At 39.0% G+C, this 50,794-nt stretch overlaps 2 protein-coding genes across 2 annotated transcripts; one reads left to right on the forward strand and one right to left on the reverse strand.

The window, feature by feature from the left end:
* Positions 1 to 7,332: 7,332 nt before the first annotated feature.
* Positions 7,333 to 44,368, reverse strand: LOC145986125 (sodium channel protein Nach-like). The gene is made up of 10 exons (XM_083120209.1): positions 44,262 to 44,368; positions 40,191 to 40,394; positions 37,830 to 37,995; positions 36,589 to 36,731; positions 31,117 to 31,237; positions 28,197 to 28,464; positions 27,245 to 27,298; positions 14,225 to 14,363; positions 12,957 to 13,042; positions 7,333 to 7,646 (listed from the first exon to the last, which is right to left on the reverse strand). Exons 1-10 carry the CDS (start codon positions 44,366 to 44,368, stop codon positions 7,333 to 7,335), a joined length of 1,602 nt encoding a protein of 533 aa, XP_082976335.1.
* Positions 44,369 to 48,911: 4,543 nt separating this feature from the next.
* On the forward strand, positions 48,912 to 50,002 carry LOC145986141 (uncharacterized). Its single transcript, XM_083120210.1, has 2 exons — positions 48,912 to 49,158; positions 49,371 to 50,002. The coding sequence occupies exons 1-2, from the start codon at positions 48,912 to 48,914 to the stop codon at positions 50,000 to 50,002; spliced, it is 879 nt and encodes a 292-aa protein (XP_082976336.1).
* The last annotated feature ends 792 nt before the right edge of the window (positions 50,003 to 50,794 follow it).

The following is a 50,794-nucleotide window of genomic DNA, read 5'->3' on the forward strand; positions in this document are numbered from 1 at the left end:
ACACCCTGGACTGGGTTTAGCAGACTATCGAGGCTGTGGTGTCTGGACTCTCAGCCAGTATAATCCTATGTAGGGCTCGAATTGTGTCATCCGTGTATGTTTTTGATTGTCCCTTCATATATTTCCTTATCATCATTCATCCTCATCTTCGGGATTAGCCAAAGATGGCTGAAAAACGAAGTAAGTTCTTTACCTTTCTAGGCTATTCGAGACGATGCTAATGCATGGCTGCCTCGTGAAAGAGAAGCAAATCAAAAAATATAGAAGCAAATACTCAAAACTTCTTTGCATAAAACCGGAAAAATGTCCTGCCAACAGCTCTAACTCCACTTTCAAAATAAATAGAACTGTGATATTCGCATTCAAAAAACACACATCTTTATTAAGATCAACAGAAAAACCTTGCTCGTTCGGTTCTTGAGAGGAAAGCATGCTACGTACTATTACATCTCCAGCAAATCTAGATACGTACTACTTACGCGTGGTAAATATTAGGAACAATATCTGTGCGAGTCCATCATATGCACGAAAAGTATACGTGACTGAATTTCTTGGTAACCAAACTACACTTACACTGGGAATCGAAGTCATCGCTGCTTTATTATAAGAGGACATGATTGTAAAAAGAAATATAATAGAAGTTATGACCTCTGTTGGATCTGCATGGAAGAATGCGAGCTCTATTTAAATCACAAGAATTTTATGAAACAATACATGATTATTTTACGTTGCTTTTCTATCACTTTCGGTTAATCGCAACGATTTGGATGGTGATAAGATGAGATGGAGAAAGGGATAATCACAAACGCATATGAACGACACAACACGAGTCTACAGGGGATTATCCTGGCTGCAGGTCTAGGCGCCGTAGCCTCGTTGGCCCTCAACATTTCAGTTTCATAGGTGTACTGCGTGCAAATAAGGTTGACTTTGTGTGTCTTCTCAGGTCACTCCTATACACGCCTCTTTTACCAAAAAAAGAAAGATTATGGTATGTGCTTTCTTTCCGCCAAACTACCAATTTTTCACCGAGAGATGTGCCCAGGTAAAGATTTTGGGAAGGTCTGAGAATGGTATTTTCTCATGAAGGACACACATACACAAATAGTGTGGGTGTGTGTGTGTGTGTTTGTGTTTGTGTGTGTGTGTGTTTGTGTGGGTATGTGTGTGTCGCAGAGGAACACCGACAAACTTTCACAGCGTGTATAGTTCAAGCATCATGAACAGGAGCATGGAAGCTCATGCCTTTAGCAAAAAGGGCTTCTGTGCGAAATCGTTTGGAACGGGCGACAAAGTGTTACTGCCTGGACAAGACAAACCACTTCTTGCTCCTTAAGGCATCGCTTCGAAGCCACAAGTCTTCAAAAAAATGGCTGTTTCTAACATGTATCTATTCTGCACAGATACGTGGTGGCCAGTGTATTTAAATTTTCTGTCCGATAACATACTACAAGCTCGATAATATGCTACGGAGACAATATCATGGAAGCAGAGACAGCGGCGGGATCATGTCGCCGAGTTTAAACCCCACCCCCTATTAAATCATGCATCTATCACCGTCCCTGTATTATGTTGCACTTTCTGTTTCATGCTTGTTGTTTTATAAGGGCTTCACACGTTTTGTTTAGAAGCCTTCACTCTTCATACATTGGCCATTGCCTTGATCGGTCGTTTTCCGCCCGAAAAAATAAGTGTACATGGCAACCGTGAATCTGCGCTGCATACATGCACGGTACAACATGCAGTTTTTCGATTGCTCGTAGCGTCTAAAGGAGGCATTAACGAACACAATGATACATATTCGTCTTGATGTCTACACGTTTAAGAAGTCCGTCAGTATTGTACTGCGACACTGTGTGTGTAAAAGTAAAGATAACCCTTGTGCATTGCAACGTAGCATGCACGCACGTAGGCGCGGATGTAGAGGTAGGGTCCCACACATTCAAGATCTTGATCATTGTGGAGGTATGTAATCAGCACCACACTCCATCCACTTTTATCGCCCAGGGTTGCTTCCAGCTATGACCCTGTCGAGACAAAGTTGCGTATCTTAAATCTTACCGATTACGAAAACACTGCCCATGAATGTCGACGTAACTCCGAAACTAACATTCTCCCCTGAACAATTAATAAAATTGACATACAACTCTTTTATGGCTTGGTAGAGGCGATATATATGAGAAGTAAGCATATACATATCTCAAGGTGCTTAGAAGATTCAGGGACTTTTCTAAATGCCATTCCGTGCTATTTCGACAGGCGAGTTACTTACATCTCCGATTTGCACTAAATTTCCACAATATGCTGCTACCTGTAGCGTTCCTAACATATGACTATAACTATTTGTAAAGTTTCAAACTCAAATTACAGGATAGTGTTTAATTCATCTGCGATATTTTTCTATGTATGACTGATAGAGAGCTCGGTCTAATGCTTTGTAGAGAAAAGAACACCACACATATTCTGTCAACGAAAAATTGAGAATTTTGTAGTTTTGAAAACGGTTACGTAGTAATTTCGAGAAAGTGCATAAAACTTTAATTTTGATTATTCTTTTGTAGCCGAGCACCATGTCGAGAACATAAGCGAAAAATTAATTTTACATTGTAGCTATGCCGCGTCTGGGTTGATCGTTGAAGCTCAAGTCATAAGGCATTTCTTATAGCCGGGCTCAGCAAACAAGAAAGGAATATTTTTAATGTTTTTTCGGTCATTTTGATGTTAAATAACTCATAACCTTCACAGTCCTTCGTAAATCCTTTGCATAGATACAGTTTAAACAATTGTTTTAAATGTCAGAAAATATCCGAATTTCGTGCATGCACAGCTGTTGAGCGATATTGTAACAACATTGATTATTTTCCCAGCAGCAGCTGTTCTGGCAACATTTGTTTTTCTTGTTCCTCATGTCTCTGCCACGTTTAGATTGTAAATGTGAAGCTTACCTCCAACAGTAAAATAAACAAATGTTCACACTGTTCCTGTTTTATTTTTCCCAAAGATCGTATGCAGAGCAAAATTATTGAGCTTCGGCGATATACGTTTGAGTTGTGAATATTAATGCTTCATGACACACGGTTTCACACGGAATAAATATTTATTTCCCGCTAATAATTCGTAGCCTTGGAATCCAATCAAACGAAATCTTATGCTTAACTCGCTGTTGCTGTAACTTCTATGACGAACAAATAAATAACGCGTGTTATCGCAGTAAAATTAAAGAAAATATAATTTTTTTGTCCAGAATTTTCAATCTTTCGGAATAATTCTCGTAAGACGCATCTGTGGTGCCAGGAAAACAAATCTGAACAGTGCCCATCGATAAATGGAAATCACATGATTTGTCGAATTGATAATTTCATGCTCTAAAGTCGACCGCCGTATTGCATTTAAATGTGGCGGCCAGTAAACATTATTGCTATTAGACGTAGAAACTTAAAACCAGCGCCAATCGAAAGAGGAGAAGATACACAGCGATAACAAATAACTTATCTTTATTCTGTACAACTTGTTGTATGGAAGTAGAAATGTTAAATTGCAAACTCGATTATTCAAACGTGGGTACTATATTTTATCACATGACGCAGTACTCTATCGGAAATATGGTTATCATAAATACGAAACAGCACATCATTGTCTCTTTCAAGTTATTTGAAGAAATCATCTGTAGAAGTTCAAGTTATGTAATAAAATATACACGTCATGTACAAATCATAATTCAGTCGATTTTATAATAAAAATGAAAATTGGTGACTTTACTTTTAATTACAATGTTGTTCTATCTTTCTGTATACAACGGCTATTTTGCGCCGCTTTTCTACCTCTTGGGTTAAACGCGACGATGAGAATGAAGGATGGTTTGATTAAATGGTATTTTCACGATATATAAACACTCGCCTCGTTCTCGTTCCCTGTCTCGTCTTGAGTCTCAAAATGTATTGAAATATAATTTTCATAGCGTCTAGAGGTCTTTATGACAAACAACATTTCTTAAAGAGCCTTCCCGATGGTGTAGTGATAACGTCGTCGCCTTCTAATCAAGGTGTTCCAAGTTCTATACCCGGTGGAACCATCGAAGCCCACTCTAAACTGTAGGTCCGGTCTCGATTCGCTTTCATATACACAAAGTGTACTTAAAATAAAATTTAAAAAATTCTTCCCACCACGTTTCTACGCTACTAACCCTCGAAACCGTACATCTTTTTATTTTTCAAAATTAATTGAAGAAAAGTTTTATTCATGTAATAAAATATACACGTAATGTAAAATGGATGCAAGGAATGAGCGCAACCACTGCACAGGTTCAGAGTTGCCACTGAATGTGTTAACTTGGCAATTACGATAAACAATTTCGGTTTGTGAAATTTTCAAAATTTATTACCAAAATCTCCCATCTCTTTCACAAAGGCCTGTCTCGTTCTCGGTCCTGCCTGGAGAGGCTGGTCTCGTTCTTGTCTCAATTTTCAGTGTTACCTTGGTCTCGTATAGAACTTGGATGCAAGACTGAGACTAGTCTTGTCTAGGTAGCATCTCTACACGAGATGGTTCGTTTCGATCGTCGTTGCCACTATTCCGTATATAAACATAGGCTTCTGTCCAAGATAGCGACAATATGCATTGTCCGTTAAGTCCTACGATGGATTACAGAGCACTTGCGTGGGCGAGATTCCCCTGTTTAGGAAGAAGCAACCAGGGCTTGGATTGCTGCCAGGGTGTGGGAGCTGAAAGGTGATAAATATTGGGAAAGATTAGAGGACCAACCCAAGACGTGGGAGGTGGATGTTTAAAATTTAGCGTCTCTAGGGCGGAACTGATATGCTCTGTGTATTTCGACTAGAGTTGATAACGTCCAGGCTATATTGTCACAATATATTTCGTGCAGCCAAACTAAGCAAATTGTCCATCATTATGTTCAATCATTCTGTTTCCGTATGTATTGAAAATCACGAATGAGCAGCTCTGCACCGACATAAGTACAATTCCTTTGCTTAAAAGCACACAGAAAAAAGAAAGAAAAAGAACGCAATAGTGATTGAAATTTGCCTACTGTTATCTTTGCTGCTGATTGTACATGAAGTTTTATGAAACATTATTATACCCCTAGAATGGAAAATCTGAATAGTCTCTCCTTTCATACCTAGGATCCTACTTGATAATTTACACAAAACCTTGTCAGAAAAGGAATTCGTTTATTAAACACTTCCATTCTACTGGTGTCATAATGTTTCCAGAGGGGTGAAAAGCTGCAGTTGCAATGAAAAATGACCATAAATAATTACATTAGGAGATTAAATTGTAGAAGTGTCGTTAAAAACTTTCAGGGGTTGTTAGAGGGTGTATTGGTAAATTACTGAAGCGTTTGTAAAAATGGAGGGTATTCGGAAGGTGTGGTAAATCATTGTTGAATATGGTTTTACATTTAAACAAAAAAAACTCTCGTACAAATTCAATTTGTTTGTTCCTGGTTGTTTCCCGGAAAGAGGCCACAGACGGTGGGGTTAAGTGGGTCAAGTTGTGTTGTACTCACTAGGACGTTATTTGTAAATTGTCATCCAACAGAAAACCGCATTTCAGAATGAATGACACAAATCCCAACCCGGTCAACTTACAATTGCAAACCGCCGGACACTCCACATGTAAATTTCAAAATATATTTTCTCCTATATGTGTCAAAAAGACACAACCAAATTTTAATAAGACGTAGAAGACATATGGAAAATCAAAGTAGACGAAAATGAGCAAAATATATTAGCGGTGTATTGTGTTGTTCAACTTTGAAATTTAATCGTCGGACACTTCGTTAAAATGTGTTTGAAATAGTCATTGGGACAAATAATGTCGATTATGGGCACTTTATCTCTAAAACAAGATCAGTTTCCCCTTTCTAGGTTGCCAGGGCGTCCATGTTCTAATCCCGGCATGGGCGTTCTTTCTGAGTGTCTCTTCATCAATTTGATCATAACATTACTCATCCTCATTTCGCGATTAGCCACAAGTGGCATAAAAGCAAATTTAAGTAAACCAAATCAATCAATCAACATTTCTAGGTTGATTCCTTCTACGAGATAAATACCTTGTTTTGTAAATAAGCGATATTTAAAAAATCCCTAATTTCAGACAAATGTGATATCATTGAAAACTTTTCTACAGTGCTTCATAAAAATAGGATCCACATCCACTCACCAGAAATGGTCCAAATCCGAGAGAGAGGTTAGAGGTTAGCATCTGTTTGATATGGTGTGGAATCACCCAATAAGATATGCAACATATACAGTAGATTTAAGATTTAAGAGGAGGGGTTAATCCCTGCAACTTCATCCTGCCCGCGTCTCTGCTGTCATAATAATGTTTCTATATCGTGCAATGGAAAATATATACGGTGGTCCAAAAGTCCCGGAACGGTCACATATCGTGAGAAATACACATCGAATCGGAACACGAAAAAATACGTGTTTAAGAAGTGAATGAAAGCTATTCAATGATATCACACTTGATTCCCCACCCCCGCTCCCTGGGGATGGAGCGGGGGGCAACTGTGAAATTTTAAACGGAAACCCCATTTTGTATTGTAGAATCGGAAAGAGGACTTCATTCCTAGTCCAACGAGTAATCAACCATCCTCCTAGCTCAATTAGGAACGGAGATATGGCTATTCATAACACCCAAAAAAATTTCAAAGGGACGATCTGCCCCTAACTGAGCTAGAGTGAAAGCGATTGCAGATTCGGAATCTGCACGTCAACACCTTTCAATAGAATATATGGAAAGGGGAGGTCTACGATCACTTATTATCACCGCCAGGGGGTGGGGGGGGGGAATCAAGTGTGATATCATTGAATAGCTTTCTTTCACTTATTATACACGTATTTTTTCGTTTTCCGATTCAATGTGTATTTCTCACGATATGTGGCCGTTCCGGGACTTTTGGACCACCCGGTATGACAGAGAGGCAACAGTGAATCTGTGTCTCCTACCTCGAGGTTGCATACATATGGATATAAAATACAGTTTTTCAAGGGTTCATATTGTCGAAATGATGCTGTAACGAGCAAAACTTTACTAAGAAAAGTTGGTTATCTTGATATCGTCTACAAACTGTGAAAGTTTGTCCGTGTTGCAGGGCGATATCCTGCATATATACAATAACTATATGCACAGTGGCATATTTAAAAGGGTATTGGGCTCACCACGCCATGCAAATGCTAGGATGTTACCTGTACAAATAAGTACATTAAATGATTAAAAGGATGCACTACTATATTCATACAGTACATAAAAACATTACACTACTTAGTGATAAGACACACTGAAACCGGTGAGAACTGCACATGCCTACTTCCCACTGCCATCATAGTAATATGTCCCTTTGAGGAAAGGGGTGGGCTTGGTGATGGCGGGGGTGTAGGTTAGTCGTCCGTAGAGAGGCATCAGGCGTTCCCTGTAGCGCTCGCTCAGCTGTCGCCGTCGATTGTGCACCGTTCGCCACACTTCGATGTTGACGCTGTCGGGAGGATCCTCAGAGTCTTGCCGCACTTTTCGCCTCCTCTTGGACTCGAACCACAATCTCAGGGTGAAGAAATAGATCAACTCCAGGATGCTAAGTACACTGCAACCGAGGAAGAGTCCAGCCGCGCTTCCCAAATCGACTAAAAGAAAAAGGACTTGGTAAGTATCATGTCGAGAAACTGGAATAAAATATGAAGTACTGAGAGTGGTATTACTGTCATGCACAAACATGACTGAGAGGAGTATTACGGTCATGCAAAAACATGACTGAGAGTGGTATTACTGTCATGCATAAACATGACTGAAAGTGGTATTATCGTCGGTGCAACATAAGTCTTCCTTCTGTCCTTATCCTGCGCATAAGCAATTCACTCTTTAACCATCCTTACCAATAACCTTAGAGTTCATCGTAATATTGTCGTTCCATATTCCTCTTGGCAGAACAGATGTATCTTACTTTACATTACACTGAGAGAGAAGCGTGTGACATTTTGCCCATTCATTACTATGAAAATGGATCGACTACCTTGAAAATTTTAAAATTACATTCACATATCGTTCTGAAACTCCCCAGCAAGCCGCGTGGCTTGGGTCAATGCCAAAGCACTGTACAAACTGAACCCCACAGGGTTCACCTAGCTTCTAATGAAACTGGTACCCGAGGGCAACCCTGTGGGGTAAAGATGACCGGAACGTGGCGCTGATCACATCTCTTCCACAAATGACCGAGCTCCTGAATATGTGAAGCCCTACCTCTACGCCACCCACATACCTTTATTGCGTGTGCAAGGGGGAGCTTTTCCTGTTCATGTGCTTTATCTCAACACAATCACAGGTGAACCATTATATCCCATAATGAAGGATGTGATTGTGTCTTCATATCGATTTCCAATTTCTTCCGCGTTACTCAAGATTGTTTCCGTTTAATTCTTCTCTCCTGTGCTGCGATTCGAAACGCCGGAATTAGCAAGAAGTAGGGCGAAGATCGCAATTACGAAAGATCAATTACAGCCGCTCATAATGGATGTAAAAATGTGTCTGTAGCTCATCAAAAGACAGGTTAGGGTTGCTCTATAGGTACTAAGCAGAACTTTACGTGTTCATTGGTTGGTTACCAATAGTTTTAAAGGAAATAGCCAATGAGCATGATTTACATCATAATATAGAATGGACAGGAACGGTTGACATACTTTTTTTTTACCTATAACGTCTCAAGCATGTATAAATAACGAGAGTAAAATATTATTGCGATTACTGATATAGTCCCCTCTATTGAAAAACAGAATAGCAGAAATTTTAGTTGAATACGCAATGAGAGAGATAGGGAGGGTGTGAGAGAGAATTATGGGCAAATGATTGAAGACTTGCGAAAAGTGTTAATGTACCCACACCTGGAAATGATTGACAAACTATGTGGGGTAAGCCAAGACAAAGCATTCCATGCAAATTGTAACAAACCATGGCAGTTCATAGGATTGGTGAGGAGGTAGGACATTGTGTAGGTGATATGGTCATAACCAACTTCCGGTCGCCATTACTTCCCAGGGTTGACTCCAGGCACCCAATTTTATTCGAGGCTGTGCGGACCACAGAACCGCCTTATGTAAGGATATAGTCTGAGAAAGTTCCACCTGAGATCACCCACCTCGGGAAACGAACACAGGTCCTCCGCGTGGCAGTCAGTCTCCTTACCGAATAGACCACTGCTGTTCCACTATGTGGGTAAGTTGAAACAAAATATCGTTTTAATTATCGTTTTATTTAAACTAACTAACTCCCTAGCCTTCTTAAACCCGAAGGTTCATGTCTGCAGCAACACAGGCCTTCCATCTTTCCCTATCTTGAGCAAGTTCTATATACTCTTTTCCATCCCTACCGATTTCCCTTAGGTCCATCTCAACGTTGTCCCTCCATTTTCGTCTTGGCCTTCCTACAGGTCTCTTACCATCAGGTTTCCCAACAAGAATCCTGTAAACTCCTCTTTCCTCTCCCATTCGTGCCACATGGCCTGCCCACCTAAGTCTTCTTGATTTAATTATTCTAATAATATCTGGACATGAATACAAATTATGTAGTTCTAAATTATGTAACCTTCTCCACTCACCTGTCTCCTCATCCCTTTTAGGTCCAAAGATTTTCCTAAGGATCTTATTTTCAAATACTCTCAATTTATGTTCCTCTTTCAATGTAAGGGACCAAGTTTCACATCCATATAATACTACAGACAAAATTACGGTTTTGTATATTTTAACTTTTAGTTTCTTAGATATTAAACGAGAAGACAAAAGTTTATGAAGAGAGAAGTAACATGCATTTCCTGAATTAAGCCTACTTTTTATTTCCTCTTTAATATAATTTTCATTTGTTAATATTACTCCTAAGTATTTGAATTTGGAAACTGGTTCAAACGAGTTGTTATCAAAAATTAGATTTTGATTAGTACCTAACACTTGGTTTCGGCCTGTAAGCATATATTTAGTTTTCTCTTTGTTAACTTCCAAACCTATCTCTTTAGCAGTTTTGAAAAATATTTTAGCATTATTCTTAATTGTATTCACATCATCCCCCAGTAAGTCTACATCATCTGCATATGCTAACAACTGAGTCACACTATTTAATTTTAGTCCTTCTTTAGTTTCTTTTACCTTCCTAACAGCATATTCTAAGGCAAAATTAAAGAGCAATGGAGATAATGCCTTTTCTTGTTTTAACCCATCATGAATTGTAAATTTGTCAGACATATTAATACCCACACGAATTTTACTTTCTGTTTCACTGGTGCATATTTTTATCATACTAACAAGCTTCTTAGGTATTCCAAACTCTACTAATATATTATATAATTTATCTCTTTTGACCGAATCATATGCTTTTTTTAAATCAATGAATAGCTGATGGACATTCTGATTATATTCTCACTTTTTTTCAAGTGTCTGTCTGATGTGAAAAATTTGATCTGTAGTTGATCTGTTACGTTTAAATCCACATTGATAATCACCTATAATTTCATTAGAATATGGGGTTAGTCTTGTTAAAAGAATGTTAGATAATATTTTATATGTTGTTGAGAGTAGAGAAATTCCACGGTAATTATTTCAGTTCATTTTATCACCTTTTCTAAACACAGGAACAATTATGGATTCTTTCCACTGTTGAGGGATTTCTTCTTTATTCCATATTAAACAAATTAATTTATGAATTTGACATATTAATGAATTTCCACCATATTTAATTAACTCATCTGGTATTAAATCAGTGCCAGGTGCTTTGTTATTCTTTAGCCTTTTAATAGCATCTTTAACTTCAGTCAAGTTAGGTTCTGGAACTAAAGGTTCTGCTGTGTGGACTTCATTTACTTCTGATTTATCTCCTACATGGACATTTAAAATGTCATTAAAGTAGTTCTTCCATCTATTTAGAATATCGCTTGGGTCAGCTAGAAAATCACCGTCTTTATCTTTTATCAAGTTTACTTTAGGTTGCCACCCCTTTCTAAACTCATTTACACCTTTATATAAATCTCTGATATTTTTATTTTTGCTGTTTGTTTCAATTTCGTTAATTTTGCTTTTCAAATAATCTCTTTTTTCACTTCTATACGTGCGGTTAACTTCTCGCTTTATTCTATTATAATTGTTTAGATTTGTATCATCAGAGTTATTTAACCACCTAAGTCTAGCCTGATTTCTTATTTCTATGAGATTATGACATTCATTATCAAACCATGGCTTACTTTTTCTCGGTTTATGGTATCCTATACTTTCTTTAGCTGCTGATTCTATTGCATTACGTATGTGCTCCCAATTCTTATTTACGTCTGTTTCATTTATATTTTCATCATCATTTAAATCCTGCAAAACATCAAATCTATTTGACAGTTTAATTTGGTAATCTTTCTTAATTCTTTCATCAGTAAACTTTCCTGTATCAAATTTTAGAACTTTTAGATTTTGTTGCTTATGATTTATCACTGAGAGTCTTTCTCTTAATTTAGCAATTACTAAATAATGGTCACTGGCACAGTTAGCACCTCTATGTGTACGAACGTCAATTATACTAGTATGCCTTCTCTTATCAATGAGAATATGATCTATCTGATTATGAGTTTTACCATCTGGAGACGACCAGGTATATTTATGGATATCTTTATGTTTAAAAGTGATACTTTTCACAATTAAATTCTTTGAGGTTGCAAAAGTAATCAATCTTATACCATTATCATTACTTAATTCATGAAGACTTTCTTTACCAATCGTGGGTTTAAATGTCTCTTCTTTGCCAATCTGTGCATTACAGTCACCTAACAGAATTTTCATATCATACTGAGAAAATTTATCAAAGACCCCTTCTAACTCTGTATAAAAATCATCTTTAGTATTATCATCTTTATCTTCCGTTGGTACATGTATGTTTATTAAAATAATTTTACACCACCTACCCTGTAAAACTGCATATGATATATCATTAATAAATTCTACTGTTTTAAGAGCCGAGATAATTCTATTATTTATGAAAAAGCCTGTTCCAAAATTATGATTTTCAGTACCACCATAGAAAAAAGTATAATTTTTAGTTTTACAATTCCCTTCTCCTGGCCACCTAACTTCCTGGACAGCTACTACATCTAATTTATACTTAACTATCTCATTAACTGTACACTGAAATGCCCCAGGCCGGTAAAGGCTCAGAACATTCCAGGTGCCTAATTTAATATCCTCATTCCTAATGTAGATCTTATCCTTAGTCCAGGGACCTCCCAAAGTAGTCCCCACCCGGAGATCCGAACGGGGGACTATTTTACCTCCGGAATATTTTACCTTGGCAACATCCATGGCCTTATATTGCTGTTTCTTGACATTTTTTTTTACAGTGCAGAGTTGTCAGCTCTACGCCTAACCCCCAATATGAATGGAGGAACTACTACACAAGACAAACACAAACATATTAGACAGCACAATTACTACACAAGACGAACACAAACACATTAGACACCACAACTACTACACAAGACACACACAAACACATCACAACTATAACACAATATAAACACAAACACACCACAACTACTACACAATATAAACATAAACAAACTACACACCACAGGAATAACAAGGAATAATATATATATATATATATATATATATATATATATATATATTTAATTTGCTTAAAACTTGGGATGCTTTATATTTAGAAGAATTTCCCATAACCTAAATGGCAACTTGTGCATTGTATGTAGTCTCATGTTTGTGTTTAAACTGTAGGTCCAGTCCCGATTAGCCTTTCTGTGCATAAAGTGGATTTAAAAAACTCAATTCAGATTCATGTTCGTGTTTTGTAAAGAAATAACCTATCAAAGTGAAGTTGATTTTTGCGCCTCACGGACAGACAGATCGATAATTTATATATATTGTATTGATCCAGAGGTAAAATAATGAAAGAATACTTACCTAATAGGTCAAATTCTATGAAAGGGACGTCCCTTTTATAGGCAACAATGTGTTCCGGAGGGAAGTATATGCCTACTCGTGGTGATCTGAAAGAAAAATAGAAACAGACATGAAACCACTTACGTTATTGAACAACATTGAGAACAGTTTATTAAAATGAAATGCTAAAAGAATCCACAAGCTCGTAGCGCTTTTGTACTGTGGAATAAGACATAGTAACAATTGAAATAAAAAGGGTAGAAGGTGTTTGGTGTTTGTTATCATACATACATTCAGCAACTCTGCTATAACATTGCTAGGACTCCGTCTCTCTCTATCTTTCTGTTGCTCTTTTTCTTCATATACTCCTGTATTTCTTTGTATCTTCCTTCTTCCAGCCTTCATTTTACAACTTGAATTTTTCTAACTTCCTTTCATTTTCTTCTTTTTATATAGTTCTTTGACTTGTTATTATTGTCGGAGGAGGGGGTGGGAATAACCGAGAGGTTTTTTTTCAGACCAAAAAGGTTACTGTCTATTTATAGAAGGGAAACGGGTAATATACATGGAATCTCTCAGGGAGGGTCAGGAGGATTACTTGCCCCTTTCCTGGAATAAAGAAAGAAATACTTACTTATTCGTCCCTTCTCCGTTTTATTTGTACCTCATTCCCTCTTTTACTCTTTCCTTTCTCAATTCTTTTCAATTCTCAATTTCTTTTCTTTCAATTTTAGGCTCGTTTTAAAATCTGACGTTTTGTTTTTGTACAATTCCTTCTTCTTGATTATTTATTTCTTGTTGTTTTCTTTTTCATTCTCCTCTCTCTCTCTCTCTTGATCCTGTTTCATTGGTTTTCGACCTCTTTCTGTTTTTTGTCTGTGCATGTGGCGCTACTTTCATTCCATTTACTTTCCCCCTCTCCCTCTCTGTACGACACATCAACACACCCCCTATTTGTTCCACTTATTTTGACCATCTCTTGAAAATATTCTGTGAGGGCTCATGGTAATATGCTGTATTAACTGTGTAAAAAAAAACTAATGATTTCAGTTTGTTTTCATAGGTATATTATATATTTTTATACTTATTATTTTGAGAAGACATCGATGTTTTCCCTTCGAGAATGAGACGGGCATCTATCTCGTCTTGTCTTCTCTATGCAGCATCCCTGGCCAAAAGCCATAGTTAAAGGTAGGTAATCCCAGCGTAAATAATGTAAATGAGTAGTGTAAAAATGCACCCTGGAAAATGTAACTAACCAAACAGGTAAAATATTTATGAAAACTTACGGAACTATATAATCGGAAGCAATTTCATAGAGATACTCATCGCAGGTTGGTAAACAGAAACAGTAGATGCCGTGAGCTTCGTCTTTCTCGATTTGACTCTCGGCGCTGTCATCGGTGATGATTACTCTCACCAGGTGATCTGTAATGAAAACGATAGATGCCAGCCAGATGAACGAGAAAGAAATCACTGAGTAACTTTTAACCATGTTAGGAATTAGAGTTTGGTAGAATTGACTGATTTCGTCCAAACTAAACATGAGCCTCCCGGATGGAGTTGTGGTAACATCGTCGTCTTGTAATTAAGGGGCCCTGGGTTCGATACCAGGTGGAGGCACATAGTGGTTCGGAGCACACTTTAAAATGTAGGGCTTGTTCCTATTAGCCTTTCTGTGCATAAAGTAGACTTGAAACAAAACTTCAAATCATCTATATTGAGCATGACTCCAGTGGCGGTTTTAGGAACTAATTTTTTTGTGCCTCGTAATTTCTAAAAACGAATAACCTAATGCGTTACATTATGATATAATCAATGCTAATTATTTGCACAATAATAAACTTACGCGAGTTACAGAAGAGAAAGATTTTCTGAAATATTATTTAGAAGAATATTGCCTAAAATGTGGAAGTCGGGGTGGTTCACTTCGGTATGACGTCTGACTGCCACACTGGAGACCGGAGATCGATCCCCGTGTAGGTGATCTCAGGTGAGAGTTTTTCAGACAAGTTCCCCGTATAAGGTGGCTCTGGGATTCACTTAGCCTCTAATGAAGTGGATACCAGGGGAAAACCCTTCTAGTAAAGGTGCTGATCACATCACCTCCAGAATGACCGAGATCGTGAATGTGCGAAGCTCCTACCTTCACACCCTCCTGTGAACGTCCATGGCTTGCTGCAATGTGGAGGGAAGGCTTACTTTTACCTAATGAACTTTATACACTGTTAAATAAAAATTGCAGTCAATAATAAAATCTTCCGTAACAATGAGCGTATATGTAATTGGGTATTCGCTTCGTAAAACTTCATTAAGTTTAATTTTCCGGAGAAATTATAATCTGAAGAGTAATTAGCTTACGCAGCGAGCAGGCGTCCTTGGTATTGGTTTACGGCCTCAGACACGGAGTACTGGATTCTTAGCTGACACTCGAAGGCGTGCTGGAAACCAGATATTACGTGATCAGGTGTTGGAAGCATTTAGGGACGTTATTTTAATGCTGAGCCATAAACCTGACCCGCCTAACCTAACAACTAAAACATTTAGGAGCGTAATACCTTTTCACATCTCACATCACGTGACGTAGTAACAGCATCAGTCCGTATCCAAGACGACAGTAAACAAATGGCTACTAGCAAACAAATATGCACACAGAAGTACATGAAAGGTAAAATTTAATTATCCAGAAAACACAAGCGGATAAATTATGTGTTAACAGAAGAGAACCATGTTGAAATCGAACAATGTAAAAAAAAAAATGCACGTCTTCCATGACTAGATCGGAATTGAACCGTTTCCTTTCTGCTACGTCGTATGTGGAAGCTCAGGGGTTCCACTGTCGTGCATGGAATTAATGAAAGTGCTCTTGCGAATAGGTGTGTGTGTGGGGGTGGGGGGTTAAATGTGTGCGGGCCCTCGCTTCGTGTGGAAAGATATAAACTGCACACTTAACACTTAGAGCCAGGAAGAAAGCCTACGCAAGTACCCTGACTGCTAATGTACCCACTTTGAACTATAAATCAGTCCAACGTCCTCTTATTTCCCCATCCAACTTGCATCCCATTCTCATGTTTCGTGCCCTAGTAAATCTGTCTTAAGGGTAAGTCAAAGGTGAAATACAAAGAGTTTATATAGTCACACATGCGAGAATTTACCCATGGGAATCGTGTATTTTCACCTCTGCATTGCCACAAATCTTCCAGTTGACAAGTACTTGAGCAACGGCGTGCCCATTAATTTCGGAAGGGGTATATGACCATAAGAGAAGCTTATACTTTCCCTTTTTCACTGCTTGTCCCATATTTGCCATATTTTTTCTATATTTCACGATCTGTGACTCTATTGCTTGTTTTCGCTGCACTACGTCACAGTTGTTTCGGCCGATTAGACATGCTCGTGTTTCGTTGAAAACGCCATAGGTTTCCTTTTCACTTGATAGGTGGAAATGGTGGTACGTAATGCAGGCGTTTTCTCCTCTTCCAAGAAAAAGTTTTGCCTTGGCCACAGCGAAGAATAGTTTTATGTCATATTAACATCCAAAGTTGCGTGAGTGTACAGAAAAACTAATAACACTATACTCTCTCCCGGATATCACTGGAGCAAGGCCGCGCATAGCGGCAGAAAAGGGGGGATATCGAGGCGTCACTACTTGCGCAGAAATGTCTTTTTTGCTTGCTCCAGAGATAACCGAGACAGAGTGTAGCAACCAAAAGAAGGTTTAGATATAGAGAAAGAAAGAGAAGCTCTAAGCAGTGAAACAAACTTACCAAAAAGTCAACTAAATAGGTGAAGGCGAATGAAGGAACCAAACAAGCAAACAAGTGTTGACCATTGAAACGAAAACCCTCTCGCTCTTATCTTTGCACGCTGAGGTTGGCACACACCTGACGTCACGGTACTTCAGTGTTTCTGTACAGGTTTTCCTCTAGCTGATGCGTGAGTCTGAAGTAAGGCATTATGCAGTTTGTTTTATTTCGCTCGGAAAGGTTCAATTTTGACCAAAGTATTCAGTGGTAAGTTTTGTGAGCCTGAAGGAGGTATGTACATCTTTCATTATTACATAATATTTGAATATGTAAATATTGTGATCCAAATAAGTACTTGCGTACGAATTTTGATCGGAACGGCAAGGGAAAGCTTTATGAGGAAAGTTGTGCTTGCAACTGGAAGTGTCGAGAATGTCCCTTTGAAGTTTCGAGCAAAAAAAGAAACATATCTTTCGAACTGGGTTGACATTAAAGAACAGGAATGTTGTTATTGTGCATAAAAAATTACTGTTCTCAAACTTTTACGGTTGATTATTGTCTTGTAAATTGTGTTATCCGTATTTATGTTTCATAACCTCCGCCTTATTCGTTGAATATAGAAAGGAAATATTAAGTATAACGTCCTCACTTTCGTCCTCGTTGTCCTAAAGTGAATTTTTGTCAGTTATGAACAGGGTGAATAAAAATCACGGTTTTTATTTAAATTTTTAAAAAAATTTATATAAATCGGATGTTTTTTTTATTTAAATCGATTATTTAAATTTTTCTTTTAAAAAAACTTAAAATTGCTGGTGTGGTTTTTGGCACCTGTAGATTGTAACGGTCAAATATTGAGTGACTAGTAATTAATCTAATTGCCCGTTAGTAGGAATTAATTGCAATTGGTAATATTAATATCCGTCGCGAATACAGGTGTCTAGCGAACTGCCTTAGCCAGCACTAGCTTGCTCAACCACCGTTTTTCGCCCGAATTCGGAGTTACATGCATTCTTATGGGAATAACAAGAAAAATGCAACTTCTTAACTAATGGACCGAATTGGATGAGATTTTCACCAGCGGAAGACCACATCATGAAAGTACTGATTCCAAGATTTGAGCCTAATCAGAACAGAAATACGGGAGTTATGATTTATTAAAGATTCATCGCTGCATTGAATGGGAGACGCTACCCTGCCGAGTTGTCTTTGGTTTTCGTGACTGAATACAAAAGAGGAAGAGTTAGCCTAATCTCTGCGCGAGGAGCTGCTGCCAGGGGTTAAGGACCTGAGTGAGCATTGACCAGGATAGGAGGACAACGGTCAAAGCACCAGAAACAATAAACAAGCACCTGATCATAGAGGGTACAGCGTCACTACGTTCAAATCTGGAATAAAAGGGATGATTTGGAATAGCGAGACACAGTTTTGCACAGTTTTGCCTAGAATCGCCACCGGAGTGTGAGCTACGTGCGACCGAGCTGCGAGTTGCAAGCAGACTCGAGGTCTGGATTTGTTTTTCCTCGAGTGAGTGTTTCAGAGCCATGGAGTAGAGCAGAATAGAACCAGGGGGTCCTTCCCCCTTCACCGTCAACGCATCCGTGCACATACGTGTGGTTATGTGAGAATAACGCCAGACACGTCCACCTGTGTCAATCGTCCGAAACAACGTCCAAAGTAGTGAAAGTTAATAACATTTGATATCCATGTGAAACCGCGAATGGCTCATCGCGTATGTTCGTCTCATCGCCCAAGTCACGTATCTGTACTTACGAGTGACCGCGAAGAACTGACCTATTATTGCGCAAGTTGTCGTATGGAGTCGACAGTGAACGAGTGAAGCCAGGATCCGATGAGGCCAGATGGAGCTGCCGACTGATCCACTTTCACCAACCAGGATAACCGCGAGGTGCAACAATGGAGCGTGGAGGCCTTCCAAAACTGTAGGACCACTTTCGCCCAACCCAGGTCAGAGGGAATGCAGCTAAGGTAAGATCCAACCATGTGCGTGTGTGAGAAAGATGACGACTATCTACCGCGAATCTGCGTAAATCAAATCATTGCATAACTTAAATCAGTGCTATGGCAACCCTAGACATCTGTTTTCCGGCGGAGTAATCAAATGTTAAAGATGAGAGTTTATGTTAGCCGCAAACGATAGTTCATGAAATATATTTATACCTTCAGAAAAGATAGAAGGGGTTCGCACAAGGAACAATTATTCACTTTATACTTAAAATCCTAAAAGATAAATTGTAATAGGCAATGTAGCCAAGACATAGCAAGAGTATGGTCAAGGTAGTAATTAATCTAACCTTTGTATTTGTCATATTGTCGCAATATGCCATAGAATGAGAGAATGAATGTGAGATCGAGTGAAAGAGGGCAAGATGTAATGTGTATTTATCTGTGCTTTAATATATGTGTATATTCAGAAACACCGTAGTATTATGTAACGTCATTTCAGGTATTTAAAATCAAATCCTCCTAGGTTTATTCTCGGTAACTCCGACTGTTAGGCACTTATCCTGACCGTATTATATTTCATGTAATGTTTAATTCGCCCAGCAGGTGAGGCGAGAGATTCTTCGTTGTTGCGTTGCTAAGCTCAGTTCAGTTGAGTTAATTGAGTTAATTAGTTATTATTAAATTAGCAGCCCGTGACAAAATATGGCGCCCGAACAAGCGACGAGTAGGTAAAAAAGTAGGCAAGTAAAAATGTTGCCCGAACATTCGACGAGTAGGCAAATAAATAGGTAGGCATATAAAAGGTTGCCCAAACAAGCGACGAGTAGGCAAATAAAATAAGTAGGCAAGTAAAAAAGTACGCCGAATAATCGACGAGTATGTGAATAGACAAGTAAGGGTGTAAAAGGTAGGCCCAAATAATCGACGAATAGGCAATTAGAAGAGTAGTCAAATAGGAAGCAAATAAGAATTAGGCTCGTAGAACGATGTTACAGGCAGGCTAGTAAGGAACCTGGAGGTCACGAGTATTCTAATTAGTTGCTTATCTACTTAATGTGAATTTTATTAAGTTTGATTGTAATGGTTAACAATCAGTTATGTCTATTACCCAAGGGGATTTAATACTTGTTGTTAAAGAGAGTTTTCAGCCTACGAATGTCTACGACAGGGTACCAGAATTTAACGCTAAGGGGGAACTAAGATTTTTTTGTTGAAAATTAAATAATTGCAACCTGTAACTGAAAATCCTGATAAGAATCTATAAAGACGTTTTCATTTAAAGTATTAATGTGTAATTTGTACGGTGATTTTAATTAACTGAATATACAATCGATGTGTAGCTAGAACCATTTTGTGTGTTTTTTATGGTGTAATAGTGAAATACTTTGTTGCGACTATAGCATTTTTCCATAGCAGAATTATTAGAGGATTTTATTATTTTATTAACAATGGGCGTTATTAACTTCGGACGATAAAGGACAAAAGGACACGCGGTATGACGCACGGAAGCAGGTGAGGGGTGCGATCCCCGGGATCTGAAACCAGAAACCAGGAAAAGAATTTTGATATCTTTTTTCCTTCGGCGATAGCCAGCCACGAGAAGAAGAAGAAGATTGCCATGCAAAGAACTACTCGGCTCCGCAAGAGATTAGCCAACAACAATACCATGGACCGTCCAGGGTTTGAGCATTCTACCGATGCAAGCGTTTCGTCAGCCGGCAATGTTGATAAGGATCTAGGGAAAGATCAGTCGGCAACAGGGTTGCCAGTTCCAGAGAAGATGGACGTGCAGGCCATGTTCTCTCAGCTAATCAGTTATCTCCAAGCCAGAGATGAAGAAAGAGAACAGAAGAGGAAGAGAGAAGAAGAAGAAAGGCGGAAGATAGAGGCTGCCGAAAGGAGAGAAGAAGAAGAAAGATTGGATCGCCGTTTCCAAGTGCTGCTATCAAAAATTGACCAAATGAAGGATTTCCAAATCACGCAACGGAGAAGAAATGAGGACGAAGAGATTCGCCGATTGGAGGCAACGTCCAGGGATGCGAACCCAACTCCTTTGCTCGTCGCAGCAGACGTGACCAACCAGCTGACCTGTCAATCTGCACCAACTTCCTTGGATCGCCAAGCAGCGCGTGACGTCATCGGCCGGAGCGGGAGTTCGCCGAGCTTGAACGCTTTCGTCCAGCAGGAGACACGCAGTGTTTCCAACCCGGAGTCGAGTACTCGCGGAATCTTCTCAAAGGTCAGCCTAGATCATTTTCAAACGTACAGCCCCGATCACGACGAGATTTTACCGTCAATCTTCATAGGGGACTTCAAGAGAGATTGTTTGTTGTACGATGTCGATATCCCAGACTGCTTGAGGCTAATGCGAAAATTACCCAAAGGGAATGCAAGGATCTGGCTCGAGCAGCGGAATCCACCATTCGATATATTTGAAGAGTTTGAACAGGCATATGAAGTTCTTTCCAACCCTGAGAAACGGAAGCTCTATGACCGAGGACCACAGTTTTTGAGCAACGAGTGGAAAAGCACATTGCAGGACTGTGGAGTGAAAGAAATGCTAACCGCCCCTTATCCCCAGCGAGGCCGGTACAGCAATCACCGCCCACAACAACAACACTTCAGAGACGATAGAGATGGAGAAAACACGAGATGGCAACACTGCAGGGGTCAAAACAATCCGAGTCAAGTTGAGAGGAATCGTGCTGTGAATGCGGTTAGAACAGTCGTGTCCCCACAGACTGGTGCTAATTTACTCGATTCGAATAGACCGTCTACTAGCCGTAACTTGGACTCACTCTCCCCAGATTACCAACCTAGACGAAGTGGACTGAGGCAAGAACAGCGATGTCTGGAGCAGACAACCGATATTCAAGGCCCGACGGGAGACTAGAAGACTCCTTTGTCAGTCCGGCTCATGTCAAAGGAGACACTGAAGAAAATATCGCACTAGAGCCACCCCGATTGTAAAGTAAACAATAGGAAAATTAGAGATTATTTTTTTATATTAAAAGGCAAAAAAATGTAGACCTTTCTTATAATTAATGCAAGAAGTATGCAAACATATGTATGAGGGGGAGCAAATTGCAAACCAAATATTTACTTATATCTTATTTAGCTTATTATTCAGTATTCACATTATTATGTATAAAACTACAGGGTGTATCCAAAGTTAGTAGGTATGTGGTAATATACGTTGAGATTTTGATGTTAAAATGTACTTTATATTGTATTCTTGTATACTTTATCATATTCGTTTATATTCTCATGATTATATCACAATTGCAGAAAGTATAACTTCATTGTAATGTTGAGTTAAAAGTTATACAGTCCAGGGTTCGAGTCCCTATTCAGACGCCTATGTGTGCGATCACTAACAAATATCATTAATATGTGGTATGAATTTTTTCCTGTCACTCGCAAGTTCGCTCTGAAAAAAATTCATAATTAAAAGGAGGGGAATGTTGTAACGGTCAAATATTGAGTGACTAGTAATTAATCTAATTGCCCGTTAGTAGGAATTAATTGCAATTGGTAATATTAATATCCGTCGCGAATACAGGTGTCTAGCGAACTGCCTTAGCCAGCACTAGCTTGCTCAACCACCGTTTTTCGCCCGAATTCGGAGTTACATGCATTCTTATGGGAATAACAAGAAAAATGCAACTTCTTAACTAATGGACCGAATTGGATGAGATTTTCACCAGCGGAAGACCACATCATGAAAGTACTGATTCCAAGATTTGAGCCTAATCAGAACAGAAATACGGGAGTTATGATTTATTAAAGATTCATCGCTGCATTGAATGGGAGACGCTACCCTGCCGAGTTGTCTTTGGTTTTCGTGACTGAATACAAAAGAGGAAGAGTTAGCCTAATCTCTGCGCGAGGAGCTGCTGCCAGGGGTTAAGGACCTGAGTGAGCATTGACCAGGATAGGAGGACAACGGTCAAAGCACCAGAAACAATAAACAAGCACCTGATCATAGAGGGTACAGCGTCACTACGTTCAAATCTGGAATAAAAGGGATGATTTGGAATAGCGAGACACAGTTTTGCACAGTTTTGCCTAGAATCGCCACCGGAGTGTGAGCTACGTGCGACCGAGCTGCGAGTTGCAAGCAGACTCGAGGTCTGGATTTGTTTTTCCTCGAGTGAGTGTTTCAGAGCCATGGAGTAGAGCAGAATAGAACCAGGGGGTCCTTCCCCCTTCACCGTCAACGCATCCGTGCACATACGTGTGGTTATGTGAGAATAACGCCAGACACGTCCACCTGTGTCAATCGTCCGAAACAACGTCCAAAGTAGTGAAAGTTAATAACATTTGATATCCATGTGAAACCGCGAATGGCTCATCGCGTATGTTCGTCTCATCGCCCAAGTCACGTATCTGTACTTACGAGTGACCGCGAAGAACTGACCTATTATTGCGCAAGTTGTCGTATGGAGTCGACAGTGAACGAGTGAAGCCAGGATCCGATGAGGCCAGATGGAGCTGCCGACTGATCCACTTTCACCAACCAGGATAACCGCGAGGTGCAACAATGGAGCGTGGAGGCCTTCCAAAACTGTAGGACCACTTTCGCCCAACCCAGGTCAGAGGGAATGCAGCTAAGGTAAGATCCAACCATGTGCGTGTGTGAGAAAGATGACGACTATCTACCGCGAATCTGCGTAAATCAAATCATTGCATAACTTAAATCAGTGCTATGGCAACCCTAGACATCTGTTTTCCGGCGGAGTAATCAAATGTTAAAGATGAGAGTTTATGTTAGCCGCAAACGATAGTTCATGAAATATATTTATACCTTCAGAAAAGATAGAAGGGGTTCGCACAAGGAACAATTATTCACTTTATACTTAAAATCCTAAAAGATAAATTGTAATAGGCAATGTAGCCAAGACATAGCAAGAGTATGGTCAAGGTAGTAATTAATCTAACCTTTGTATTTGTCATATTGTCGCAATATGCCATAGAATGAGAGAATGAATGTGAGATCGAGTGAAAGAGGGCAAGATGTAATGTGTATTTATCTGTGCTTTAATATATGTGTATATTCAGAAACACCGTAGTATTATGTAACGTCATTTCAGGTATTTAAAATCAAATCCTCCTAGGTTTATTCTCGGTAACTCCGACTGTTAGGCACTTATCCTGACCGTATTATATTTCATGTAATGTTTAATTCGCCCAGCAGGTGAGGCGAGAGATTCTTCGTTGTTGCGTTGCTAAGCTCAGTTCAGTTGAGTTAATTGAGTTAATTAGTTATTATTAAATTAGCAGCCCGTGACAAGATATCTTCTTTTATAGAAAGGTTTTTTTTCTAGGAAACACCTCTGTAAAATATTTGAACAGTTTGATTAAAGCAAATATTTTTTTATGTAAATATACATTTTTCTGTTTCTGATACTACATACGTATATGAACTTAACATGGAAATGTTTGTTGAGTGTGTAAATGAAACTACAATACATAATTCCATTAACTTTTCTTCAAATGAAAATGAAACATCCTGGATGTATTCTATAACTGTAACTTTAAATATTTTTTTAGTCTTTGTAGCTGAGTTTTGGTACATGATAGTTTGCAAAATACCAGCTACCATATTTATTTACAGTTTAATAATAATGACACTATATACAGTGCGCAGTGCGTAAAATAAGTAACAAAGTAGTGTTTGTATTGTAATATTTGAGATGTCTTATTACTGATGAATGTACACGACACTTCAACAAAAGTATCAAATTTATATTCAATTCCTTATTATTTCCTAGTTTAAATTTCTTGGTATTACAACTAGTTACTGGTTCATATCTCGTTATTTTTCAATTTTTGGATAACAAAATATTAATTTAACATATACAGACGTCAATCAAGTTCTTTAATCATGTTGGAATTCACGTGTATGATCTCATGTGCTTCTACCTCGTCCGGAACATCAATCTTTATACTAATTAATGCAATGTATTGCCATTGAAATGAAAATATTTGCATGAAATATACAGTTTTTGCCCCGTGTTTGTTTTGTTGGGGGGCGGGGTTGTCCCCCTTTCGAACGGACAAGGTCAAATGTAGGATAGAGTGCACACGGTTTTGAAAGAAATATCTACAACTCGGAGTTATAAATAAATATCCAGATTACTCTTTGTCATGTTAACATATTTAGTAAAACATGTTTCAGAGTTAGTTTTCCCCAATATCTTATTACAACAAAGCTGATGCACAGACTTGGCTTCCATGCAGCGTCATCAATGGTATGTCATGACCCTTTATTATTTATCAGCATTGCAGTCATAAATGTTTGTTGATTAAGCTGGAAAGACATAGTTCGAATATAGTATTCTTAGTATGTGTGCAGGTAAAGTAAATAATTGTAATATGTTGATATGTCACACTGATGATGATGTAGTTTTCTGATCCATTACGTACTGCTACCAATGATGACGTTCCACGAAAATAGAGTTCTTTGCACAGACCTTGTTATAAGAAGGTATTGGTTTTAATCGATTCCTCCAAACCGCATAGCCAGAGGTTACTCACGTGAGTATGGTCATTTACATGAACTCCAACTTGCGTGGAACTCTAGTATAAACAAAGAAGTAACGTAGAATCAACCTAATTTGCGATTACGGACAGACGAACGATTTCTAGTGAAAGAATACAAGCATTCTGGTTAATTAAAACATTTCGCTTCTACAAACAGGGAAATAGACATTTACACACAAGCGATAATTACAACAAATTCCCATAATAGAAGACATTTGATTATGAATTGACTGTTATCCAAATAATCGTTTCTTCCTTGATTCACGTAAATATAAACATAATGATATCCGTATGGTATCCTACCATCCATGCATAGTCCTCGATCTCTGTAGATTTCGCTTCGAGTCTAGGTCAGGCAAAGTTTAAGAAAGTGCTCTTTGTTGAAAACGCAAAAATAAATTAAAATTTGCAAATATTTCTTTGCTAGCATGGTTCCGATAATAGTGAAAATTATACTTCAATTTCGACCAGTAACTATTGTGTTTATATTTGTCACCCTTCATATTACAACTTAAAATTTTGTGCATATATTGTACCTCGACGCAAAAGAAAAAGGGTTGTAGTACGTACAGTCACCGGCAATAAAGATGGGACACCTAGATCCTGAAATACTAGCTTCCCAGCAAGGCGTTGTGTGTGTGTTGCCTAAGTCTTCGGCGATAAGAGGATTTTAATAAATTTTCAATGGCAACTTCTATCACCGCCATAGAGTTAGGCAACACACACAACGCCTTGCAGAGAAGCTAGTATTTCAGGATCTAGGTGTCCCATCTTTATTGCCGGTGACTGTACATTACAAAATATGTAGGCTTTATCCTTATAGACGAGAAACCTGCATTACGCAGCAAATATACCAGTTGCGGTGACTTTTTGAGCTTATTTTGTCTGTTAGCTAATTTGATGTCTAAAAACGTTTAATGTTAGTTTGAAAGAAGATTATTTTCATTTTAAAATTTCCAGCGAATAAAAATATGGTCATGGCTGTTTGCTTTCACATGCTGTGTTAAAAAGTGCTTTGCTGCAATCGTGTATGATGAGACAAAGCTCCTTATGAATCCAATTTCATTACACGCACGCCTACACGGGTGGAACTCGCAGAACTGCAGCCTACAGAGTTCTTCCTGGAATTCAGTTCAGTTATACACGCATGTTGTTACACTGAAATTGATACCTGAAGACCAAAAGTGGTGGTTTCACATATCAATTATAATGCTTCGTGTGCGAGAGTAGATGTTGATTGCGGGGAATTTTGTGTATTTTATGTCGGTGTGACAATTTTGTTTTGGAATTTTGGAGAAAAGCTTGAATGTTTTTACTGTCCCACCAACATCTACTGTCGACATTGAGAAAACGTAAAAAATAATATATTTTTATATGCCATTGTTATTACATTCCCAACTTTATAAATCCAAATTCTGAAAGATTCTTAATGTATTGAAAACTAGGTGACGTCCCTTTGCGAGAAATACAACTCTGCCAGTGAAAGTTAGTCATAACTTGGGTTTCCAATACATTTAGCATCACTATGTGCGCAAAAATGGGTATGAGTAATTGAGAGGGATGATAACACTCCTAGACGCGCGGCTGAACTACACACCCACGGAGCCAGCCCACCAGCCGCCACTGCTTTTAAGCACTATTTTAAAACTCATTTTCCGTACGTACGTATACAAGATAAAATACCTCAATGACAGTTTCGCCATGTAATCAATGGGTCCCGGGTTCGATACCCGGTTGAGGCACATAGTGGTTTGGATCCCACTTTTACACTGTGTGTTCGGTTCCGATTACCTATCTGTGCATGAAGTGGACTTAGAACAATAATTCAACTCAATGACAGTTTCGTGCAATTGTTTTGTCTACTACTTCATTAACGTGTATATGTTTCCTCATAGAAATTTATAGCGACATAGAACTGCCTGAGTTGCTCGCTTTTGTCATTGCTAACTTTTGCCACCACGCAAAATATATTGTAATATTGGATAGTGTGCAATAACCTTAATTGTTCAATCTTATTATAACCTCCATTGACAAGATTTTCAAACAACTTACATTCGTATTTCATTATACACAGAAGGTCTTCGATCCCGCAGACTCTCCTTCCATCTGCAAAGAGAAGTAGTTTAGCATTTCACATTCATTAGAGACACAAGGAATCAACAAACTTTGAATCACGACACTCAAAGTATCGGAAGAATTTGGAGAGTAAACGACCAACACCACTGATATCGTGTTTCCAACAAGATGTTGAATGCTAGTTCTAACGTTACATGGAGTCTAGAAGTGGTATCATCTTGCATTTTGTAATGGTGGAAGCGAAGAAGCAGTTCTTTTAGCAAATACCGCATCAATTCAATGCAGTTCTCAGTATTATTTTCCAAAGAAGTGTTTGTGTTTAACAGTTCCAGAAGAATTCATTAGGATTTTGAATATTTGTATGGAGGTTTTTGCGTGAATGTGTAGTGCCACGAGAAAACACTAATCCAATAGTCAGGATTTCAAAGATACATACAGTGCTGTGGCGAAGATTTTCACGAAGGATGAAAGGGGATTATGCCTTCTTCTTCTTCTTCTTTTTTTTTTAAAAAGAAAGAGTCAATTTACGTTTTACCATTTCTCTTGCATTCAGCGTCCTTTTTTTAAAAAAAATCAAGAAAGTTACCTGCTTTCCGACATACTCCAGTAGAGGAAATGTAGGGTGTTAAAGAAACTGGTGGTGATCGTATGCAACAAATGTTGATTTCTGCGTTCACAAGTAAATAAATTTGGCTTTATACGCACAAAGTCCTAATCTGAAGTTTAACTCACAACCAATGCGACAATCGGAGCAATTGCTTTATTCAATTGTCCGCGCATGCGCAATGTGCAAAATTTTGGAACGACCCTGATATATATTAATATATTGAATACAACTGCATTCTGCCTTGGAATAGACAGAACGGGATTTAGGTGCCATACGAGGACAGACATATACGTACATTATATGCATTATATTATACGTTACCTTTTTGATTGTAGAAATATGGTAAGCAGTTGCAAAACTTGTAGAGATGATCCATACGACACTGGAAAATACAATTTTGGTAGGAGTAATTCTTGTACACGTTTAGCTTCATTTCGTCAGGAAACAGGCACTGCCTTCTGTTGACTGCCACCGAACGGATGGCTGATGTGCTAAAGGTGTGTTGGACAGTGAGAGACACCAAAAGGCCTTCTTTTATTTTTCTCCCCTGCTGAAGATCAGGATAATCCCACGCTGCATGGGCAAAAACCTGAAAGAAAAAGGTCAGGTTTTCGTCACTTCCGGAGTAGGTGGCAGCACTATTTACCCAATTATAACATACCAACTTTCCGGAACTTAAACTAAAATGTAAACACAACAGGTACAAACTGTTAAGGATGCACAAAGATATTGTAAGAAGAGAAAAATTAATGTACTTTTTTCGACAATAAACTCTTCTAAAAGAAGCCACTTAATATATGTACAGGGTTAGCCTAAAAGAAATAGACACTTTCAAAGTTTTACAGAAAGAAGAGTTTTAATAATAGGGCTGAAATACTTACATGGTTTGCAGAGTACGTCCTGAAGTTTATATTGGTAACTTAAGAGTGTTCTATGTGTGACCCTTTTCTAACACGACAGATATCAATGCGATAATCCAGTTCTCCTCTCCCAGGACTTTTACCTTTGCACAGACAACCAGTTTCCTTAAATGTCTTGCTCCAATCGTAGATTGACTGCCTTGTGGGTGGTTGTTTACCAAATCATGTTCTAAAACGATGCTGCACGATAGTAAAATAATTTGTTTTTGCAAGTTCAATCACGCAGAATGCCTTCTCTACCTGGCTAGCGGCCATACTCCTCGACTTACGTCAAGGGTGCTCACGTGATGCTGACGTCACGAAGATAAACGAAAAGCGGAGGTCGTAAACTTGAAGACTTTCTCTATACAACAATATAAATGCTTTCTGATGTAAGAAACAAATTTCAATTTATAAAGCGTTTAAACTATTTCTTTTAGGCTAACCCTGTATGATATGAGGATGCATTTGTATATAATATGCAGAACTGAAATAACACTGAAGGTAGTAAGTAGGCCTAGGTGTGATTGAGGATGAATGGCATTGTCGTTAATGAAACCGTCCAATCTGATATTGCCCCTTTTAGGAAAGGGGGTAGTAGAAAATTATTAAACTGATCTTCCTTGTCTCGTTTTCACCCACAGTGTAGTCAGTGCTTGGTCTTGCTCAATTGTTATTGTTTATTAAGAATAAATCCTATAAATCCTTTCGAAAAAAGTTATAGTAATGGACATGAGCGAGCGGTTCAGTAAAATTACCAGATTTCCTGTTTTATCTCCATGTTCATAAAAATTTCTTCGGACTTATTTTATTCTCCTAAATTGGAGACGCATAGGACGAGATACGGATGGGAAGGAAATTACGTAATTCCACACACTAGATGGGACTGCAAATTTCCTGATCGTTTCGGAATTTCTGCGATAAGGGACTGCATTGGGACTGTCAAATCGCTTATATTGTTTTCCTCCTCAAGTCTTCTTAAAGGAATTTGGCTTTTAAAAATGCAGTACAAGAAAACCAGGGATACATCGTAACATTGTCAAGTTTTTTGACACAAGATGGACAGAAAAGTAACAATACTAAGTAGCGTGACTTGTGGAAATGTATTCACTAATTATAGTACCTTTACAAACTTCAAACTGTTCTCAAACTGTGGTACGCATACCCTCAGGGTTACATGAACGACTTGAAGGGGGTACGCCATCAGTTCGGAAGAGAAATGTCGAGAAGACCCACATGACAAAATTTTTGCTGCAGGTGTGTAGAGCAAAGGTCATTGTTTCAGACTTCATAGCTTTACCACTCAACAGGAAATTAAGGCTGATTTTGTCATTGACACTCTTATATTTGTTTCGTTTTGAAATAAAATATTCGTTCGAAATCTATAATAGACTACATTTCGAGCCGAATCTCCGCTTGACAGTTCCAAGTGCACAGCCAGACATCAAGAAACTGTCAGGCTATGCAGGCACATCCTTCTCTCCAGAAACTCTGAGGATTTACAATAAAAATCCAAAATTGTGCTTGACAGTTTGTTTACAAACTTATTTTTGTTGTTTACCTTTTTCAATAACTCTGGAAAAAAAATGTATGATAATTAGAGTTTGTTATATACTTCTTAGCTCACATGTGTTTCACATTTTCATTATTCTAACTAATCATAAAGATTGTAAAATAATAACCGTAGGATTCAAATGTATATTTGTTTACCATCTTTCCACATACAGCCGGAATGCCATTTTGCTCTATTGCAGATACACGCCTCCAACGTATCAAAAACGCCCTACCAATCAGACAGCCAAAAAAAAAATCCACTAAACCCACTCTTCGGAGAAAACTTGTGGTGGAGGTACATTTGACATTTAGTTACGACTAAAGGGTACAATGAAAAAAGTTAGAGAGCCACTGCTGTAGAGGATTCTACGTGGTCGGCAGCAATCGCGCTCTTGGATCTTCTGAAATACTGGCTCATGAGGAAGCTTGTGTACCCATTTATAGTGCTCTCTGGAGTTGAGAAATGCTTAAGATATGTTTTCCTGTATGGCCGGTAACGCTTTTAAAATCAATATTACTGATGGATTAAAAGGGGATGTATGGGATAACTGCATTTGTAACTAGATGGCATGCCATTGGATATAGTCATATATGTAACACTTCAATATTTACTTGATTACAAAATTAGTTTGAAAGCGACACAAGAACAAAAAATTAGATATTTGGAATGTGGTAAACATGCAAATAATATAACTCACCCTCTAACGTAACTTGGTGTATAGTTTAAAGGTACCCTTTTCTTCTTGCTAGAACTACAACAGAACTAAGTAAAGTAGATTAATTCATACCTGTCCTTCAATCAAGGATTCGAATGTATAGTTGGTCCAGAACCCTCTAAAAACTCCAGCATACATTTCAAACACTTCGAGATCATTCTCCTCGAGTGTAATGACACCTGGTGATCTGTCCCTGAAATGCAGTTGTCATTGGTTACAGTAATTTCACAGCCATTGTAAAGTAATTTGAGAATTATGCAAGCTAACGATTGTAACTCACCAATATCTTTCAGTCAGTGGCGTATGGGTTTGAATTCTTGAGAATATTCTTCTGAAAAATATTATTATAGCAATTGCTGTTGTCTTTCTTAAAATCTAGAAATTCCTATTTACCATTGCACTGCACCTACATGAATTTTTGTTTGCATATTGTGGGTGCGTGTTTATGGTGACCGACAGGATATATACACTGCTCAAAACAATTAGGGGATCATGTGAAATATCCGTAAGTTTATGTGTCATCAATGACATGAAGAACGAAGATGGGTGTGAAAGTGCTCCTGGACATGAAACAGCAAGATTGGTGTATGAAGACACGTGACTCAGACATTTGTCCTGTCTGCAGGTAGGTGCCCCGTCGGAAGGGTGGTGAACGGGAGAAGTGTGCAGTTGTGGGAATGCCAGTAGCTGGCCAGCAGACAGTGTAGAGTTTGTGAAGGAACATGGGCAAGTGGTGCAATGCTGCAACAGCACGATTTGCCACAATCCATGGCATGGAGGGCCATAGGAAGGATGAAAGCTGGACAGACACAGCGAGTGGTAGCAGCTGCCTTTGAAGTATCGCAAAGTGTCGTTTCCCGCCTGTTGGCTCGGTTCCAAAGGAATTGTGCGATGAAGGCAAGGTCAAAGCCGTCCGCGAGCAACAACACCAACAAATGATCGGTACCTCCTGTTGACAACCCGTCGAAACAAACGACAGACTGTAACACAGCTGAAACATTCCCTGCTTGCAGCTACAGGAAGTAGAGTGTCATCTCAAACCTTCCGCAGTCGTCTACGTGAAGGTGGTCTCTATGCACGTAGGTTTATGGCGTGTGTGCCATTAACCGCACAACACCGTAGGGCTCATAGAAACTGGGCTGAAGGGTATCGCAATTGGGGGCACGCCGAATGGAGGCGGGTGCTGTTCTCCGATGAGTCACAGTCCACCAGTCTTCAGAGTGACAATCGACGTGTTTTAGTCTGAAGTGAACGTGGAACACGCAACAAACCTGTATTTGTGCAGGAAACATTCCAGTATGGTGGTGGTGGACTGATGGTGTGGGCTGGAATCAGTAACGGTGGAAGGACGGATCTCCACATCATCCAGAATGGGAGTTTGACAGCCCTTAGATACAGGGACGAGATCCTCAGACCTCATGTCATTCCATACGCAGGTGCAATTGGCAATGGTTTCCTTTTCAAGAAAGATAATGCCCGTCCGCACAGAGCTCTGTTGGTGGACAACGTGCAAGAGGATGAGGGAATCGAGCGTATGGAGTGGCCTGCATGCTCACCGGACTTAAATCCTATTGAGCATGTCTGGGATGCACTTGTAGACGCATTTCAGCATAAGCTGACACCTCCCTCACACCTTCCAGAGCTAGAGGTTTCCCAAAATGAAGATTGGCGACAAATCCACCAAACTCTCATCGATCACCTCATCGAGTCCATGCCACGCAGGTGCGCTGCAATGTTCGCTGGTCGAGGAGACCACACACCATACTAGGGGCCAGTTCCTTTCAAGGGCATGTTAATTTCTGCCTTTCTGTTGCAACACACATTGCACATCATGAGAACATTGTGTCAAATGACTCACATTCCTTTCTGTTGCCAGTAATAATGTATCATCTACTGTATCTTCTCTCCCGATGTTCATTCACGTGCATAAATATCGATTGTACATGATTTTCATCTCATTTTTTCTGTTTCCCTTCGATCCACTAATTTTTTTGAGCAGTGTATATAACAACCAACTTTATATTGTCCAAATTAGTCACAGTCAGGCCCGTAGCTAGAGGGGGCAGAGGGGCAACTGCCCCCCCTGAGAGTCTGCTTTGCCCCCCTGTGAAAAATACAGAACACATTCCTACCTGAAATTCTCTCAATGACCTTTGCAATTATATAATGTGTTACTCTAGCAACATAACGAAGACACTTATTGATTTTGTGATTTATTAGGATGTATGGGATTCCGTATAATGTCGTATCATGATTGGAGGAAGGGGGAGGGGGAATTCCCTTCCAGATTCAGATTTCGGAAAATGATTTCCCAATTTTCAGTATCTAGAACAGTTGTGACATTTTGAGTAGTCTTGTATTAAAGGTGCCTAAAGGTGTCGGATGTTTTTCTTGGATGTGTTGCTATGCACTAGCAACTGCTTAAATTTTTGTTTCCCAAGTCTACCTTTTGGTAATAGTGATTCATGTGGTAGAGAGGGGGAGTGGATATTTGATTCCTTTTACTTAGAGTTGCTTTTCTGCCACTTCTAGCTAATCGCAACAATGAGTAATGACGTAAAATTGATGAAGAGACACTCATAATCAGTACCGCAACCACATGGGGGCAGGGGGCATTGCCCCCCCCCCCGACCTTGTACGGAAGTCCTTTCTAGAGGAAGCAAACATTGAAGTAAAAAAACAAGACTAGGAGAATCTAAGAATAGCAGGACAATTGGATACTCATGATGGAATTAGTTTTTACGTGTTCCTTGCATTTTTCTTCCAGACGGCCAAGGACACTTGCAAGGGGCACAGACGGCCAATTGCCCCCCTCCATTTCAAATTTTATACAAATAAAAATACATTTCGTAAAATTTTCTTGCTCGCTTCGCTCGCAACTTCTGCTATTCTTACAGTCCAACTTCAGAGCCATAGCTATGGGGTGGCGGGAGTAGGCCCTGGGAGCCGAACGATCTATAGTAAAAAAAAAACTGTTGAAGAGAATGCCATGGCGCCCCGTCAAGTTATTTGCGCCCTATTAAAACCATTTCTTTCTATGAAACTTATATGAAATATGAATGATGACGCTGTAATCCAAGAAGTCATTGATCAAGGGATTCCTGTTTGTTTGTCAGGTGTCAAAACATGTAAACTATAATATAATACAATTCACACAATATTTTGCAAAATGGTTAACGTAACCAGTAGACAAACACTGTCTGTAGTGATGCAAGAGTCTCTCCTTTCAAGGAAATAGAGTCCGTGGTGGACTAAGGGACCCATGTTTTATTGTTTTAGCAAGTACAAAAATTATTATTGTAAATTTTTACACAATTCATCAAAGTGTAGATAATATGTAACCATTATTATTTAATTAATTCGATTTTTCTTGCATAACACAACACAATAGTGTTGTTGGATTCACGTTAGATTCCTTTGTGAGTAAGAATCTTGCATACTGGAAACTAGAGGGAATCATTATGAAGCATGAATTATAAAGGGCTCCCTTAATCAGTTTTGCAGAGAGGCCCAAAGCTGTTAGTACATATTAATAATCTATTAACATTATCGACCTGTAAATATCAAGTAGATACAGTCCCTATTAGCTTGTTAAACTTTATATTCTTTGCAGTGGCGTGCCCAGGATTTTCGAAAGGGAGGGGTTATGTTTATATTTTTAAATAGTCAGTCCTCATTTTGCCATATTTTCCTGCCTTTGACGTTCTGTGTTTTAAAATATTGGACCAAAAGGGGGGGGGGTATAACCACCACCAGTCCCCCCCTTGGGCACGCCACTGATTCTTTGGCAATCTGGAAAGATCATTATCGAAATATTACTATTTGATGTTGCTCGAAGTTTTATTGTTCGTTGCAGTTTCAAGATATTATCCCTTTTCTGTTACTTATCTCTTTTGGGGGAGGGGGCAAGTGCCTCTGTGTACCCTGCTATATCTGCAAATGCGACATAAAATATCAATAAATTTCCCCCTCTAGGATTGACTTCGCTCCCCTTACAAAGAATTCCTGGCTACGGGCCTGGTCACAGTGATTTTGGTATTGGTTAATAATTCAATATTTTTTTAGTTTAGCACTTGTCAAAATTCTATATGTTGATTTGTTTATATTCTACATCATAGGCTGGTGTGTGTGTGGGTTGGGGATGTCGATGATTTTTTTGTCATGTAAAACATATAGACCTACAAAGAAGCAGCAAATCAAGAAAAAAGAAGTCTACACGTAGTACGAGATTGAACTCTTTGAATTTTAGCATTATAGATACGATGAAACAAAACGACTATCCACAGCCGTAACAAATTATTCAGGTTAAATGTTCCACAATGCCGTGGGCAACACTTATCGCATGGTTCCACCTAGCGAACGCAGGATTTTGATTTAGGATGGGGCTGGAATTATAAAGGATGGTATTAAATAGCTGCTTTCTGGAGGGGCAGGATACACAATAAAGTATTTCGTAATTACCATTTTTAACCGACTAAAAGTTATTCAAGGATAAAAGTGGTATTCGGTGGTCATTTAAAGCGTTTTTTGCATTTACCACTTTGGGGTTTTCCCGAGTTCTTCATTAAAAACTTTTGATTTTCACAAAATTTCGAAGGAGGCTGCAGTCCCATCAGTGGTTCCAATGGATAAAATGGGAATACAGCTCGACGTCAGCTACGTTTGCAATGTGAGATGATGATATGGCTTTGATTTAAATTTTGTCTTCCAGAGGGACAGATGTATAGGGGATGTAGGGGGGGACAATTTGGATTGATGAATATAGCCCAAATTCAAGGAGTTTTATTAAACTGTACCACATAGTTCTTGTGCTACTCAAACAAATGCGTCATGTTCTATGCAGCTAAGAGGGAGCTTTGATCCGTTTAGTTTTTATTTTTTACTGGGAAGGACCAGTCCATCGAAGGTCATCCGCCCCCTTATCCCCCTCCCCCTTGCGCCACCACTTGCATGGAATAAGATTCCAGCTAATGCGATATTTTCCATGCTTGTTACGGACGCTGCAGACTTTCGCAAAAAAAAGCAAGTAATAAATTTGGCAGAAATGTTGTACTTACCCTCCTAATAATCATACTAAAACTCCTCTAAAATCGAAACTGTGCTACGGCCACCATATTGGAAAATGGCCGCTAATTTGAGGTTTTGGTTCATGTATATTTTATTAACAGTAGAAAAAAGAAATACATTCCTGAACGTTTTCTGCATTTTGGAGACACACGAGGCTCTTGAGTCAGGACTCATGGCCACTATAATCCTTTGTGGGACATGTGATGTGTGCTGTCCATATGGGTTTGTGGTCGTCCCTTCGTCTATTTCATCTTCGCAATTAGCTAGGAGGTAGAAGCGCGAAGTAAAATAAAACAGATCATTCATTCGTCTGTTCCTAACAGTTTTAATGTTATGAGGCACGTTACGTCACTTGCTTTTTATGCTCAATCATCAATTTGGCAGGTACACCAAAAGTACAATTGATATATTATTACAACATATAATTATTTATATCACATAGCATATCTGATAGCCACTGATTGAAGAGCAACTCACCTCACCATTAACTGCGACGTGCGAGAGTTGAACGAGTAACAAAATCCAGCGTCTGTCCGCTGAAAAGCGAAGAACTTCTCACAGGCCCCCAAATCATACTCATACCTGCAATCCACGAATACTTTACCGTTCTCTTCATGTAACTGAAATGACAAGAAATTAAAGCGATTTTAGACATTGAATGACATTTCTTCCTATATACTGGATGTCGCCGTCCAACACCGACAAACGTTCACGGTGTGTATCGGTCATCAAGAAGAACACCTTTTCTTGGTAAGCTTTATTCATGAAGACCTACCTACCTACCTAATTTCGTTGCTAGGAGCCCTAAATCCTGTATGTATGCAGTCATGTGGTACAGATACACATTTGCCACTGTCGGAAAACAATTGAAATGATATGGAAATTCTTTACAGTCAGATAGATTTTTCGATGGGTTTGACTACAAAGTTCGAATGTCGGAAGAAATTTCGAGTATGCAGATTTGTGGATTTGGGGACTTTAATATCTTGTTTCTAACATGTACGAAAATTTGATTTGCACTATCTTGGTCCGACACCTACATTTTTTCGGGACTAAGCTGACCAGGTTTCTAAAACAACAAAACGGGATATTTTCCAAATGTGTCTGAAGCAAAAACGAAAAAAAGGCACGGCAAACTGTACACATGTTAATATAAAATATTTTTCGTCATAAATACTTATGTTTGAAAAACGTCGCCTGTTAATAGTAACGATGAGGATAAATGACAAAAGAGAACAAACTCGTCCATATGTCTATGCATAACCTAATAAGTCGAACGTACGACCCCTGGTTTGTTTAGTGATTTCCCTAATGAAAATAAACCTTTTATGGTATTTCTAATATTTTACTTATTCAACATTCTTTACTTTAAAACTTTAAGTACTTGATACTGAATATAATACCTGAAAATACAATAATTTTCTATTCAATAATTTACAAGCATTTCCATATTACTTTGTTTTAGTAGAATATTTTAAAAATATTAAATACGGAGAAACTAGTACTCACTTTTATCCGCGAAGCTGTTTTTTCTTCTTTTTCGATTAATTTCAGTGGCCACTGCCACCATCCTCGTTGGAACTTATTGTTAATATTTTTGTGAACAATGAGAATTTGTATATCTTAAAGTCAATATTATCAGGTTTTTAAAACACTTCGTCCAGAAGGTAGAAAAAAGTTAAATATATTGCTATTAGGTAAATGCACAACATCTATACCTGTAACATAATATCGGTGAGGTTAAGGTTCCTTACTACTGGGTTGTTTTTTAATCTTGATACCAGATCTTCAAAGTTGGAGTATTCTCCGTACAGGACAAAGCGCAGTTTTCCCAGAAGTTCTTTTAAATCTTCGAAATCTTTATGATCATCACTTCCTAAAATACTGAAAAAAAATAATAAATACGTCAATTAATTTATTTTTTAAAAAAAATTAAGATGTTATGCTTTGGAAAACATGTTACTATGCTAACGTTATTACATTTGTAACTTAATAATGTAAACAACAATATTAGATGTTTTAATATTGTATGAAGATAATTATTTCTTAACTTTTTTGGATAATTTGTAATTTTGTATGAATAAGAAGCCTGCTCCTTTATTACGTTCCTACCTTAGCTGTGACACTGTGCTCACATTTTGCCAAGTAGAGGGTCTAATAGCCATTCTAATAGCTAAATAAAGTTGGTATTTATACATAAAAGCAAGCACATGAAAACACGTACGCGTATACAGTCTGTATGTCACCAGGCCTTATATATAAGAAGCAATGATGGTTTTAGAAAGGGCCCGTCCCCTGCAAACCGGAATAGAGTTTCGACGAATGAATGTTCTTTTAACCTCAATGTGTATTTTTGTATAGTATTTAGTGGTATATGTAACAATTTAGCATTAGATCAAAGCGTCACTCACAAAGTTACGTCTCTGTTTTGACCACCAGAACAGAATATTCATCTCATGTAATAGATTGCATACTCCATTGTGTCTCGACATACAATATTTCTTTTGATTATATGTATTTATTATATGTATTAATTATATATATTTATTATATGTATTAATTATATGTATTATATTTGTAATATCACATGTAACAAATAGTCGGGGGAACCGTTGAAATTCATAGGAACTGGCGTCTTTGTACCGTGCGTCCATTTCGATCTGCAGCCGAGAGATCGGGAGAAGCGTGGCGGGCGGCACTGACGGAGATGCCGACATTTGCGGCCTGAAATGCCCGCTTATTTTTATGGACATATGCAGAAATTTATATAAATATTGCAAAACGAGCACTAACCTGTGTTATAAGAGTATGGTTTTAATTTTAGTAGCTTAGTGACTGTACGTGCCGATGATTTTGACACGCCCACCTCTTGTGAAACACGGCGTAGAGGTTTGTTTGGAGAACATTCTAACGCTGCACCAATATCATCGAGTTTTGCTTCGGTTAGAATCCGTCGTTTTGGCTTAGGTGTTTTAAAATTTAACGATACAGTTTCTCGTAATTTAAGGACAAGATAGATACAACCGTATCTCTGTGTGGAGTTGATACGCATGGGAATTTCTGTACAAATTACCTACACACGTCTCGACACGAGTTTGTTTTCACGTAGGTACGTGTCATACATAAAAAAATCTTTGTTCTAACGTGAATCTTGCGGCTGGCATTCCAATCGTCTCACTGACACGTCACACATACACACTACAATAACACAAACAAGTAACTGCAAGTAACCAAGAATAACACCCTTGCGCACAGTACGAGGAGGGCTTCCTTCGGTTGTTTCCCATTTACATTTTTTAAAAAAGTATTTAGTGGTATATTAAAAATAAATGCTAGCAAGAAACTATTCCGCTTCCTATCCCCCCCACCCCACTCCCGTGTCTTCCCATTCTTTCCCTTCAATCTCTCATCCATTCCCTTGGCCCCTTACTTTCGTGAGTACTCCACATTTTGGGGGCTTAGGGAACAAAACTTAGGGAGCATCGGTCGCGCTATAATTTAGTAATAAAATCTTTAAAATACAGTTAATGGTTTAGGATCAGCGGGGAAGCAAGTTACCAATTATGTGGCCACGATACCTGTCTGGTATTGCACTTGAGCGGAATTAGTCTATACTTGGAGAGATGGCGCACGAAACACATATTTGAACTACTAGTATTACGCTAGCTATACCTTCTATGCTTGCTTCAGTTAACTTTGATCAAATTAAACATCTATTAATAAGCAAACTTTGTAAAATACACTTAGTAAGGTAGAAACATTTTCCTATTAAGTCTTTCGACGGATAATGCAGTCTAACGCACATACGTCCACCTGACGTCACACAACAGTTTGCATTAAATAACACAGACGGGCCCCACATTTTATGCATGCGCCTTTCAACAAATACATTCCACATGCAAAAGATAAAATAATCTGAAGAAGTAATGATAAAACTACAGACTCCGAAGTAAATTACAATAATGTAAATATTTTCAGGGTATATTTTTAAATACTTTAGCACATTAATGTAAATATGTTCAACAGCGTTCAACACGCAGCACCTTTATAACCTTGTATACGTATCAACCACCTCTCACCCTTTTACTATGTCGTGGAGACGTTTCTCGTCCCTCAATTTGCTGACGCAGACTGTTACAGCTACGAATGGTAGATTCTTGATATTGTATGCGGTGGAGTCGATTACAGTCACTGTTGGCTTATTTCGATGATCATGGGCCACCAGGTAGCAGAGAAACACAGCTCCAAAGAGCGCCAAGAAGCATATCACAGACCATATCCACCTGTAGTGAGAAAGGAAAATTATAAATTATAATCAAGAAATGCCGCAATCCATTAAACTTAATACGAGGAGTGTTCATTAGTTACGACCATGGTGGAAGATATCGTACTTCGGTAAGTTGCCAGCAGAGGCGTTAATTGTAAGTATATTTGTATTTGAGTTGCTTCGTCAGTTTTGTCGCCTACCGTAACTAACAGGTTAACTTCATAATCGCAGAACTACCATCCGATACGATTATACAACTTGGCAGAACTACCATCCGATACGATTATAAAACTAACAAGAAGACGTCACATTGGCCGTTCCCACGCACGACTAGCCAATGACTTGGCTCTATTCATCACACCGAGATATGTTTCTTCATCTCGTCTGTTCAACTGTACAAGTCAGCACCTCTGACTACTACTCTAAGCTACCTTACTACCTTACTCGTGTCTTTTCTCTTCTCCCGGTAGCAGCCAGAGGTGGCAGCCACATATCTGGCCACGCACAGTTAAACATTGCATCAACAATAACATTTAGAGGAAAGAGTTACACTCAACCCTTCTCACCAGCTAACAACTCACTGCGTGAGGGCAATACCTTCTGATCCTGCAAGGCCTGTGCAGAGACTCCTGGTTTACGTGCAACGTCATCAGTGATAGGTTATAGATCGCAATGCAATACCCGTATAACAGTCGCAAAACTGCATTGAATAGGCGGAAAATGATAGCTACATGATGATACATGGTATGTATGACTCCCGACCAAAAATTAATGTTAGTGACAACCCTGAATCTGCGTGAAATGAAACCTCAATGAGCATAACGTTATTTTAAAAAGTTATTCATTTCCATGTTCTCTATGCAGTTTGAAAATTTGTTTGGCGATGTACAGTTGTATTTTGTGCAATCGTGAACACTGAGTAGGGCTTTTGACAGTGAAAAAAATTATTTGCATGAAAGAAGGTGTTCCTCTTAGTTTTCGAGCTGTGGAAGACGAATCTGAACTTGGTTTTTGTCCCGCACCCTCAGATTTAGAAATATTGCCAGTTATAGTATCTATCAACCCTTAGACCCCGGCCAAAATTTAAAGGGAATTACAAAGCTTCATGTTGGCGGCCTTTGTGCCCCTCTACTAATTATCCCAGAATCACAAATGATACCTCGTTGGAAAGCTCATGGAAAACACATTCCAAGAAGATACATTTGGGACCCATCACGCTCAATTTGTAGAAGAAGAAGAAGAAAATTGGGGGAAAAGTTAATTTTTGGAGAAACACAGTTGCGCTACGCAAACATAATTGATTGATTGTTTGATTGATTTAGTTTATTTTACTTCGCGCGTTGTGCCTTTTGGCTAATTTGCGAAGATGGGGATGAGTGATGAAATTGATGAAAGTACATTCACAAACAACCAAGCCCGAGCGGGATTCGAACCCGGGACCCTTGGCGTCGGAGCGCGATGTGCTAACCACTCAGCCACAGGGTCTGGCTACGCAAACATAAACTCAATAAGGCACACCCTATACATTAAGTTGGCTAACTGAAGTTGTCGTGTAGGACGAATTCCAATGAAGAAACATATGTAAAGTATACATATTGCAATATACAGTGTGAGTCAAAAGTCCCTGACCACCCCTTATAAAATGAAAGGGAGTGTAGATTGCAGCAATTGGTCATGGTAGCAATATGTTAGGCCTAGGGGTAAACTTTTTGGTGCATGTCATGGCAACGTCCGCCATCTTTCTGACCGCCATCTTGGATCAACTTAATTTATTTATATTGGAAGGGGGCATGTGGGGTATGGTTTTGGGCTAGAATTTCACCATGAATTCAGTGATGAAGACAGATTTATGAAAACTTTAATGATAAGGAAGTTATGGGAATATGAAAGTTAAACAATGTGTTCAATCTGCTGTTCTTCTTGTGCTATGCAAATGTTGAGACCGTTCTCCCATGCTATATGGACACGGACCAATATCTCATATTGTAAAAGTCTATAATTATGTAAATCCATAGAAACCTGTAAATATCCACCAAGTTTCCTTGGTTTTTTGTTAATAATTGTGCAGTATAAAAGGAAGCCGGTTTTCTGCATATTGGGGCTTTCTTACCCTATTGCTGGTATCACAAGTTTACCTTGTAGGGAGAACTACCCGGTCTTCGGACGCTGCAATTTGCTTGGGCTAGTTTCTCATAACCTGCTGCTTCGGCTCTAGTTGCTTGCGATACTAAAGCAATAGTGAATAATCTTGGAAGGGTTGCCCGTTTTTGTCAACAAATCTGCGTCAGTTAACCTAATCTAAGATTGCCAGGGATTACGTAAGTATCATTGTACATTGTGCATTATTGATAATAAACCAATCTTTATTGGAAGGAAGTTCCATACCTTTTCATTACTAAAAACTTAAGAAAGGTATAAAATCCGACACCAGTGACCAAGTCAGGGCTGCACTTTAGTTACCCAATTAAGCCAACTGAGAAGTCCGATCCAGGGTAACTTAGTAACCAGACCTAAGCCCTAGAGGATCAGTGTAGGTGCGTGTCAACATTAATTTGATATATATTTCATGCATCCACATACTACAACGAATACACTGGATCCAGTCACATTGTGGTCCTTTCTTCTCATAATAATGCCCATGGGCATATTGTACTTAATTTCTGTGGGCATATCACCCCACAGCTACAAGCAGAAAATTGAATCACTGGGTTGGCAACTCTGAGCACCATGCGGCAGTTTCACTCTACAGATATGTTTCCCTGATTCTTGATCTTTACACCAAATATAATTCAGTTTCTTTCTCTCTTTGGAATATTATTGCACACTGTTAATACAGCAACGTCCATAAAATTACCTCAAAAATTGTCTTCTTACCTCATGAAATTAACCCTGAATGGCTTCAGATTCTTCTCACAAGCTCCAAACCTGCTGCCTCGTCTCACCACGGAGGGAGTTTTCAAACAAGAGTCGCAGAATTGTCATAACATTAACGTTGCGCGAAATATGAGGGGGTGGGCATTTAACGCCGATGGGCATATTCCCTCGAGTGACTCTAATATATTCATTTTAGGTAAAATTTGAGGATGTTATATTTAAAAAAGTTAAATATTTAATGTAATTAACACTTCAATAAATCAAATACATTTTCTATATTTTGAAACAATATGTGTACATTTTAAAGAAAATATAATCCAACTGCTGTGAACTAACACAAATACAAAGTGATAATAGAGCTTAAAGTAAAAATGGTGTTTCATGAAACTAAATAATTACACATTAAAGAAATATGTATCTTTGGAGTTGGGATTGTTTTTTGTTTTTTTTGTTCTTTTTTTACAGAAATCCCCCTTTAAATGTTAAGAAAGAAATTAAAGTTTTTAGACGTGACATTGTATTATGACGTGAGGTAAGACGAGAACAACAAACTATGAAAACATGAAGTCTTCAAGTAATGCAAAACGATCTATGCCTAATCAAATTTCCCAAATGGCACGATCTGTAGCTATTGACAAATTTTCATTCGGACATTTCACAGTACTGAGACTACAGTAACTACTATCTCCCGAAACAAATCCCTCTTTTCATCGAATTAAATAGGAAATCATCCTAGAAATATCACTTGATGCCACATTTAAAACTGAGGGCCTAGAAGAACTGTAACGTCATTTGTTAGTAATAAATCAAACGTTTCTGCCAACGGTTTCAACCTTGTCTATCGGAACAGGAGTATTTTTCCACGGCTATAACACGATACGAAAGTGACACAGGCCTATACCTGGTTCTATCTTCACAAGACAGTTCTCATTTTCCTAGCATGTATTCTCATATAAACTATTTCTAAATATAAATTAAATGTATATAATTCTTAGTAAATAATATGTACTTGGTCACTAAATAGTTGTCACTCCAGACGATATACTTGGTGCCGTGGACGGAACTCTCAGCAAGGTAGCTCCTCGTGGTTTGCTTGAAAGTGCCTGGATTCCTCATCTTTCACCGCCACGTAGCAGTCTGTAAACCAGAGAATGTTTTGATTTTTGTGAATGAGTAAAATTGTCTTTATATGTTTTATAGTGTTAGAAATATTTAGTTAGGATAAATATAATTTAATATTTGTATCAAAGTTAGTGGTAGAGCAGTCACAGGCTGAACTTTGCCCATGAATAAAGAATTTTTCATTCTAATTCTAAAAAGCAACCCTAAATTCAAGTTAGGCAAGAATTCGATAAAGAGGCGTTGTTTTAGATAACAAGAATAAAAGGCGAAGGGGGAATCCACTGCTTAAAAATATTTATGGGAGGACATGGAAACGGCTACAAGATGCAAGTCAATCTTGTGATGTCAGCATATCCCTTGTTTATTATCTATGATGGCCTTTACAACTTGTTCAAAATGGAAAAAAAATATTTTTAACGATACCTGCTTCCCAGTCTGCGTTCCACTTGCAACCGTTACCCCTATTTTCCTACTGTACTCGTCCAATTAGTGTTTCATTGTCTAGTGTTTCATTACTTCTATTTCATCTAATCATCATTTATTCTCATTGTAGCTATTCAACTAAAGCAAAGTGGTGTTAAATAATCAAACACAACAGATAACTAATATTTCTGGTAACAATCTAGTAAGCACTTTTCACGAGATTCAGGGATAAAATCAAACCACTTTTTTTTTTGTGGATGTGTACGGTCATAAAATATACTCGAACAGTTGTCTGAATTGATGTGACGTCATGATTAAGAGCATGGTAAATTGATTTTTTTAGAGACGGAAGGGTGGGTGGGAAATAAGACATATATATTTCATCGACATATATATTTCATCGACATATATATATATATATAGAACGGGAGAGAGGAGCAGTAATAAAAACTAGTGAGTGAGTGAGTGAGTGTGAGATAGAGAAAACGAAAGAGAAGAGGTAGTGAAAGGAAAAATAAACAAGAGATAGTGTGTGAAGAGATAGAAATATATTCAAAGTAATGGAAATCTAGTCAAAATGGAAAGAAGGAAGACAGTAAAACAGACACGAGAAAAATTTGATTTGGTTTATTTTACTTCTCTTTTCTGCACGTTTGGCTAATCGCGAAGATTGTGGATGAATTTTGATGAAATTTGATGAAGTGACACTCACGAAGAACCCCCATGTCCTGGTCGGAATCTGAACCCGGGACTTCTGGCGTTATAGCGCGCTGTGCTAACCATTTCCCAACGGAGGTCGGCACAGAAATGAAAAATAATATACAGTAGAACCCCGACTTTACGTTTTTCAGGGGACCTAGCTGAAAAAACTTAACATTCGGGAAAATGTTATAACATTTTTCTATGTTGCGACCATCAAGATTGAATGTATGTGTAGGAAAATGCAAAATCCGGGAATGTGAAATCGGGGTTCCACTGTCAATAGAAGTAAGAATTAAAGAGTAAGAAATTATTCCAAAATTCCCTCCTTGTTGGCGCTTACGCACTACAATTTATGCTGATATAAATTTCACTCTCATTGAACTTGTGCACGTTACAATCTTTCAGTCGTCTTCGTTGTCCGCCGCAACAACAGGCTGTGCAATGAAAGGTGATTTTATCTAGAGAACCTCTGAACGAAAAGACCAATTCTTGTGCAGTGATTGCAAGGACCGTAATTTAAGCCAGGGAATAAAACATGCAACACACAAAGCTAACACAATTAACAGGGGCTTGCTAATGGTACTTGATACGGCACTTAGGGCCCACTTGGGTTAATTGCACCGAGTAGGAGTGCTTTGTTTACGTCGATGCAGCTGAACGAATGTCAAAAGTTGTTATTCATTGTCGTCCCACACTAACTGATAGGGATCAAAGTTCAGCTATTATTTTTATGTTATCTCTCTGTTTTTTGCCTCTTCATCTGTCTTGTGCCAGTGTGTCTTCGTTTCTCTCTCTCTCTCGGTTTTCTCAACTTATCTTATCCCTCCCGCTTCACTCTGTTCCTACCTCTCTTTGGGATTCTCCCGGTCTCTTCTTGCCACTCTGCCTTTTCTCGTCCCCCCTTTCTCTCTCTTCCACCCTCTCCCTGTTTTTCTATGTCTTTGTGAATATTTCTCTCGTTCGTACTGTGACCTTAAATCTGTCAATTTTTGTCTCTTTGTTTCTCAGTTGGCTTTCCGTGCCTCTTTCTCTCTAGTACTTCCTCTCTTTCTATCTTTCTCTCTTTGCTTTTATCCCTTCTCCTATTACTGGATGTGTGCCGACCTCCGTGGCGGAGTGGTTATCACAGTGCGCTACTACGCCAAGAGTCCCGGGTTAAAATCTCATCCTGTTCTTTGTGAGTGTCCCTTCATCAATTTCATCATATCATCATTAGCGAAAAGTGGCAGAAAATCGAAGTAAAATAAACCAAATCAATCAATTAATCGTCTTACCGTGAGTCTAATTCATTGTAAACAACATTTCTCCCCCCTCCCTCTCTCTCTCTCTCTCTCTCTCTCTCTCTCTCTCTCTCTCTCTCTTTCTCTCATTTCCTCACTTTGCGAGTTCCTTTGTCTTTATCTCTTTTTTTATTATTGTGTCTCTAACTCATTGTAAACAACATCTCTTCTCTCTCTCTCTCTCTTCCTCTCTTCGTCTGTCCGCTCTTCTCATCTCACTATTAACGTCATAATTATACCCTATGTTTAACGAGACAGAAAACTTCCTCGCCGCTTGAAACATAATCACATCCAGCATCCAGTTAGCACTTTTTTTTTGCAACCTTCATAACAAGTTTAATGTTCACTATGCTTAATTGAGGGGTGGCATCGGAAGCAAGCGACCTACGAGAAACGAACGGATCCTACTCCGTGCGTTTCGTATGACCTTTCAGCGATATTTGCTCCCCTCGCGAGAACGCTGGAACGGTCAGTTTGGTATAACAGCATCAATTATTTATCCGCTCGAGAGTTTCGAAGCCCGCCCGAAGCAAAGGTCACACAGATTTGCCCCTAAGAGGGTTGAGGAACACACAGAGAATTGTCACACCTAAATTCACTGTTCATGTGTGTATTAAAAAAGTACATTGCAACATACTATATAGGGATATCAGCAGGGCCGGATTAAGGTGGGTGCTATTGATGCTGCAGCTTTAGGCCCATTCCTGAAATAATCTCAGATGAAAACAGACGAGAATTTTCCGAAAGCTGAACAGGTTTCTTTTGCTACATTATTAACCTGAAAATAAATCTTAGAATGAAATTTGGAGCCCCAATTTCGGACGCCTATGCACAGCGTTACTTATTATACAGTTACTATTATTCTTTGCGCTGTGACGTAACTATAACGTCGTTGTGTTTATTGTTCACCGAAGATTTCAAGTTAATGCTATCAATTTTACGTTAAACAGTTTATTTAGTAATTTAGCTGCGTTTTTTTGCAATATCTTGGCGATTGTTGCCACTTTATTATTGTTCGGTAAGTGCGACGTAGTAAATTTTTCACCTTAAAAGTTAGTTGTACAGAAAAAATCGACGGTATTTCATTGTTTTTTTGTTTTGACGTGATATTGTGATATTGTTTGTACTGTTTTGCGCACGCTCACTATGGCGTCTCAACTCAGTGGGTGGGATAAAGCGAAAAACAAAAGGAAACAAGCAGCAGAACAAGAAAAGCTTTTGGCGAAATTGAGTTCATACTTCGGAGTACGAACATCTTCGTCTCAATCGTCTGCGTCGGATGCGATTGCGAGTTTGAGTGCTCCTGAAGCCCAGGCAAAGCAAGATGGTCCTGTCGAGGCAAGAGAGAATAAAGAGCGGGAAAGTTCAGGGGAGAGAGAAGAGGTGAAAGCAGACGCTATCGTTGATGCACTAGCACCGACGCTGGAGGATTTCACCAATGATTTGGGACAGTGGGGTGAAATCGACGGTGACACTCGAGAATATTGGGCCAAGAAAGGTCCAAAAGACTGCCAACGCACTGAATCGAAGTTTGAAGAAAGTGCCAGACAATACCCAGGCGAGTCGTTCCAACGTCGATACACAAAGACTTTCTTCATCCGCTCAATGGCAAAAAATCCTATAGACAATGGTTGTGCTAATCGCCTTCGACAGGAAAGATGTTCTGTTTTGCATGCAAATTGTTCGGCGGCAGTGCTGTTCAAGCGACAAAGTTCGTTTCTGGCGGTTTTGACAACTGGAGGGCAGGCGAATCCAGAATAAAAATGCATGAAAGCAGCGATTGTCATCGCGAGGCTATGTTGTCCTTCGTGACCCGACAGAGGGAAGCCGGTCGTATTGACTACCTAGCCGCTAAACAGGTCGAGGAAGAGCGGTGTTACTGGCGCCAGATTGTGAAGCGGCTCATCGACACACTGATATTCCTAGCTGAGCGTGGTCTTGCTATAAGCGGCGCGGATGAGATCATAGATTACGCTCATAATGGTAACTACCTTGGCATCATTGAGCTGACGGCGAAGTATGATACTCTGCTGGCTAGCCATATTAGAAACTATGCCAACCACGGGAAAGGTCACGTTTCCTATTTGTCATCCACAATATGCGATTAACTGGTGAAGCTCATGGGACGAAAGATGCAGGACACCATTCTGAAAGAAGCCAAGGAGGCGAAGTATTTGTCTGTCTCCACTGACTCGACACCTGATGTATCACACCTCGATCAGCTAACGATTGTTATCTGGTACGTTCTGCCCCGTGGTACAGTTGAACGGTTCCTGACATTCATGCCTATGACGAGACACCCGGCGGAGCAGATGGCTAGCATACTACTGAACTTTCTGAAGGAAAAGGCTTGGATATCACTAACTGCAGAGGCCAGTCGTATGACAACGCGTCTAACATGTCAGGGCGGTACAATGGTGTACAGTCAATTGTGAAGCGAGAATGTAAATACGCAGCTTTTATTCCATGCTTCAACCACAGCCTAAACCTGGTAGGACATCAGGCTGTTGTTGAAAGCTTCAGTTAGTTTTTTTTTTTTTTTTGTCAATGGACTACATGTTTTCCTGTCTGACTCAACATATCGCTGGCAGCAAGTAAAGAATCGCTGCAGGCTGACGCTCAAGGGTTTGCCTGGAACAGATGGTGTGAACGTGCAGATGCTGCCAAAGCGCTGATAGAAGGGTGGAAGAGCATTCAGGAAGTCCTGGATGAGCTTTCGGCAGATAAGGAGCAGAAGACAGATACAAGAAACCAGAGCGCGGGATTTTCACGCAGGATGAACGAACTTGAGACAGCAGTTATGGCGACTGCGTGGAACGACGATATCATTGGCCTTCTCAACAGTACGTGCATTAGCCTCCAAGATCCTACAGTCAGAATGAATACGGCAACTGGCTTGATGGCATCACTGGTCGACACGGTTCAGTTTGCACGGGGTAGATTTGACGTGTATGAGCAGGTGGCGACCGAAAAGGTTCAACACGGCGAATACAAAGATGAGCGGCGTCGAGGCCGTAAGCGAAAGCGAATGCCTGATGAAGGATCTGCAAACGTAGCAGATCTCAGCCGAAGGGAAACGTTCAAAACTCAGGCGTATCTGGTCATGATCGACAGTCTGTTAGCTGAACTGGAAAAGCGGATGAAGGCATATGACGATATTTGTAAAACATTCGGATTTCTCTCGGAGCTAAAGTCATTGAGCATTCAGCAGCTCGAGGACTAAGCAAAGAATCTCGTTTCCTCGTATCCAGATGACTTGGAAGACACACTGGCGGCTTTGCTGGTACAGTTTGCTACATTTATGTGCACTCAGAAACCGGTGACTGTGAACGAATCAGCAGAACTTACCATGTACAGACTTCTGTCATCGTTGAATCTTTCTCGGACATTTACAAACGTCGAGATTGCGTTGCGCATCTATCTGTGCATGATGGTGTCCAATGCCTCCGGCGAACGGAGCTTCTCAAAGTTGGGAATAGTCAAAGGAGAGCTGCGGTCTTCAATGGGGCAAGAAAGGCTAAGTATGCTGGCGCCTATGAGCATTGAGCATGAGCTGCTGCGCAGCCTTGACTTCACTGACACGATCGAAGAATTTGCACTTGCTAAGGCTCGAAAAAAACAGCAATATAAGTTAGCAGCACTAGCGCACCTCTCATAATCATTTCATGGTACATTATCATAATCACAAAAATAATAATAAAAAAACATTAAAAACATTAAAATAGAAGAGCAAAATATATATATATGTTAATCATAGTATGTAAGTGGATCATGCCCAATTTGCGCTGCAGTAGCAGGCCCAATTTCGTCTTAATCCGGCCCTGGATATCAGAAAGATATTACGTTTTCAAAAATTACTAGTGAGTATGATATTATTTGGAGACTGAGGGACCTACCAAACATTAATTCAGTTCACTATAAATTTTCTTCTTTGTCTGAGTAAAATAACTAATTTTAATAGCCTTACGCAAGAAAAACAACGTATATGCGCCAACTTATGTTCACATCGGAATTT

The sequence above is a fragment of the Lepisma saccharinum genome, chromosome 1, assembly GCF_977018435.1.
Source record: "Lepisma saccharinum chromosome 1, izLepSacc3.1, whole genome shotgun sequence".
Lineage (NCBI taxonomy): Eukaryota > Metazoa > Arthropoda > Insecta > Zygentoma > Lepismatidae > Lepisma > Lepisma saccharinum.

What these genes read in the sequence shown, in the direction of transcription:
- LOC145986125 (XM_083120209.1), bottom strand. Translation starts at nt 44,368, where the DNA reads ATGAGGAATCCAGGCACTTTCAAGCAAACCACGAGGAGCTACCTTGCT. An exon ending in TCACCGATATTATGTTACAG is followed by an intron (nt 36,732 to 37,829) that starts GTATAGATGTTG and finishes TTGTCATTTCAG; the next exon opens with TTACATGAAGAGAACGGTAA. An exon ending in ATATTTCTACAATCAAAAAG is followed by an intron (nt 27,299 to 28,196) that starts GTAACGTATAAT and finishes TTCTCTTTGCAG; the next exon opens with ATGGAAGGAGAGTCTGCGGG.
- LOC145986141 (XM_083120210.1), top strand. Translation starts at nt 48,912, where the DNA reads ATGCAGGACACCATTCTGAAAGAAGCCAAGGAGGCGAAGTATTTGTCT. An exon ending in ACTAACTGCAGAGGCCAGTC is followed by an intron (nt 49,159 to 49,370) that starts GTATGACAACGC and finishes TATCGCTGGCAG; the next exon opens with CAAGTAAAGAATCGCTGCAG.